We start from the raw sequence: 59,769 nt of genomic DNA, 5'->3' as shown, positions 1-59,769 counted from the left end.
TACAGATCAGAATTTATACAGTACTTGTGGTCAAGTGAAAATAAAAGTGTATAATCAGATTCATATCAGCTGAGTCTTTATTTTTTGCAATTCAAGGGGACAGACAAATCATAAACAAAAATACTTCTTCAGAGGAACATTACAACAGGTAGAGTACCTGGAGTAGAATGAAAGTAAATTAAATCGACAATAACTGCTCTTTGATCACTAAGGCTCTGGTTTACAAATATTTTGCATGAATAAAATGTGCATTTGAACGGTTAAATTTCATGTACTGTACATTTTTGATCATTCATTATATTGATGTCCATGTGTTGGATCAGATAATTCTATTTGAAGGTAGATGTAGAATCTGATATCCAAGTTCTTTCTTAGACCTTTTACTTTGTTTCTACAGTTAACAGTTTCAGACAGCAGATAATCATCAGCTTAAAATCATATTCAATTTGAGTTTATTTGTATAATGCCCTTCACAGTACGAACAGCTGCAAAGCAACTTTACAAAATATTAAGTTTCTCAGTGGTGACTTTGTTAAAGTGTTACATACAAAAAACATCATTGTGTGTTTTTCCTTATACAAACCAGAACTTCTGGTTATGATCACGGTCAACAGCACAACGATCTGCTGAATCTTTTCTTTTAATTCAAGAGAAAAAAAATGATACTACAAACTTACAGCTCAAACAGCAACAAGCTTTATTAACAGCACTTCTGATAAAAGAGGTCTTGGTTTGTCTGTATAAAATGGTTAATTTAATGAAGTGACTTTATCAGTACTGAAAGTCATGTGAAAACCGGTTATTGCGTGAGTTAATGAATGCATGTGAAAGATAAATATTTATCTGATTTCTCAGTATGTTACCTGAGCTCTTGGCATAACCACACACAGAGGGTAGGGTGTGTGTATTAAAACATATTTACACTCGGTGCTCTCTCTATTTTAGTAAATAGTGAAATGAGTGAGAAATATTAATACATCATCTTTCTCTTTGACCTGATCCCTGATTCTGGATCTTGTATTTTATCAATAGTATGTTCAACATATTGATTGTAGTTCTGTAGCCATCTCTCAACAGCATCCACTGACTTTTGCCTCTTCTCAACCTGAGAGAGCTCTGAAAATGACAACAAATTACATTATTTATAAAGAAAACATGATTATATTTTGGCAGTACATGTTTATATTAAGTTGAAGACCTTTCTCCATTGAACTCAAACAATTGATCAATTTGGTGTAAAACAGGTTGATCTACTCACCAATTGATGATTTAATGTCCTGCAAACTTTCTCGAACACCATCTATGATGATAGTTTCCCATCTGATGAACTCTCTCTCCAGAAGAGTTTTAATTGGCTCAGACACTGAAAAACATAATATTAATGTTCACACCACAGAAATCTGCAGAGTATCAGTAAGACGTCTGAGGATGGCCACCACAGACTGTTCAATCATCCACTTTTGATTTTGTTCAGTTTGAGGAATATGAATCCACTTGGATTCATTCATAAATATCCACACAGATGCTGACCTATGTTCATGTTAACTAAAAATATTGGCTTGATTTTGGCTTGAATTTTAGATTTGTTTTCAGCCACCAATAAAAGTGTAGTACTCTCAACTCTTATTAGCATGTTTAAACTTTTGATTCCCAAGAACTGACACACTGTCATTTCAGTGTGATCATATTTCTTAAGACATAAAAAAATCCCACTTACGGTCCTGCTGAAGTGGGTCATCAGGAGGTGTATCTTCATCTACCAATGAAACACCACTTTAAAAATGTAAATCAGTTAAATATTTTAAGAAACTATTAAAATTTTAAGACAAACTTTATGCTGGCTTGAAGTTCGAAGCAGTTTTAAAATCTTGAAGTTTGAATTAGTAGTAGTTTTAACAATTCAACATTTTTTAAGATATATTAGAAATATTAGGAAGATAATATAGAATGAATAGTATGTCTAAGTTCTATCAATTAGAAAAGCTGTAGCACACCAAATCAGTCCAGTGTGAAAGCCTGACCCAAGTTTAGTGGTTGTAGCTTTAAAATGATGCGACAGAGTAAGAAATTTTAGTCTCAGAAGAAGAGGACTTTTAAGTTTAAATAGCATTTATGCAAGTTGGGTACCTCAAGCCAACACATGTATACCTGACAACACAAAGGTGAGTAAAAACTTACAGTCAGGAGGATAATTCATACTCCGAGATTCCTCAAGGATTAGACGATCTCCCGTGATATGCACATATAAGTTTTGTACCTTCTTTCTTATCTCTTCAGCTTTTATTTTAAATGCCACTTCAAGAAAGTTGCAAACATCCTTCAGTCTGATCTGTATATTCAGGTTGTAAGGTCCAGGCACTCGGCCCAAGGAAGTTATCCAGTGCTGGATCAAGGTTTCCTGCGTGTTCGGCCTTATTTAGGTTAAACTCAAATCTGACTTCATTTTACTATTTAATCTGACTCCATTTTAGTATGACCTCGAATTTAGGTTGAAATGCAAATTGGTTGTATGCCTTTTTAATTAGTATTTTTCTGACAACAAGGATACAACATAATCTACACAGTGTCAATAAATACAGAGTAAAACAGAATAAAATCAAATGTAACAATTTATTATCAGTCAGGATGTGTTCTACCAATTACATATCCAATTGAAACATATCAAATCATATGATTTATAAAACATCAAATTCACAGAGATTAATCTAAAAATAAAATATGCATACCTGACCTTATAAAATACATAGTATGAAGTGAAGAGACACTCAACACACTACGGGATTTTGGGGTACAGAATCGCCCAATCCTTTTGCTGCAGTCCTTTAAATACATCAGACCAAGACAAACCGATGAAGACATAAACCAATAATTGGAATTCTGATGGCTTGTTTCTGAATCAGTTTTTCTATGTGTTGAGATGGAATAGACTGTTTTCTGCCGCCATCTCATCAATCTTCTGGAGCAGCTCTGTGACTTGATCTCGATTGTTCTTGTCTGTGTTGTCAAAGAGGTGATATCTGTTCCTGCATTTCTCAATCAGCCACTGAAGAGCTTCACCTTCACTCTCAATGTGCTGCTCGATTGAGATGTTTTTGAATCTGTCGCCCCACGTGAACAAAACTATTGTGTGTCTCCAGACGTCGTCTCCCAGGATAGATATATTTTGTTCAGTGATCCTCTTTTGTTCTTCCAGAAATGCTACATCTGCTGGAATCACAAGCAGTATGGCATGAGGGGGCTTCTCAAACTCTGAAACACTTCCTAAGATCGCAGATCTAATGAAATCTGGGTTGAGTTCAGATGTGAAGTACTTCCACCAGCCTGGAGTGTCCAAAACCGTAATCTTCCTTCCGTCTACATCTCCAAACCTTCTCGTACATTCTCCGGTTTTTCCTCCTATTGCAAATTCATCTCGGTTCAAGATGATGTTTCCAGCTGAACTCTTTCCACAAAGAACCCATCCCAGCAAAACAACTCTGATCTCCTCTAGACGATGCACACATGCTGAAATAAAAGGACAGTTGTGGTGTAAAACTAAAAGATCTGCATATTTGAACCTCTTTACACCTAGCATTCAAAGCCAGTTTTTGAACACTGGATGAGGACCAATTTTAGTGCTAGTACAGGGGTCCACTTTTAGCTCCAGCCTGGAATAACACGCCTACCAACTTTGTAGTAATCCTAAATACATTGATTAGCTTGTTCAGAAGAGTTTGGTTGGAGCTAAACTCTGCTGTTACTTAATAAAACCTAGAAAGAATAACAAATAAGCAAAAAAAAAAGGAAAGTAGTATATCGAAGTAAAGTAAACTATTGGATTTTACAATGGATCTTGACGTCCAGGGTTGAGGACCCCTGTGGTAGTGGATGGTGTTTTTATTAAAAGAATGAAATCAAGGATTTTAGGGGATGTAAAGGGCCTGTTCACCCAAAATGAAACATTTATGTTTATCTGCTTACCCCCAGGGCATCCAAGATGTAGGTGACTTTGTTTCTTAAGTAGAACACAAACCAAGATTTTTAACACAAACCGTTGCAGTCTATCAGTCTTATAATGTAAGTGAATAAGAATCACAGCTAAAACGTACAATGAAGTGAAGTGAAGTGACATTCAGCCAAGTATGGTGACCCATACTCAGAATTTGTGCTCTGCATTTAACCCATCCGAAATGCACACACACAGAGCAGTGAACACAAACACACACACTGTGAGCACACACCCGGAGCAGTGTTCATCATTTATGCTGCGGCGCCCGGGGAGCAGTTGGGGGTTCGATGCCTTGCTCAAGGGCACCTAAGTCGTGGTATTGAAGGTGGAGAGAGAGCTGTTCATGCACTCCCCCCACCCACAATTCCGTCCGGCCCGAGACTAGAACCCACAACCCTTCGATTGGGAGTCCAACCCTCTAACCATTAGGCCACGACTTCCCCTAAGAAACAAATGAAATGAAACAAAACCGAACCCCGCGGCTCGTGACAATTCACTGATGTGTAAAGACACAAAACGATCAGTCTGTACAAGAAACTGAACAGCATTTATATCATTTTTACCTCTGATTTATGCAATGTCCAAACTGTTAGAACCTGAGCCCATACCTTGATAGCGTTTCCTTAATATCATGTATACTCATGAGAGGTACGCTTAGCAGCCACTCTACATGTCCTCACTGAGAGGTCCTGGAAGCAGCCTTATTCAGAGCAAATCACAAACACCACGGCCATGGATTTCGCCACCATTGCTGACATGGGCGCACCGTGGTTATGCAATGATGGACTAGACTCTAGCCGAACATCTTGCGTGGGCTGGAAGTCTCGCCCTCTCCTTCCTTCGAAGGCATGTCGAGTCACGTCTAATCTCGGCGGAAAATTTTACCCTGCTTCAGGTCAGGCAGCTGCCATGCTCCATAGTGGCGGTTTAGCGCTAACTTTGGCTCAACCTCACCAGTATTAAAGAAAAGGATATATCTTTTCTTATGGATGCAGCCCGATCTCTAAAGAAAAATAAAAAAACTTGTTCTACATGCTCCTAACAGAAGTTCCTAACACTTATTCTGTTATTGACTGTGGCCTACAATCGAGAGCACTGTTGGACTGCAAATGCGCATCCAACCCTCTCACAGGCTCTAACATTGCACTTCAACCTTCAAAGTTTGTGGGACGGCCCAAGGGTCTGGCAAAGATGGCCTGTTTTATGACGACCCACAAAGCTGACGCTTTCTCAATAGCAGCAGGGCCCGATGTGCATCATGTTGGAATAAATCTTGCTGTAAACATGCTTTCAGGATAACATACAGCGACCTTGACACATGCATTTTTCCGTGCTTACAGACACCGCAAGCTTTCCATGCTCAGAAATTCTAATGCATGTGGAGACACCACAGTCACAGACAGAGGTCTTGAAACCATCAAAGCTTTTTTGGGCCGCGTGGGGTGCTTACCCTACATTCCGCAATGGGTTTTATGCACAATTCATAATGGGTACACCATTCAGTTTCGAAAAGGCCCACCACCTTTCCACAGGATTCTTCCCATGACCGTGAGTTTATAAGAAACCACAGAGCTGCGACAAGAGATGTGATCTCTACTGAGAAAAGGGGCTATAGAAGAAGTACACCCCTCTCAGATTGAGTCAGGTTTTTACAGCCGATATTTTGTTGTGCCAAAAAGGATGGCGGCTTACGACAAATATTGGATTTAAGCCGTTTGAATCTTGGGATCAGGGTGAGCAAATTCAAGATGTTGACAGTAAAATCTATTCTGTCTCAGATTCAATCAAACAATTGGTTTTTCACGGTCGATCTGAAGGATGCATACTTTCATATTCAAATCATCAAAAGACACAGGAAGTTTCTCAGATTCGCTTTAGAGGGCAACTCATATCAATTCCGTGTTCTTCCATTCAGTTTAGCTCTGGCTCTACAGACTTTCAGGAAATGCATGGATGCAGTTCTGGCCCCATTGCAGCTCCAGGGCATTTGTGTTCCAAATGACCTGTACGATTGGCTGGAATTACAGATTTGCACAATTACAGACTCGAGCATGCTTTCATAGAGATCTCGTGCTGAAACATCTAAGCAGTCTGGGCTTATGCATTGAGTATATACGCTAAACTCTGTGTAGTTTCTAAAATCCTAAAGTGGTAAGTGCGCACGCAAGACTTTGCACACTTTCTGAAATCCTGTATTGTAAGGGTTACGCGCTCCGCTTCTTTCCCTTTCTTCAAGTTGGTTAGACCTTGTTTCCTTGGGCTCCACTCAACCAGTGTGTCTTTTATTAATACACTTTCAAGCTTTTTAACGAATCTCCAAAGAGTGTTTTGGTCCCCTCCAAGCAGATAACCTTTTTGGGGATAGATCTGTTGGTAGCTCCGTGGTGACCCACTCAGTTGTTGTTTGTGGAACTGTTCAGTTTGTTAGCCGGTTCTCCGTTATATTCCCCTCAGACAGGACCTGCTGTCACAGGCACGGGGAATGATCTGGCACCCAGGGCCAGATCTATGGAAGCTGTGGCCGTGGCCTTTGAGCGGGTGAGTTAATATGTCCCGGTCGATTTATGCAGGGTTTGTGATGGCTGCAGCCATCCTTTTTGCTTCCAGCAGGTGGTTTTGCAGGCTTTCTTCCCCACGGAGGTGGGATTCGGAGATCTAAACCTTTGTCCTGTAGGGCGCTGAAGATCTATGTTGATCATACAGCCCAATGGCTTGAGTCCGACCAGCTGTTCATTTCTTTTGGGAGTAAAAAGAAAGTTGTGCTGTCACAAAGCAACGCATGACCCATTGGCTGGTGGAGGCTATAGACTTAGGTTCTTTCTGTTTGAGCAGATGCTTTCCTCGGTTCCCAGCTATCTCAGGTACGTCAGGTGTGATGGTAAATTGTTTCCATACGGTGACATCACCGCAGAATCCAAGTGACCTTTGAAAGGGAACATCACGGTTCCCTGAATCGGGAACTAAATATTGCGGTTCGACCCATACCTTGATAGCGTTTCCTTAATATCATGTATACTATGCTTATGCATGCGTAAGGCAGTGCCAAGCACAATTTGGCCAATAACAAAAGTGAAAGTGACATACAGCCAAGTATGCTGACCCATACTTGGAATTCATGCTCTGCTTTTAACCCATCCAAAGTACACACACACACAGCAGTGAACAAACACTCAGAACAGTGGGCAGCCATTTATGCTGCGGCGCCCGGGGAGCAGTTGGGGGTTCAGTGCCCGGTTGCATGAAACTCCTTAAGCTAAGAAATCCCTTAGGTACCCTTAGTGAAACTTGGGTTGCAAGAAAAAACCATAAGGGTTTCCTTAAGGAACTTAAGGCTGTTATTAAGTTTTTCCCCTTAATTATCTAAGTGTTCCCTTAAGCGTTGCTACAAAGTCCTTAGTGACCATTTCACCTTAATAAATTTAAGGGAGCAAAACAGCTCCCTTAAGTCAACTTAAACTCAACATACGATGGCTGATTTAGTGTTAATTGAAGAGGAGGAAATAGCAAGGCGTGTTTTTAATGATCGTAATAATCCCTTGGAGATGATGAATGGTTGATGAAAGGTTGAAAAGTGTTATTATTATTATAACCACTTACGAAAACAATAATTGCCTTTTCGTCCACGGTCCTGTTTGGTTTACGCTTTTTTGTTTTCTGTTATGTTTGTACTCTCCATAGCAAAAATATATTAATAAAAGTGTGATTTTAGCAAAGGTTTGGCTTTGTAATTCATTATGTTCTATTTACTGTTAGAGGTAGTCACTATAGCAACGGCGGCGATCTTTGCCGTATGTTGTCAGAAACTACTGTGAAACGCTTAGTATAAACACTTAGGTAAGGGTGACAGTCGTGGTATTGAGAGCAGAGAGAGCACTGTACATGCAACTCCCCCCACCTACAATTTCTGCCGGCCCGAGACTCGAACTCACAACCCTTGGATTGCGAGTCCAACTCTTTAACCATTAGGCCACGACTCCCTAAATGATTGGCAGGATGGTATAGGGCTTCAGACATTCATCACACCAAGAGGTGTTCCCATACAGTGACGTCACCGCAGCATCTTATTCCCTATTCAGGGAACCGTGGTTACTTAACTGAGATGTGTCTATGTGATTCTATGTGTTGAAGTCATTTTAACTGGACCAGAAAGACAGGGTTGGACATATCAAGCAGCCTCGCCACTTTTTGTATGTAGCCATTTGCACATCACATCCATATTGCTATAAAATATAGAATTCTGTATAGATTTCAAATAGGTCTGATATGTTGCCGACACACACATGTGATCCACTCCATGTCATGTGCGGTGGTCTACGTGACAACGGTCATCAAAAACGAGACTTCTTTTTCCTCAATGGAAAGCATATTTACACTGTCTAATTCATTCCTTGTCCACCGTTTTAGTGCACTGTGTGCCATTCAAAAGCCATTTAGCCTCCTTGTTAGTGCATCCGCCTCCCATGCCGGAGACTCAGGTTTGAGCCCCACTCGGAGCGAGTGCGAGGAGTGTCAGAGAGGACCTGGGATAGAGGGATTACATTGGTGCCGTGACCCGGATGGGAGTGAGGTCTAGGGGGGTGAGTGTAAACCTCACTCCCCGATATCAAGAGATGCACTGGCGACAGATGCTAGTGGCTGTTGACATTTAGCATCCGTGTTAGTGTGTCTGCCTCCCATGCAGGAGACCTGGGTTCAAGCCCCACTCGGAGCGAGTGCAAGGAGCGTCAGAGAGGACCTGGGAGAGAGGGGTTACACCAGCTTATTCATAACCTTAAGGCTAACATATTAATATTAAAAGCTAAAATGTTGATTTCATGGGGAATTTAATGTGTTTTTATAACACCATGCAGGAGATGCAGCAAAAGATTTGTCACGTGTTTACACAGGCTAGAGAACCATTTTAAAAAGCAGCGCAGGGGAATAGAAAAACCTCTTCTGTGGAACTGACCCTTAAAAAAATGAGAAAGAGCAAATGGCACATTAAGTTAAGAATTAGGAATAATGAATGCATCCTATAGCCTATTTCCAATTCAAATCGAGAAATCTGACTCTTTTTTTAAAGAAAAAACTCACAATTTTGACAAATTTGACGGTAAATGTATCCACACCTTTATCTTACCTTTTTCTTGAACTTTTGACCGTTTCTCCTGTACTCTGGATTTTCTAGAATATGCTCTGGTCTGAATTTCCTCCCACTGCTCATTGACTTCCTTTACTTTCTTCAGATCGATGTCAAAGTGCTTGCCGTTATTCTTCTGAACAATTCCTTCTATTTTCTTGAACAGCTCTTTGACTTGGGTTCGGTCGTGATGGTTTGAATTATTAAAAACTTGATATTTATTTTCACATTTTTCAATAAGTCGCTTGAGTGCAGACCCGTCCTTCTGAATATTTTGCTCTATGTCTTCTGGTTTCATTAAATCTCCTCTTGTGAAGATGACGAGGGTGTGAGTCCAGACATTGGGACCCAGCAGCTCCACATAATCCTCCAGAAATCTTCCATCGGTGTCAATAAATGCAGAGTCAGCCTGAATCACGATCAGAACCACATGAGGTCCAGGTGAAATCAGGGAAATCATGCGAACCAGCTGCTGTTTGGAGAGGTTGGATAAATCACTCAGATTGAAGGTTTTCCACCAGCCAGGAGTTTCAACAAGACTGACTCTCCTGCCATCAATAATCCCCTCTCTCTTTACATCTTCATCTCCTTCAGCTTCTGTTCTGGTTTCCAGTATAGTGTTGATCACCGATGTTTTCCCAGAGTGATGCTTTCCAATCACCACTGCTCTCACCTCTGAGACAAAACAAGAAGAACATGCAACTTTATATTGTGATAATCTAAATGTTTATCACTGAGGCTTTGTCAGATTTCTTCCATCCCAGAACAGCAGCTCAACACAAGGACACTGAAAAGTCAAACTGCAAATTTAATTAAAAATTTTGATTGTGTGATTATTTTACTAAAGCATACTTTAATATGTAACATATTTTAACATATTATGTATAATTATTGATCATTTTACGTTTAGAAACGTAAAAAAAATTAAAAAGAAAAACCTTTGCAGTATACATTTACATGTATGGTATAATTGTAGATCACAACACACAGGACTAAACTGTTTTTTTTTTTACAGTAAATTTTTTTTTAGTTTAAATCCAAAGCACATGTTAGTTTAATTTCTTATAAAAAATGTCTTTAAACTTTACCTTGTTTTATCGTAATTTTGTCCATGTTTTTTTTATCCAAAACAACAAGTAAAATATAACCGTAAGGGTAGAAAAAAAAATAAAGTAACAAAATCGTATACAAATAGTAGAAATCTGTCAGACCGACACCCAGAATGAACAGAAGTTCACTTCATCTTACTGTAGCTTTACTGCGCTCAGAAACAAGACTGCACCTGAAACACACATCTATAACCAGAATATCAGGTTTGTCTAGTCACATGACTTATGTTGTGTAAAGGTTTATTTATAAAATGCATATGACTGGAATAAAATAAAACAAGTAGCTGGTGAATAGGAAGGAATAGAACTTAACCTCATCAATTTGACCTTAAAGCTACAGTATGAATATATAGTATGAAAACCATTTGTTTACTTTGAATCAGATTCTGACTGTGCGGTTAAAAGTTATTTACCACAGTTAGTGAAGATAAATGGTGTGATCTATCTATCTATTATCTATAGTCTAGGGTCCCATCTACTGCATTATTTCCAGTTAAAGGCCTTATTTTCCCTCAAACTCAACCTTTGATTTAAATACAGCTAAATAATTTTAGTTAAGGGCTACGGATTACAGCTTTTCTTTTACATCCTTCTTAAAATTAGTTTAAATATCCTTTTTGGATTTTACTTACTAAAATGAGACTACGTTCATATCATACACTGTACAATGTTTATCATAACACAGAATCACATTCCAGCTGGACTCTTATCACCTGTGATGGTTATGAATGCTGCTAAACAGCATTAGGACACAACATACGTGAAAACTTGAACTTACTTTCATGTTGAAAAATATGAATCCTTTATCATTTCATAAGTTATTTGTTTTTAATTAAAAAGTTAAGTAAATAAATACTGTCTGGTGTGCAGATTATTTTTTATTAAATCTCTCTCTCTCAAGCTTTCTCTGTTTGTTCTTTTGGGATTTGCTTTGGTAAACCTTTCGATAAAAAATAACTTAAGATTTTCTTTTTTTTAATTTTTTTTAAAAGCTGACCCATACAGAAGGAGATTAATAAGGGATAATTTTGCCAACATACCCATAATCTATAACAGTCACAAGCCTGTCACAGGGTAAGTCATCTTCCTCACCACTAGGGGTACTTGAGGGCAACATGTATAAGTATAAGTGATGTAACATGGTAGAAGGAGAAGGGGGGGGGGGGGTTCACAGGCTGAAGCATGGCTTTGCCATGTAATTGCTGGTTGAGAAACATTTGTTTTATCCTCAACTTTAAAAAGGACTTGTTTGTTTCCTGGATGTTTATGGTCTGTGAAAAAACAAAAATGTGAGGAAGTTTTATACGTGCCTTGATACACAAAGCTCTTCAACTCATCAGAGGACGAATCCTTTTATTGTCCATGGACCATGGAGCATATGGATTAAGACTGATCGTCTTCTGGAGGATATACTGGACATTATGGGACTTTGAGGAATTCAGACTTAATTCTCTTTATTATCCTTACTTGCATCATCCATAGACATTGATTGGCCTTAAACTTTATATACATTGTTTGGTGTTGTGGTTTGGGGTGAATAATTGTGATGGAACGTTGAACTAAATTGATTGGCCTGAATGGGTGTTTTTTCTACTAAATATAAACTACTAAGATTTAGCATTCAATGAAAGTCTTTGGTTTGTGTTTATGCTTTGTTATATGGACTATGTTACAGCAGTAGCTTTCCTTTTATTAAAAAAATTGTATTACTGGTTTGGGTTTAGTTAAATCAAGAACTGTTATATAAATGGCGCCTGAACAGGGACCCTATTGTATTTAACGTTTATCATTTGTTTAACAGAAAAAAAGTGGAAAAGCAAAATATTGAGACAAGGAGGGAACCTATTCGAGAGATGATTAGCACATTCAGTGAACTGTATATCGGCTCTGAAGATGAGGAGGAAAGAGTTTTTGAGGATGTTGAGGAAATTTCCCCACCATATCCACCACCTCCACCCCTTAAAATGGAAGAAAGAAATGGGTTCAACCCTTTATTTTCTGTTTTTGACAGTTTGGGGCATCTAGAGGAGAGATTCAAAAATATGGAACAAAGACTGGAAGAATGCAACAAAAAGATGGGTGAAGCTTTTTTTCAAGCAGAAGTTGAGAGCAGATGCAAGAAATTGGAAGACCAATTAAGCTATCAAATGGATAGAGAATGTTCAAGAATTCAGCAAAAACTTGAACTTAGTATCCAAGACTTGGGTCGCTCAATGGTAGTCTGTTTAAAATGAAGAGACACCCAGATTGACAATAATTTAAAATCACTCATCCCTCTGAGGTCAACCCCAGTTCATCCAGCCCATAGTTCTATTCTGCTTTCCTCAGTTTCCCAAGGCAATAATCAAACCTATCGAGTTCCATCAAGTCAAACCCAGATGTATGTTTCTGGAATCCCTTCAGAAGTTCCACCTGTAAAAATTGAGTTCCCAAACTTAAGTAGCAGTGAAGATGATTATCCAGTTACATTTATTGAGCGATGTGAGGAATATCTAGCCATTCGACCACTGTCTGACTATGAAATATTAGCTTCTATTATCTCTGTTTTGAAGAACACAGCAAAAGACTGGTGGGTGGCTGAAAAGAGAAATGTACAGACCTGGGAGCAATTTAAGAAAGTCTTCTTTCGTCCATTTTTAAATGAAGACTATGAAGATGAAACAGTCAGAAGGCTCATAGAGAGAAAACAAGGTGCGCAGGAGAGCATACGCGATTTTGCTTTTCCCTGTAGAGCCCTTTGTTTAAAATTGAAAAAGAGTCAGAAAAAGAGATCTTGCAGTCCATTCTTAGAAACTGTAACCCCTGTTTGGCCAGCCTACTTCGTGGAACAGTACGAGATGCTGGTGAATTAGTCAGAATTGGCACACAAATTGAGAAAGATTTGGAGGAATCAAAAAGGTACTGTAATAATGTTAACTCTGAGGCTCAAAAGAAGAAGTTACAACTTAACCGAGAAACCGTTCCTAAACCTCCCCATGCTAACACTAGAGTAATGTAATCTAGCCAAAGTTCTCCCATACAAGATCAGAATATGATTACCTGTCTTACTGAGAAACAGGTACCTACAAGCTGTCATCGATACAGGAGGTACCCGTTCTTTAATCCAGGAATCCTGTTGGAGACAATTGAAACATCATGAGGTACGGTAATCAAGTAATGGACAAACATTTCTGCTGGCAAATGGCCAAAGCCAAATAGCTTTGGGAAAATCTGACTGGGAGTGTGAACTTTAAGGTAAGCTGTTAAAGTTAACCCTATATGTAATGAGACACTCTGATCTAACCATTCCAATCATTCAGGAATAATATTAGATTTAAGAATTTACAATATAGCTCTCCTACCATGGATGATGGTACTGTTCAGAGGTTTCCATTGTGGTCCCATAAATCTTCCAAACCTTTACTCCACTTCTATCTTGCCCTACCTACACCACAAATTACAGAAGAAACATTACAGTCAATCAACCAACTCGTCCTGAAATCAGACTCTTCTGATCAATTTAAAATTTCAACTAGAAAGTCTGATGAAAAGTTGGCCAACCGTTTGTACACGCACAATTGGACACTCAAAAATGGTAAAACAGGATCATCAGATGAAATGCCTGTTAGGAAGAGAGGATATTGAGTGTCAGCACCTAGACAACAGTTCATTGATAGAGAAATTCAAGAGCTGTTAAGTAAGAATATTATTCGTCCCTCAGTTTCTCCATGGGCTTCTCATGTTGTTATTGTACCTAAAAAAGGTGGATTATCATGGACTAAATACAAAAACCCACTTGGATGGTTATTCCATGCCCCAGATCCAAGATATATTGGAATCTTTGCATGGAGCATCGATATTCAGCCCCTCTAGATCTGAAGAGCAGGTACTGGCAGTTAGAAATGGAACCTGACAGTATTCACAAGACTGCATCTGTAATCCAATTTTAATTCTTGCACCTTCCATTTGGCCTTAAAAACACTGCAGCATCATTTCAAAGGTTGATGGAGTTTGTTCTCAAAGACATTAGAGGGAAGTGTTGTTTTGTTTACATAGATGATATAGTAGTGTATTCAAAAAATGAACAAGAACACTTAGAACACCTGGATCAAGTCTTTAACTGTCTCCAACAAGCCGGTCTTGCGTTGAATCTTAAGAAGTGTAACCTTGTGCAACAGTTACTTACCTTTCTAGGCCATGTGGTATCCTCTGAAGGAATAAAAACAGACACGTCTAAAGTTGAAGCTATTTGTGATTTCCCAGTACCCCAGTCTCTCAAAGACTTACAAAGATTCTTGGGATTGGCTGGATGGTACCGACCTTTTATTCCAAATCTGTCTGAAAATGCTGCACCACTTCATTCACTAAAGAAGAAGCAAGCTACATGGACATGAATTGATTCATGTCAACAAGCATTTGAAAAAAAATCAAACAAGACTTGTCAAGAGTTCCTGTTCTTATCCCTCCCGATTTCAACAAACCCTTCAAGGTACAAACTGATGCAAATGAAATTGGCCTCAGAGCTGTGTTGACACAAGAGACAAGAACATGTGATTGCATATGCATCTAGACTTCTTTGAGGAGCAGAGCAATCATACTCCGTATCTGAAAAAGAATGTCTTTGAGTTGTGTAGGCTATAGAAAAATGGAGAAATTGTTTGGAAAGAACACCATTTCAGGTAATCACTGATCATGCCGCTCTAATTTGGGTATTCCGACATCCCAAGCCTTCATCCAGATTAACTCGATGGGCAATTCGACTTTTTGAAGGTTATGAGTTTAGGGTTAAGTAGAGAAAAGGACAGTGTAATGTTGTACCAGACACTTTATCCCGAAGTTTAGACCGTACCTCAACACACATGATTGCCATGGTCAAAGCCCCAGTACATTTGCCTGTTGACTGGTCAGACATTGCTTCAGCACAACAGAATGATTTCAGTTTCTCTTTCAAGAAAAATACTGAGTTATTCTACATGCGATGCGCTTGAAAGATTTGGTTGCTTTTTATGGTCCATTTAAAAATGCTAGACTGAGTTTGTGGAAGTGTCTTCTTCTTTTAATTTCCTGACAAAATACAACCTTGACTTATCATGTGCATAACGCCACCTACTGTACTGGAGTATGTATAGTAGTTATAACCAAGAAAGAGAGAGAAGAAGGGGAAAAAAAGAAACAAAAACTTCTGAAATTGAAGGTCTTCTCAAATTTTAAATCTGTCTGACTCAGCATCATCACTCATCAATGTCAAAATGTTGGAGAAGGTTAATAAAATAAAAATATATATTTTTTTCATTCCAGATAAGGAGGGAGAAATGTTTACCCTCTGTGTTCCTTTTTGGTTTTGGTTTTCTTTTGAAAAAATAAGTGTGGGCGGGATTTTAAGATACGAGTTTTACATTTAGAAGACTCTTGATTGTTAAATCATTCAATACACACAATAAATGAAAGTACAAGACACCTGCAATCTATCTTAAATCCAACCATCATCTATATAGAAAAACTAATTTTGATATTGCATTCAAACGTACTCATTTAGCACAAGAAGGCCTAGAAAAACAGCGTTCCAGATGTTTTCTCAAACAGAGTACAGACTAGGAATAGGAAAGAAAATAAGAGACATTGAAAATATTTGGTTATTTTTCATTCATAAACACTGGTCTTCGTTTGTGGACTCAATTTTAATAAAACCAGCTGAGATAATATGACTGTAGACTCTAGATTTGTTCCTGTAGGATTAGATCGATTTACATTTCGGATTCAAAATACAGCTACAACTTGTAATAATGCATGTGAAGTGAGTCAGGGATGTTACAGTTTTTTTTTCAACTGTTTACACACTAATTCACTGTTTGTGATATTTTTAATGTGGTGCTTCATTTTGCAAGAGATGTGAGGCATTTTCCATTTTGTGTGAGCAATTCTTGGATTTGTGTGAAAAGTAAAAAAATTAATAAAGGCAAAGTTTAAAAAATGAAAGCAGTTGGAAAAAAATATTACAATGTATTACAATAAAATTGCATTTTTGAAATCTGAATTACATTGTTCATGCATTGTGTGTATATATATATATATATATATATATATATATATATATACACACACACACACACACACACACACACAAACTGTAAATCATCAAGGAATCACTGTATATTTAAGGATCCCTGATTCTGTATCTTGTATTTTATCAATAGTATGTTGAACATAATGGTAGCAGTTCTGTAGCCATCTCTCAACAGCATCCTCTGACTTTTTCCTCTTCTCAGCCTGAGAGAGATCTGCAAATGACAAAGTAAACGGGAGAACTTCCGCCATTCCAAGAGAGTTACAATTGATTTGCAGCAGCTGGATGCAATAATCACATGCCAATGTGCATTGGCTCATTTAGTTTAAACTCGAAGTAGATTGGTCTGTCTAAGAGAGATCCCAACTTCCTTCACGGAACGAGGGTTACCACACGTATCTGAGACGTTCCCTCTAAAAGTGATCAGCAGATTTGGTTGCACTTTATGGTCTATTTAAAAATGCTGGCCTGAGTTTGTGGATATAATATGTGGATATAATAATGTTGTAAACCCACAGAGAGAATCTGACTATAGAGTTTAAATTTCTGTTTTGTATATATATATAAATATATTTAGTAATGGATTCTCAGGGGTGACCATGTTAAAGTGTTACATACAAAAACCATCATTGTGTGTTTTTCCTTATACAAACCAGAACTTCTGGTTATGATCACGGTCAACAGCACAACGATCTGCTGAATCTTTTCTTTTAGTTCAAGAGAAAAAAAAGGCTACAAACTTACAGCTCAAACAGCAACAAGCTTTATTAACAGCACTTCTGATAAAAGAGGTCTTGGTTTGCCTGTATAAAATTTTTGAAATTAAATTGTGACTTTATCAGTACTGAATTGCATGCGTTAATGAATGCGTTAATGAATGCATGTGAAAGATAAATATCTGATTCTCAGTATGTTACCTGGAGCCCGTTTCACTAAGGAGGTTCAACCAACTCTGAGTTTAAACTTGAACCCTGACTTGACTTAACCTGCGATGGGTTTCTGTAACAGAACAGCTGAAATGAATTGGTTTAATCAACTCTAAATTGACTGACTGTGAGTTAAGCGCGTGCACCACAACTAAAAAAAAGCCATTATCAATGGAGTGCTAATATTTGTCGGATATTTGTCTTTCTAGCATGCATCAATGAAGTGTTTAAAAAGGGGGAGGAGACCGAAAGAAACTCTGGGTTTACCGAAGAAACCTGCTCCTGACCAGGTTTGGTTCATAGGTAACTGACTGTGAGTATAAGTTAGCTCTCTTTCAGAAACGGGCTTGATTTACCCTGCTTTCTCAGGTTTGACAAACCTCCCATTCTGAAACAGAAAACCTAGAGTTTCCCTCATTTCAGGGTTAACATACTCAGAGTTTTCACTTAACCTCCTTTGTGAGACGGGCCCCTGAGTTCTTGGCATAACCACATACAAAGGGTCTTTGTATTAAAACATATTTACACATGGTGCGCTTTCTATTTTAGTAAAAAGGTGAAATGAGTCAGAAATATTAATATAGCTTCCTTCTCTTTGGCCTGATCCCTGATTCTGTATCTTGTATTTTATCAATAGTATGTTGAACATAATGGTTGTAGTTCTGTAGCCATCTCTCAACAGCATCCTCTGACTTTTTCCTCTTCTCAGCCTGAGAGAGATCTGCAAATGACAATGTAAATGTGAGAACAGAACAAATGTTAATATTACGAATGCGCTTCAATGTGCTTTTTCTCTTTGGAAAACAAACTCTTTGTCTGCTCCGGTTGAAGGACTCACCAAATGATGATTTAATGTCCTGGAGACTTTCCTGAACACCATCTATGATGAGGCTTTCCCATCTGCTGAACTCTCTCTCCATGAGAGTTTTAATCGGCTCTGGCACTGAAAGAAATGAATGCATATTATTAAACTTCATAAAACAGACATTTGAGTCTTAGTTTGAACCCACTCAGGTTAATTCATGACACCTCATATACAACTGCTGACCCTTTATTTATATGTCAACTTAAATATATGCTTACTAGACACAAATATATACATAAATTCCACTTACTGTTGTCCTTTTGAGGGGCACTGGTCACTTGTAATGGTCTGTGAGAATCAGGAGGTTTATCTTGATCCACTGAAACACCATCATGAAAATGTTAATCAGAAATATATTTACAAATTATATCTGACAACACAATAGTGAGTGAAAACTTACAGTCAATAGGATAATTCATACTCTGAGAGTCCTGAAGGTTTAGATCCAAGATATCCAAGCATAACTTTTCTATCTTCCTTCTTATCTCTTCAGCTTTTCTCTTAAATCCCTCATCCAGAAAGTGGCTGATATCCTTCAGTCTGATCTGTATATTCAGATCCTCGTCTGTGTCATTTCTCTGATGGCTTGTTTCTGAATCACAGTTTTTCTTTGTGTTGAGATGGAATAGACTGTTTTCTGCTGCCATCTCATCAATCTTCTGGAGCAGCTCTGTGACTTGATCTCGATTCTTCTTGTCTGTGTTGTCAAAGACATGATATCTGTTCCTGCATTTCTCAATCAGCCACTGAAGAGCTTCACCTTCACTCTCAATGTGCTGCTCGATTGAGATGTTTTTAAATCTATCGCCCCACGTGAACAAAACTATTGTGTGCCTCCAGATGTCGTCTCCCAGGATAAACATATTTTGCTCAATGATTCTCTTTTGTTCTTCCTGAAATGCTGTATCTGCTGGAATCACGAGCAGCATGGCAGGAGGGAACTTCTTACACTCTGAAACGCTTTCTATGATCGCAGATCTAATGAAATCTGGGTTGAGATCAGATGCGAAGTACTTCCACCAGCCTGGAGTGTCCAAAACAGTAATCTTCCTTCCGTCTACATCTCCAAACTTTCTTGTACATTCTCTGGTTTTTCCTCCTATCGCAAATTCATCTTGGTTCAAGATGGTGTTTCCAGCTGAACTCTTTCCACCAAGAACCCATCCCAGCAAAACAACTCTGATCTCCTCAAGACGACGCACACATGCTGAAATAAAAGGACAGTTGAGATGCAAAACTAAAAGATCTATATCTAAGGGCCTGTTTACACCTGATATTCAAAGCCATAAACATTCTTGAAAATAATACTGGTAATGGTCTTCTTATTTAAAATAATTAAATAAATCAAAGGACTTGTATAAGGATAATGTATTTAAGAGAATAGAGAAAGAATAACCGTGAAATAGCAGGAAGTAATCTATTTAAACTTCTTGTAAATACTATTTTTATTTTAAAATAGCCTATGCATACATTTGTAGAGCACTGTAGGCAAGAAACTGCAAAAGTCACAAGTTAAAATTTCCCTTTCAAAATGGTCTCTCACATTTTTTGAGTTTGCATTCTAGGGAAGAACTATTGCATGCCTCGGACGAGCACAGTAGCTGCTTTTCTGCTGTCAACTATATAATTTGTGTAATTTCTTTAAGTTTTTATTGGCTATTTTTCATGTTCACTATAGTAATGGCTTGGATATTCATAGCCACTCCTGAAGCCTGAGCTGGCCCACTTTGGGCCAAGGTTTTTGGCAGGCCAAAAAACCCTGGCCATTGACCCTGGCATGCTGCAACTGCTTTTTGAAACGACAGTGGACACTTGGCTAATGAGTACTTCACTTGCCTGAGCTGTGCACTTTCAGAGATGGACCGCCCTCATTGTGAGCGCATGAGTCTTGCCTTGCTACCCTCGTAGAACACTTTCATGAAAGTTGTCCCACCCCTCACACTCTCCCTTTTCTCCCATCCCTGGAGCCTTAGAGGAGCAGTCAGTGGAGTCAGAGGGCTGAGCACACAGGCTCAAGTAAGCTTTCACTGGCACAGGTAATGAAGTGGCTTCTTATTGGTGGATCTGAAATATGCTTATCCAGATAGGCCCCCAAACCAGCACAGACTGTTCTTGATATTTGTGTTCTAAGGGGTGGCTTTCCAGTATTAAGTCCTTCCATTCGGACTGTCTCTAGCACCATGCATTTTACGAAATACATGAACATGACCCTCAGCCTCAAGATGACACACAGCTATGTCAGAGCTGTGGCCCCTTTGAAGGCCCCTAACCTGTATCAGACAGGTATTCAGCTGGAATTGACCTCCAGAAGGAAGGTGGTTATGACAGATGCCTCCAACTCAGATTCGGGGGCACTGTGCAAGCGCAGACCGGTGTAAGTCTCCTAGTCCAGCCTGGTAAAATGCCTACATATATATAGCCTGGAAATAATGGTGGTTTTTCTGGCCTTAATAACCTTCCTACCAGACCTGAAGAGACATCATATCCTCTTCCGGTTAGACAACATGACAGTGGTGGACTTCATTAATTAACACGCCTCCTATTATGGGCACAGTGCAACCTGTGCTAGTGCACAAATTAACTAGTTGACCTCTTCACCTTAGAAGGCAACATTTGTGATCTGCGAGTAAAAGTGAGTTCTGAAAGTGACGTGACATTCAGCCAAGTATGGTGACCCATATTCAGAATTCGTGCTCTGCATTTAACCCATCCAAAGTGCACACACACCGAGCAGTGAACACACACACTGTGAGCACACACCCGGAGCAGTGGGCAGCCATTTATGCTGCGGTGCCCGGGCAGCAGTTGGGGGCTCGATGCCTTGCTCAAGGGCACCCAAGTCGTGGTATTGCTGGCCCGAGATGCGAACCCACAACCCTAGGGTTAGGAGTTAAACTTTCGGTTTGCGGTGACTGGTTAGAGTCAGGGATCATTCCACCAGGGCAATGGCCTCCTCCTGGGCTTGGTCCAGTGTTATCTCCATTTTAGAGATCTGTAAGGCAGCCGACTGGTCTTCACTGTGAATGTTTGCTAGGTTTTACAACCTGGACATCCCTGCCCTTCAGGCATGGATTTAGTCTGCCTAGCCATCTTGTAGCCCTGCTGGTGATCAGGGCTATTTCTCTGAGGAGAAATCAGTTCCTGGTTACTTATGCCCTTACTGGCCAATGCTCCCCTTACGACCCTCACCCTGGGCACACAAGGGCTGGGCTCACAGGACAGCTTTTCCTTCTGTGGTTATAGCACAGTATTATTGGATAAATTGTTCACCTAGTGTGGTAAGTGTAATGTGAAAGACCATTTCGAAAGGGAACAAGCTGGTTACTAACGTAACCTTGGTTCTTTGAGATAACATTAACATGGAAAACCTAAAACTACAAATGGAAAATTTTGAATTTCTTTTGAATTATATGAATCATGCAAATGCAAAAGTATCGCACCATCGTACTGGCTAACGAACGCTCTTTGGACAATAAACTGGACTACATTTGGTTACTACGCTCAACTCAGAAAACCCATGGCGGCAAGCTTTGTGTCAATGATGTGTGGTGCCACGGTGACCAAAGTGCAAACATATGCATATATAGTGACCAAAGTGCATACACACAGCGGTGAACATACACACTGTGAACACACACCCGGAGCAGTGGGCAGCCATTCATGCTGTGGCACCCAGGGAGCAGTTAGGGGTTTGGTACCTTGCTCAAGGGCACCTAAGTCGTGGTATTGTCGGCCCGAGATTTGAACTGCCAACCTCAGAGTTAGGAGTCATACTCTCTAACCACTAGGCCATGACTTCCCCCTTTATCTGCCGAGGGAATATACTGCCATACTGCTCAATTTCTGTTTACATTCCCCCGAAAAACAACAACAGTTACAGGAACGATGGACTAAATTAACTGTACCAGCACATCAGTGAGCAGCAGACAGCCCACCCTGATGCTTTTCTCATCTTAGCTGGGGATTTCAACCTTGCAGACTTAAAGAGTGTGTTTCCAAAAAAACACCAACACATAAACTTTCCAACACGATGTAATAACATTTTAGACTTTGTTTACACCACACAGAGAGGAGCTTACAAAGCCCTCCCCCTCCCCCACCATGGAGCCTCAGACCACATCACTGTCAAGCTAATGCCTGCATACAGACCACTCATTTAAGTCACCAAACCAGTTCAAAAACAGATTCAAATGTGGCCAGAAGCGTCAGAGGCACTTCAGGACTGTTTTGACACAACTCACTGGAATATGTTTAAGCAGGCTGCCACATACAATAAGACAACTGACCTCCAAGAGAACTCTGAGACTGTCACTGCCTACATCACCAAGTGTATTGATGATGTAACAGTCACACAGGCCTTTACTGTCCAGGCCAACCAGAAGCCGTGGATTACAGGGGAGGTCTACAGACTCCTGAAGATGCGGAACGCTGCCTTCAGAGCTGGAGATGAGGTGGGCCAGAGAACAGCCAGGGCCAACCTATCCCGCAACATCAGAGAGGCTATGATACAACACTCCAGGAGGATAGTCCATCAATTCCAAAACAGCAAAGACACTAGGAACCTGTGGCAGGTGTTACAGGTATAGGCAATGATTTAGCTGTTGTCAGAGTCACTCCTAATTCTCAAGTTATTGGGGTGCCTGGGTCAAGCGGGAGCTCTGGTCTGTCTCATTCTTTTCCTGATGTTTTCCCAGGGTGTGCTGTGACCCATGCTAGGGCTAAACAGACTTGTAAATCCACAGATGTATGAGGTGCAGATTTTAATTTTGATCTGGCTGATACCTTTTATAGGGAGTCTGATGGGAAGGGGGTGGATAAAGATGTGCCTGTTCAGTTTCCAATAGTGATGGGTACTAGAAACATCCCAGGAAGAGTCAACCAAAGATCAACTCATTTTAGAGTAGAATAAAGATTCTTCTTTGACTTCTCTGTTTGAGGAAGTAAGTGAACTGAATGAGAGGTAAATGAGCTGTCATCTGGTTACTTTCAGAAGGATGGGGTCCTAATGCAAGAAATGGCACCCATAATCATTATCAAGACAAGATGAGTGGAGCAATGTCTTTCAGATTGTGGTACCTCAGATTCCTAAGACCGTTCAGTCCGATCAAGGATCCAATTTTATGTCTGGGATTTTTAAGCAAGTGCTTGATCAGTTAGGAATTTTGCATTGCCATTCTAGTGCTTACCACCCAGAGTCCCAAGGGGCCCTCAAGAGGTTTCACTAAACCTTGAAAGCAATGTTAAAAACCTACTGTCTTGAGTTTCAGCAGGACTGGGATGAAGGAGTACATCTCATGCTTTTTGCAGCCAGAGAAGCTGTGCATGATTCACTGGGGTTTAGTCCTGCTCAATTGGTCTTCGGACATAATATCTGTGGTCCACGGAAATTGTTGAAGGAGAAGTGGCTGGCTAAAGCAACAGATTCTACCAACTTGCTGGACTATGTTAGCCACTTCCTATATCGGCTTAGTAAAGCCTGTGAAATTGCTCGTTCTAATCTCACTGGCTCTCAGAAAAAGATGAAGGCTTGGTATGATAAGTGGGCTAAAAAGCGTTCTTTTTCAGTAGGAGATACAAGTTTTGGCTTTGCTTCCTGTCCATGGTTCTCCATTGCCTTACACAGTTGAACGCAAGGTTGGTGATCTTGACTGTCATTTCTACTACAGGCAGACGAAAAAAAAGCCATCTCTGTCATATTAATATGCTGAAGGAGTATTTTGCTAGAGAGGGGAGTTCCAATTTAACCAAGAAGGTGGTGTTACCTTGTGCTTCGGTCACTTCAGAAGAACTCAGTAAAGTGCTGGATCCTGCACCTCGATTTAATAATTCTGAAATTTTTAAATCTTTAATCTTTCTTATTTGCCTCAGGTTGAAAGGTCTGTTCTTGAAGAGCTGATTAGTTCCTATGTTCCATTGTTTCCAGATGTGCCTAACCAAACTAATCTTGTGGATGATATTAATGTTTCAGGAGCTGCTCGCGTGAAGCAACATCCCTACCGTTATGGTCCTGAAAAGCATGCACTGTTGAGTAAGGAACTTGCATATATGGTTGAACATGGAATTGCTGTACCAAGACAAAGTGCCTGGAGTTCTCCTTGTATTTTGGTGCCAAAGTCTGATGGGTCTATGAGGTTCTGTACAGATTTCCATATATTTAAAATGTTCCATATTCTTTAAAATGTTAAAAAGAAGAAACGCAAAGATTAAAAAGTCTCACACAACTTCATCACACGAGACCTGTTTTGGTTGAGCTGAAATGGGTCAGTAGCAGGAAGACAGGTGTTACGTCTGTGGATTTTCAGCTGAAGCTATCTAATGCCTGTTCTAGACGTTCTTCAACAGCTGTTTTACCCACACCAGCACAGCAAGGATCTGTGGGATACGTACCCAACCTAACTCCGCATACACACCCTGATCCACAGATCAATGCAAGCCGATTCACATGTGAACCACATGTGATGCAGACTTCAGCTTGATGTAGTGATGCACCACATCAAGTCTGCCCTTCCCCCCTCCCTGCACCCCTTCCAGTTTGCATTACGGGCTGAATGACTACCGATTTTGTAAAGTCGACTTTGATGTGATGAAAGTCGAGTCGAAGTCGACTAGTCGTGACTAGATTTGTCTAATTTTGACACAGTGTTGCGTACATTGCTATTGCTCCTATAACAGCAATTTTTTTTCATTTCTTTTGCCTTTGGGTCATTTTGTTTCTCACAGATTACTGTGCACTCTAAATCATATACAGATAAAGTAGCACAGTAAAGATTTTATTAATATGAATGCATTATTGGAGAACGATTGTGTGTGTGTCATCAGCTAGAGTGCCCATGAACTCCAGTAGAGAGCACTCCACTCAGGACTCTTGTATTTGGTGTCCCTTTCCATTCCCCACTTCATTTCCCAGAATCCTGTTCTTAGGGATAATCACAACCAGGTGTTCTCCATTACCACTGCCTCTCAATAATTGTGAAGTCTTGTTTAGTTCTGTCTGGCATTTCCAAGCGTTTTCCCTGTCTTTGTTCCTTCCGTGTTTGATCTTGGATTGTGTATACCAACTGTGATTCTCTGCTGCCTGCCCCGACCTCTGCTTGTTTCTGTTTCTGATTTGGATATCCCCTGACACTGTTTTCTGATCTCTGCCAGTTTGACCATTCTCTTATTAAACATACTGCATATGGATCCAAACGTTTCTGACTCCTTGTTACAGACCCACTGTCTTCAATTTGATTGGTCATCTCAAACATTTTGGCATTGGCTAGCTCTGTTATACAGTTGAGGTAGACCAAATTAAAGTTTAAACATGAAAACTTTTTTCAACAAACATAAATATAAATGAATATCACCTACCGAAATTTGCAGAACAACTGTAATTTATCTTTATCTTACCTTTTTCTTTAACTATTGACCGTTCCTTTTGTACTCTGGATTTTCTAGAATATGCTCTGGTCTGAATTTCCTCCCACTGCTCATTGACTTCCTTTACTTTCTTCGGATCAATGTCAAAGTGCTTGCCGTTATTCTTCTGAACAATTCCTTCGATTTTATTGAACAGCTCTTCAACTTGGGTTCGGTCGTGATGGTTTGAATTATTAAAAACATGATATTTATTTTCACATTTTTCAATAAGCCGCTTGAGCGCTGACCCCTCCTTCTGAATATTCTGCTCTATGTCTTCTGGTTTCATTAAATCTCCTCTTGTGAAGATGACGAGGGTGTGAGGCCAGACATTTGGACCCAGAAGCTCCACATGCTCCTCCATAAATCTCCCGTCAGGGTCAGTAAATACAGAATCGGCCCGAATCACAATCAAAACCGCATGAGGTCCGGGAGAAATCAGAAAACTCCTACGAATGAGCTGCAGTTTGAAGAGATTGGAATAATCTATTGGATCGTAGGTTATCCACCAGCCAGGAATTTCAACAAGACTGACTCTCCTGTCATAAATAATCCCCTCTCTCTTCACATCCTCATCTCCTTCAGCTTCTGTTCTGGTTTCCAGTATAGTGTTGATCACCGAGGTTTTCCCACTGTGTTGCTTTCCAATCAGCACTGCTCTCAACTCTGAGACAAAACGAGAAGAACATGCAACTTTATATTGTGATAATATTGTGTTTATCACTGAGACTTTATCAGATTTTTACCATCCCAGAACAACAGCTCAACACAGGGACACTGAAAAGTAAAACTCAAAATTTTATTTGAAATTTTGATTGTGTGATTATTTTACAAAAGCATACTTTAATATAATATGTATAATTTTTGATAATTTTTTTTTTTTTACTTTTAATAAACAAAGGAAAAACCTTTGCAGTACACATTTACATGTATGGTGTAATTGTAGATACAGAGCACAACACAAAGGACTAAACTTTTTTTTTTTCCTGTTTTATTTACAGTAAAAAACGCATTTAGTTTCAATCCAAAGCAAATGTTAGTTTCATTTCTCAAACTGTCTGTAAACTTTACCTTGTTTCAGCATTCTTGCGTGTGTTATCCAAAACAATAAGTAAAATATAACTTTAAGAAAAGAAAGAAAAAAAAAGATAACAAAATCCTATATTATAGAAATCTGCCAGACTGACACCCAAGTTCACTTCATCTTTACTGCGCTCAGAAACAAGACCACACCTTAAACTCACATCTATAATCAGAATATCAGGTTTGTCTAGTCACATGACTGATCATGTCATGTAAAGATAAAATCGTCTCAGGTTACACATGCAAACATGGCTTCCTGAGAGTAGGGAACAAGCCACTGTGTCCTTTATGAACTTGACATTGGCAGAAGCTAGACCATGACTTAAACAATAACATGACTGCGGGTATAAAAGAGCACCATTTATAATAACACAGAATCCTATTCCAGCTGGACTCCTGAATGCTCTATGAATGCTGCTAAACAGCATTAGGACACAACGTACGTGAAAACTTAAAGTTACTTTCAGATAGTTTTTTTTTGGTCTCAGTTTCAGTTAAGTTGAGTTTAAAGTACATTATTGTGTTTAGATAAAAAACAATTATAAACAATAATAATTATAATAATAGTGATAGTGATACAGTATAGCAAATAATAATGAAATATAATTAATCAATTAAATAAAAATTATACAATTCTTATTATTACTTGATTAAAATCAATAAAATCAAGTAAAATCAATAATATTAAATATATAATATTAATGAAAAAATATAAACTTTTTTTTTCAACATTTTCTTTCTGTCTCTTTCTCTCTCAAGCTTTCTCTGTTCATTTTTTTTTTTTTTTTTGGTAAACCTTTCGATACAAAATAACTTTAATTTAAAAATAACTTAATTTATGTTTGTTCAAGCTGACCCACATAAGAGGAGAATAATAGGGGATCATTTTGCCAACATATCCATAATCTTCTAGAGCAGTTTTGTAACTTAGACTTGATTTGTTTTGTACGTGTTGTAAAAAATGTGTATTTTTCATATATCTCAATCGGAGGCCGTCACCTTCACTCCTGATGTGCTATATTAGTTATTAGTTCATCTAAATGAGGCATCAAGATTATCCTTTGTGGTTTTATTTCTGAGGTCTAATACAGAGACAGAGATCTTAGTCAATGGAATTCATATTTTAAAACCACGACGAGGTTTAGCACTTAGACTATCATGTTTTTCCCTTTCAGTTTGTCTTTCAAGAAAAATACTGAGTTATTGTTCATGCGATCCGCTTGAAAGATTTGGTTTCTCTTTATGGTCCATTTACAAAAAAAAAAAAAAAAAAAAAAAAATGCTGGCCTGACAGTATCTGACTGTAAAGATTGAGTTTCTATAGAAGAGTGAAGGCGCCCCCTGTTGGTCACATTAGAAATAATAAATAAATAAAATCACAAATTATTGTTTTTTTTCAGCGATCTATCGCTATTTGCGAGTTAATGGTTATTTTTAATTAAATTAGAATTTATGACAATTTTGTTTGTGTGCTCATTCAGTCATTCAGTTGTTGAGGCTGCAACAATACATTTTATATTTTCGTTTCCACTGATGTTATTTATTAAGTGTTTTAATCATAAACTACACTGAGTGAAGATTTTAAGCTACACTGAAAAATTTTGCCCTTTAAGAAAAATAAAAAGTGAAAATTTAGCTGAATTACTGCGGTCCCTTAACTTGACAGTGGCGGAGCAAACAACTGTCTATCATCTGACGCCTCGCACAGTCACCGCCCACTTCAACACGCCGTGCGCTTAGCCACGCCCCCACTCCGTAGCTTTCTCAGGTGTCGATGTTTGGCTGCTGCAATTGCCATAATTTAGACCATTTTTAGCGTTTTTATTTCCCGACAGCAAATGCGATATCGCTCATTTTTATAATGGATGTGTAGCGTGTAATTATCATTCAAAATATTCACGAGGGAGTTCTGACGTTTTCTCTGAACGGGAAGTTTGAGCGGTTTCGTCGTCTGTGTATGTTTTGGGTTTTTGTGTGAGCAATGCTAAACTCAACACAGACCTGCGGACTGCTGGTTTTACTCCTGAGTTTATTCTGCGCTCATTTCAGCTGGGGATGGTTTCAAAACAACGCCAAGAGCCAAAGCCCACAGAAGGAGCCCGTTTACGGGAATACTCCGGAAAGCCAGGACCAAAGCTGCTTGTGTCATGTGAGTTCAGTTAATGCTAGGACTAAAAACACATTATCTTATGTAAATATCTCTGCTTTTGACACAGTTGTCGTAGTATTTCTGGCAAGTTCCACTGTCGCGCGAATGTGACGTCATCACGTCCGCAGTCCCTTGCGGTTTTCTGCGCCGTTTAGTGTTTAAATCTTACGTTTATGTTGCTAAATATCGCATGTTCTGGTCTGTATTTCGTTTTAAATCATTGGTTTTACACGGTCTGCGTGGCTGTCAGTGATCCTGCTCACTCAATATGTGTATATATATATATATATATATATTTTTTTTAATACGTCTCCGAAACATTTCAGGCTTATATATTTATCTAATTACTTACTTGTTTATCTGTTACGCATTTGTTTTTATTATAAGCGTTATATTCGATTATAAAATAATTTTACTCCAAAGAGGACTTTATAATATGGAACATATAATTAAAAAGAGTCAGTTAACTTAATCTAAACGAATAATAAAGGAAATAAATCTTACAATATAAATGGAAGGAAATTTAAAATACGCAGGAAATATAACCGTCTTTTATTTAGCGTGGTGTTGTTCCATTGGTCCGCTTGATGCGCTGACGTCAGCGGGATTATGGGTTTTGTAGTCTTGATGTTTTCCCTCCACCGTTTGAAACAGCGCGATGCTCTCCAGTGTAGAACTACAGCGCGTCGCGTGTGGGCGTGTCTGTGTGTGACGTATTTTTGTTTGGAGGCGGCTGTATTTCCACGCGGTAGTCGCTAAAGTTTTGACAGCTCATCTCAAGCGGTTTGTGATCCTAGAGGAGCTATAAGTCACCGATCCTCAGGGATGACAGCTGCTAGAAACCGCGTGGAGACCGCAGGACGAGCTCAACACTTTAACTTAAAACAGGGTTTGCGTTTGTAAAGGGATGTTTGGAAACAGATGCAGTTTTTGGGAGGCGTCTCTGTTTGCTTTGGGACTTTTTGGACTTTTACATTCAGAGCAGGTCAGAAGTCGCGTGTGCTCTTCATAACCACTAAATTAATTCGTTTTATTTTTTTAAATATATACTTTAAGGTTTTAAATGGTAATTTTATGGTGTATTCTATATAAAAAAATTAACATATTTAACATATAATTAAGTTAGCATATTTTTGTTATAAGTTATTTAAAAGTTATTTATTATTTGAATTTATTTATTTAGCTGCTTGGTTTTATCGGTATTTCATGTTATTTTATTTTTATTTAATTTTTATTAATTTTTGTTGATGCTTTTACATTATTTAAAAGTTATTTTTTAATTGTAATTATTATTTTTAAAGTCATTAATTATTTTATGTAATTAAGAGAAACTAACCCGATGGAAAATGTTGATATAACAGTATTTTGGGCTTCTATAACTGTTGTTATTCCTGTGAATTTCCTGCAGTTAACCGGGGTCTTGGACGACTGTTTCTGTGACATCGAGAGCATCGACGTCTTCAACAACTTCAAGATTTACCCTCACATCCGCAAGCTCATGGAGAGAGACTTCTTCAGATACTACAAGGTGAATTTAAATCTTAAAAGATTTTCTCTAGCTATGTAAACCTCACAGAATATGTATTCGTAGTCATGAACGTGGAAGACGTGGCTTTATGTTGAAGCTGATTTCACAATGAAGCCTTGAATATCCAGCCAGCTGTTTAGATATGATGATGTTAAATGTTTGATTAGTTACTGATAAAGATTTCTGCACTAAAACCTTCCGTTCAGTCAAAAAAAACGTTTAAATATGAACTTTTTTTCTGTCCTTTTTTAGCCATTTTACTCAATGCTAAAAATATTTTTTATTATTTATATTTATATTTTATTATAAATGTTAACTTTTGTTTTATATGGGTTATTATAATGGAATTTATTAACAAAATATATTTATTTTGTTTCATGTTATGTTTTTTAAGCCATTTTATTCATGCTAAGACGAATAAAATAAGTCTAAATACATGTATTATTATATTATTACATTTTTATTTTATGTGATTTATTATTACGAATTAGTTTACGTAATTTAATTTCATATTATTTCTTATTTATAATATTTAATATTTTATTTTTTCGACATTTTTATTTTGGTTGTTATACTGTTGTTTATTTATTTTTATTGCACTTATTATTTGTAATATCTTTTAATTATTTTAATTACATTTATATATTAATTATAATTAATAAAAAAAATATATATATATAATTTAAAATATATTCCAAAAAATATAAAATTATTTTGTTTTAATTATTTTATTTTATTTGAATTTTTCTGTATACCTATATTAATTTATTAATTAAAATAATAAAAAATACATGTAATTATAGTAATATTTATGCGTTTTATTATATATTTAAATTTATATGAATAAAAAAACGTCAATATATTTACATTTTATATTATATTATCCAGCTATAAGAAGTATTTTGACGACACAGACTCATGTATTATCATGTATTATTTCCTCTTCAGGTGAATCTGAAGCGTCCGTGTCCGTTCTGGCCTGATGATGGCCAATGCTTCATTAAAGACTGTCACGTAGAGCCGTGCCCAGAGGTCAGAGTTCAACACATTTGTCTCATTTGTTTTAATTTGACTATCCAAAACAGTCATTCTCATTCTGTCTCATGCAACTCTTCTTTATGCAACTGTGTAGAGATGTAGTTTTCTGTCACACAATTAGGATTTACTCTATTTACTTGTCTTTCAGAGTAAAGTTCCTGTAGGGATTAAATCTGGCAACTATAACAAGGTAAGAGACTGAGATGTGTTTGCTTTGAGGAGCGGTTAGCGTTGGGTGTTACATCACAGTGAGGTTTAGTGGTGTTTGTTCAGCTGTGTGAAGCGCGAGTGCTCGGTGTTTGTGTAATCGAGCGATTGGGTTGAGTCAGCACTCATCTGATAGCAGATGAACGGGTTATTTTTAGTGAACTGTGAAGATAGACGACCTCAGACACATCTGGAGAGGAAACACAGAGCTGCACCAACAGGACAAACCTGTTTACTGTCACGTATCTTCATTCAGAGACTCTTTATGAGACTTGTTAATGAATTAATCTCACCTGGTTTTCATCTCGTTTCATTTGCTGAATTTTTATTCCTTGAAAACATTCAATTTTTTCTAAAGTTTTCGCTAAAGAAAGTAAAAATTTGCATGAAACATACGTAGTCCTTTCTAATAGTGCCATGCATTATCTGCTGGTTTAGAAATATCTGATATGTTTTGATATACACATCTATTAGTGTTATGTTTATTTAATGTTCGTGTTTCTGTTTTGTATTGCTGTAGTTAGTGTGCTTGACTTATGCAGAAATTTAACCTAGAATGTGTCACGATAGAAGGGATAAAAACATTAAAAAAATTGTTATATTATAAAAAAAAGGTATATATGTATATATATATATATGTATGAAAGATACATTTGTGAAATTGTAAAAATAAATACAATTAAATTAATAATTTAACAAATAAACAAACATTGCATTTTTCCTGATGTAATGGTGAACAATAAAATATATATGTGAATTTTGAGTTGTACATTTAATATATATATTAAATGTACAACTCAAAATTCACATATATATATATATGAAGAGTTTATTTGCAAAAACAGATACTTTTTTTCAAATTTTCAAAAATCCTCTTTTTGTATTATGTTGTTACATTTTTCTTGTTTTATTGAGTCAGTTAGCTGTATTTTGTTTATTGTTTTATAGTTTTTTTACCTAATCAAAATAACCCAACTGCAGTTTGATTAACTGGAATGCACAATTAAAAAAAAACCATGATTTTTGAAAATTGTTAAAACTGACTTATCTCTTTTTTAATACCGTATTTTCCGGACTATAAGTTGCACTTTTTCATAGTTTGGCTGGTCCTGTGACTTATAGTCCAGTGTGACTTATATATGTTTTTTTCCTCGTCATGACGTATTTTTGGACTGATGCGACTTATAGTCCGTAAAACAAGGTATATAGTTTTGGCCCACGGCCCACGTTCAGGTAATATTTGTCCCGTATTATTAAAAAGGTTGTCATTTGATACGGTGCACTCAGGTTTCCTCTAAAGCAAACACAGATATATTTGTGTAATGTTTCTCATGCAGTGTGTTGATCTGGTTCTCTGCTAGTATTCTCAGACCTCCAGCAGCAGCAGTGACGTACGAGAGTGTGAACAAGCTCATGAACTGGGAGCGGTGAACAACACACTCAGGTACACACACACTCATACACACACACACACAGAGACACACACTCATACAGAGACACACACTCATGCAGAGACACACACACAGAGACACACACATACACACACACACACACACACACACACAGAGACACACACACACACACACAGAGACACACACTCATGCAGAGACACACACACAGAGAGACACACACATACACACACACTCTCATACACACAGACACACACACACACACATACGTACACACACACAAACAAACACACACTCTCATACAGACACACTCACACACATACACACTCATATACACACACACACACACGGGTTAGGGCAGGTCATTGAAAACAAAAACAAATAAATCCATATAGTGAACAACAACACTCAGGTACACACACACACACACAGAGACACGCACAGAGAGACACACACACACACAGAGACACACACACACACGCACAGAGAGACACACACACACTAATACGTACACTCACACACATACATACACACACACACACTCATACACATACACACACACACTCACATGCACACACACTTGTACACACACACAAACAAACACACACACAAAGGCACGCACACACACACACTCACATACACTCACACTCACACACACACACACACACACACACTCACACACACACACACTCACACACACACACACACACACTCACACACACACACACTCACACACACTCACATACACACTCACACACACTCACATACACACACACTCAGGTACTCACACACACACACACACTCACATACACTCACACACACACTCACATACACACACACACACGCACACACACACTGCTCAGAAGTGCATTAAACGGTGTGATGTTGTGTGTCTGTGCTGCAGTAATCAGACTAAAGAGGCGTTTGCGGACTGGGCTCATCACGATGACGCTCAGGATCACTTCTGTGGTTTAGACGGTGAGTCTGCTCTGGAAAACAGCTTTCTCTGAGTCTCAGAACAGGAAGTGGTTGTTTGCATCTAACGGTTAGTTTCAGGTTCAGTTTGTTCTGCTATCAGTGGATCTCTGATGGTTTATTTATAGGACCTTGTCTTTTATAACTCTACGTGTAGTACAGCTGCATGAATAAATAAAAGAAAACCAGATTCAAGAACAATTATCTGATCACAAACCTGGGATTTCATTAAATAAATATATGCAGTGTGTGTTTGAGCGTGACGTGAGGATCGGAGATAAATCACGTTAACAGCTGTTTAATGTATAGACAAATTATTATTTTTCGTCATTTTATGTTATGTTTTTAAGTTGTCATTTATATTTTTCATATAATTAAAATAATAATAATAATTGTCTGGGTATATCATATAATTTAATGTGTAATAATATTTTGAGGAAATTGTTTAGCCCTAGTCTTATATTTCTTATTTTGTTTATAGTTTGAAATTATAATATTTTAATTTATAATAAAAACGAGCAATAATATAATTATAATAAAAATAATAATAACAATTATTATTATTAATACAAATGCTTTCTAATTTTGTACAGGATTACAAAACACAATATAATAATATTTAAAATCTTACAATTATTATTAATACAAATGCTTTTTAAAATTAATTATTATATTTTTATTGTCGTTATTTTATAGCCATATAGATTTAATAACATTTTGACAGAATTGTGTAGCCCTTGTCTAATAATAATAACAATAATAATATTTGTAACTCGGATATAAAATATAATAATAAATTGATCATTGATGAAAATTTGGGCTCAATTGTGCAACTCTACACATTTGTTTTTTTCTTTTTTTAATCACATTTTTATTCATTATTGCATTTTTCTCCGAATTGCTTTAAATTAATTTAAGTTAATATAATTGATGTCCCTGTACTTCTGTGTTATTGGTAAGACTGGACTCATGGTGTGTGTGTGTGTGTGTGTGTGTGTGTGTACAGATGAGATGTCTCCTGATGCGGAGTACGTGGATCTGCTGCTGAACCCGGAGCGTTACACCGGATATAAAGGACCCTCGGCCTGGAGAGTGTGGAACAGCATCTATGAGGAGAACTGCTTCAAGTGAGACACACACACACACACACACACACACACACACACACACACTGCTCTGCTGCGCTCAGAAACTCATCATTAGTGTTATGCTTGTTTTGTTTTCAGGCCAAGATCGGTGTATCGTCCTCTCAACCCTTTGGCTCCCAGTCGTGGTGCGTTTTCAACATTCATTCAGTTAAAGTCAAAAGGAAAAACTCAAAAGTTCCAATTTGATTTAAATCGCAAAGTGTTCATGCATCATTTTAGTATTTGTAGAACTGGTTTTATGTTAAAGACACCGAATGACAGTATTTTACTCTGATGCAGTAAAAGTATGTTTAGATGCATTGAGAATTTGGCGGGAAAAGTGTGCTTTGTTCTCATGAAATTAATGTTGCAATGTAGAAAATGCTCATAGTCTTGATTTCTTGTTTAGTAACATGTAATTTTTTATTTTTAAAAATGTTTTTATTTTGTGAGATTTTTCTTTTAGGCATACACATTTTGGGTTGTATGTAAGAAGAGAAATTAATTATATAAAAAAAAATATATATAAAATATATATATTATGGAAATACAAAAAATTCAAAAATTCAAAAAAAAAAAAAAAAATATATATATATATATATATATATATATATATATATATATATATATATATATAAATATAAATATGCATATATAATCTGTTTGAATGCAACCAGAAAAAAATCCATAATAAAAAAACTATATATAAAATATTATGTTATATTATGCATGTGTTTAATCATATGTATCACAATTTACAAATAATTAATTTTAAAAAGTACAAACTTTAGGCTTAATTTCTTTATGTAAAATATACTATTTTTACATCATCTTTAGTTTTTCTGTGGGTTTTTTATTTGATGTGAGTTTGTCTGTAGCCTAAACTCTTTGCTCTGTGTCTCCTCTCAGGTGATGATGATGGTGAGTTAATATTTGCACATGAAACAGGATCCCAGATCAGTTCAGAAGGGCTTTTATTAAAGCAGACTGTGTTTGTTTCTCACAGGTGAAGGATTTTACACATGGCTGGAAGGTAAGGGATTATTTACAGTGAAACCGATGCATTCATTTGCATAATAAATGTTTTACAAATGCGTTCTGCTCGTGTCTCATGAATGAGGCCTGACACACTTCCTCCTGAAACTGAGAGATGCTCTTATTATTCATTTGAAGTATTTTTGTACTCCGCATTGAAATTGTGTATAAAGTGAGTTTTATTTTGATATGTTGATTTGTTAATTTAATAACTGTGTTTGTTCAACACTGATAGTGGAAACAAGAAGAAATTAATATCCAATTTATTTGTCTACATTTATGCTAAATTTAAATAATCTGTAGTTAAAAAACAAATTAAATATTTATTATAATAATTAAAAGTAAATTATTTCAAGTTTAAATGTAGTTTAAACTTATAGTCATATTACTTTTAATTTATTATTATTGTTACAATTAATAATAATATTTTTATTTGTGTATAATTAAGTTATTCATTTTTTCAGATTAAGTTAAATGTGGGGGAAATGTTTTTTATTTCTTGTTTGTTGCCATTTTTGTCTCTTAAATGGGAATATAATCTAAATACTAAAGTATAATTATTCTACACGTTTATGAAAAAAATATATTGTTAAAGATGAAATAAAATATTTATTAAAATACATTTGAAAAATCAAAAGTATACCTTATAGTTATAGTATTTTATTTTTATTTTATTTTATTATATATTTGTTTCTATTATTTAAAAAAATAACTAGTTTGTATTGTGTGAAGTTGTTAATGCGTTGGAAAAGTGTGTGTGTTTGCTGCGGTGACGTGTGTGTGTGTGTGTGTGTGTGTGTGTGTGGATGCGCTGCAGGTCTGTGTTTGGAGAAGCGTGTGTTCTATCGTCTGATCTCTGGCCTCCACAGCAGCATCAACATCCACCTGTGCGCTGAATACCTGCTGGACGGTAAACACACCAACACACCAGCACCGCTTCACTGACCGCTCACTCATCACATGTGCTTTGATCTAATGACAAAGTGTTGTTTGAGTACAAAAAACTATAAATATCCTACTGATCACAAACTTGTGAGAATAATGTATATACACACACACACACACACACTCATATGCAAACACAAACAGACACAAATAAAACAAGTAGATAGAAAGCTAGTGTTAAGAGTTAGCAAATCATTTGAATCATTTCCGGAGTTCGGAGTGGGTTCGGGAATCATTTGAGTCAGTTTTGGGATCGCAAATCATTTGAATCAGTTCGGGAGTTTGTAGCGGGTTCGCGAATCATTTGAGTCAGTTCGGGAGTTCAGAGCGGGTTCGCGAATCATTTGAGTCAGTTTGGGAGTTCAAAGCGTGTTCACGATTCATTTGAGTCAGTTTGGGGATAGCGAATCATTTGAATCAGTTTGGGAGTTCGGTGTGGGATCGCGAATCATTTGACTCAGTTGAGGAGTTCAAAGCGTGTTCGCGATTCATTTGAGTCAGTTTGGGGATCGCGATTCATTTGAATCAGTTCGGGAGTTCGATGCGGGATCGCGAATCATTTGAGTCAGTTTGGGGATCGCGAATCATTTGAGTCAGTTTGGGAGTTCAAAGCGTGTTCGCGATTCATTTGAGTCAGTTTGGGGATCGCGAATCATTTGAGTCAGTTCGGGAGTTCAGAGCCGGTTCGCGAATCATTTGAGTCAGTTCGGGAGTTCAAAGCGTGTTCGCGATTCATTTGAGTCAGTTTGGGGATCGCGAATCATTTGAATCAGTTCGGGAGTTCGGTGCGGGATCGCGAATCATTTGAGTCAGTTCGGGAGTTCAGAGCCGGTTCGCGAATCATTTGACTCAGTTGAGGAGTTCAAAGCGTGTTCGCGATTCATTTGAGTCAGTTTGGGGATCGCGAATCATTTGAATCAGTTCGGGAGTTCGATGCGGGATCGCGAATCATTTGAGTCAGTTTGGGGATCGCGAATCATTTGAGTCAGTTTGGGAGTTCAAAGCGTGTTCGCGATTCATTTGAGTCAGTTTGGGGATCGCGAATCATTTGAGTCAGTTCGGGAGTTCAGAGCCGGTTCGCGAATCATTTGAGTCAGTTCGGGAGTTCAAAGCGTGTTCGCGATTCATTTGAGTCAGTTTGGGGATCGCGAATCATTTGAATCAGTTCGGGAGTTCGGTGCGGGATCGCGAATCATTTGAGTCAGTTTTGGGATAGCAAATCATTTGATTTAGTTTGCCAATCATTTGTACACACACACTCACTCACATGCAAACACACACACACACACACACTTACTCACATGCAAACACACTTACAAACAGACACACATAAAACAAGTAGATAGAAAGCTAGTGTTAAGAGTTTTTTTTAAAGACAACCGAACAATAGAAACTGAATGAGAGTGCCTGTAACAGAGGGTCCAGGGCTGCTCCAGCTGGTCTCTCTGTGGTCCTGTAACGAGTGTCTCCTGCAGAGGGCTGGGGGAAGTCTGTCTGGGGTCCGAACCTGCACGAGTTCAGACGGCGCTTCGACCCGGCCGAGACCAAGGGCGAGGGAACCCGCCGGCTCAAGAACCTCTACTTCCTGTATCTGATCGAGCTGCGCGCGCTGACTAAAGTCACTCCGTACTTCGAGCGCTCCTTCATCAACCTGTACACGGGAAACACTCAGGAGGACTCCAGCACCAAAGATCTGCTGCTGCAGGTGCTCAACGAGACCAAGTGAGACACCACACACACCACACACACCACACACACCACACTGACACTCACACGTATCAGCTCTTCTGGAAGCTGAATAAATGATCTCTCCAGTGATGTGTGGTTTGTTCAGAGGACAATATCTGTCTGAGATACAACTATCTGAAAATCTGGAATCTGAGGGAGCTAAAAAATCTAAATATTGAGAAAATCATCTTTAAAGTTGTTCAGATGAAGTTCTTAGCAATGCATATTACTAATAAAAAAGTTTTGATATATTTATTTATTTACTGAAAATCTTAATTAAACAGATTGATTAATAGAAATTTAATAATAAAATTTATTTTTTTTGTATTAATTCATTAAAAAAAAAAAAAAAAAACTCCAGAAATGGCAAGATTATATATTACATTATAAATTAATATTATATATTTTTCCTCAAATAGATTGATTGGAAAAAGGTTAATAGACTTAACCTGATGTTGTGTCAATAATTTGTATTTGTTTCATGATACAATATTTAATAGTTAAATGTGTTTGATTGACATCACATTATTGCATAAAATTAAACTAAAAAAAAAAAAAAAAAACTTCTAATGTATAATTATTGTACACCTTTTTATGAGCTTATATTTCGTCCAGAATAAATGATTAAAAAAAACGGGGGGGGGGCATTTAATATTTAAATATATAAATGCTGTTCGTATAGACAGTAAGGATGTTTCTTATGATTTTAGTGTGAGCTCATTCTGATTTAGAAACATGAGCGTCACTAAATGTATTAATAATCACACTGCATTACTATTAAAGTGATCTTTGAATCATGTTAATGATGTTGTCTGATTGAGAGCAGGTTAAAGGATGTGATTGTGTTGTGTTTGTGCAGATCCTTCCCCATGCACTTCGACGAGAGCTCCATGTTCGCAGGCCATAAAACAGAGTCCAAGACACTCAAGGTGAGCGGAGCGTGACTGATGCATTCTGGGCCGCTTTACAGAACACAGCGTGGTTCAGTGATCCGTTTGCATATTGATATTTCAAAAGAAGCCTTCGAAACTCAATGAGATTAAAAAACGTGCACACATTTGCAGTGCTACATTAAGAAGTATTTTGCAGGTTTTTAAACATCCATAAATGTAGGTCTTAAAAAGGTGCAAAAAATGGTAAATTCATAAAACCATCGCAGTAAATGTTACATGCACTTAAAAAAAAACGTCCTCAATATGCTTGTCTTGCTTTTAAATACAAATATCTAAACATCCCGTGAATAGAACATATGCAGGTCACATTTCACACGGAAAAAGTTTATTTTGTGTAAAGAAAATGAAAACACTTTTTTTTTCATTACTGTAAGGACTTATTTTCTTTAAGCATATATATATATATATATATAGAGAGAGAGAGAGAGAGAGAGGGAGATTAATGGATTATTATTATTAACATTTTTTAAGTGAAATATGACCTGTATATATTCTTGACTGGTTGGCTTATTATTGTTACTATTGTTTTTTTTATTATTATTATTTTATTTAGTTGAATTTTTTTATTTTATTATTTTATTTTAATAAATTAATTATTTTATTTAGTTGATTTTTTTTTTTTTTTATAAAATGTTATTATTTTTTTAAATTTAGTTTTATTATTTTATTTAATTTATATAAAATGTCATAATTGTTTTATTTAGTTACATTTTTTATTTGATTTAATTTATATAAAATGTTATTATTTTTTTATTTAGTTGAATTGTTTTAGTTTATTATTTAATAAAATTTTATTATTTTTATATTTAGTTGAATTGTTTTATTTTTATTTTTTTATAAAATTCTATATTTTTTTTATTTAGTTGAATTGTTTTATTTTATTATTTTATTTTATTTAAATTCAATGTAAATCCTTAAATCATGACGCATTACCTGCTGATGCAAAAACAAACATATCAAGTCTTGGTTTTTGAGAAAATAAACAAGTTTATGCTTAATACCAGGACAGATATATGCCAGTGGTGTATAAAAACTTGATTTGAGATGATTTTTATGAAGCTGTCAGCAGATATCTGTTCATGTTTTAATCATAAACTCACTTTGTTTTGATCAGTTTCTCATAAAATAAAACCTCTTATCTTCTGTCATTAAATCAAAGTACAGACCTGCAGATCTAAAATATGTACTGTGAAATAAATGTGATGTTATTAATGAAGAGGTTGAGGATTGAGGAGAGAGCGACTGATGAAGGACGGTGTTGATTTGATGTGTGTTCAGGAGGAGTTCAGGCTTCACTTCAAGAACATCTCTCGGATCATGGACTGTGTGGGCTGCAGTAAATGCCGGCTCTGGGGAACGTTACAGGTAAAAGAGCTTCTCTTTCTTTGACATCGAAGCGTTTGGATGTGAGCTGAGAGTGAAGCGCTGTTGTCCCGTCAGACTCAGGGTCTGGGAACGGCCCTCAGGATCCTGTTCTCCGAGAAAGAGATCAAGAGCCTTCCAGAAAACAGTCCGTCCAAAGGCTTCCAGCTCACGCGGCAGGAGATCGTGGCTCTGCTCAACGGATTCGCCAGGTAACGATGAACCAAGCACCTTAAAAAGTATGCAAACATTTATGCCTTGAATTTTATGCAAGCAGCTATTGGAAGCAAGTGCAAATTGATAAACAGAGGTGTGACGTGTATTCTTTTTGGCTCATTAAAAATTTATCTTGCTGCCGCGTTCTGAATTAATTGTAAAGGTTTGATAGAATTGGTTGGAAGACCTACCAAGAGAGCATTGCAATAGTCCAGCCTGGACAGAACAAGAGCTTGAACAAGGAGTTGTGCAGCATGTTCCCAAAGAAAGGGCTTGATCTTCTTGATGTTGAATAAAGCAAATCTGCAGGATCGGACAGTTTTAGCAATGTGGTCTGAGAAAGTCAGCTGATCATCAATCATAACTCCAAGGCTTCTAGCTGTTTTTGAAGGAGTTATGGTTGATGTGCCTAAATTGATGGTGAAATTGTGATGAAACGATGGGTTTGCTGGAATCACAAGCAGTTCTGTCTTGGCATGGTTGAGTTGAAGAAATGTCTGTTAGACAAGCTGAGATGCGAATAGCTACCGTCGGATCATCAGGATGGAATGAGAGGTAGAGTTGAGTGTCATCAGCATAGCAGTGGTATGAAAAGCCATGTTTCTGAATGACAGAACCTAATGATGCCATGTAGACAGAGAAAAGAAGTGGTCCATGAACTGAGCCCTGAGGCACCCCAGTAGTTAGATGTTGTGACTTGGACATCTCACCTCTCCAAGATACTTTAAAGGAGGATCTGATGGTTAACTGTGTCAAAAGCAGCGGACAGATCAAGCAGGATAAGTACTGAAGATTTGGATTCTGCTCTTGCCAGTCTTAGAGCTTCAACAAATGAGAGCAAGGCCGTCTCAGCTGAATGTCCACTTCTGTCAAGGAGATTGTTGTGTGTTAGAAAGGCAGAGACTTGGTTGAACACAGCTCGTTCAAGTGTTTTTGCAATAAAAGGAAGAAGGGAAACTGGTCTGTAGTTCTCTAAAAGAGATGGGTTGAGGTTGGGTTTCTTAAGTAGTGGAGTTATACGAGCCTGTCTAAATGATGAGAGAAAAACACCAGTGTGGAGGGAAGTGTTAATGAAGTGAGTGAGTGCAGGTACAACTGCAGGAGAAATGGCTTGAAGGAGATGAGATGGAATAGGATCAAGCGGGCAAGTAGTAGGATGATTAGAAAAGATGAGTTTGGAGACATCTGCCTCAGAGAGTGAAGAGAAGGATGTAAATGAATGTATGTTTGCTGTTATCAATCTTGTAGCTTCTACCTCTTTTGGTCACTCTTATTCTGCTCATAGCTGTTTTGGTTTATGGCTCATGACACTTTAATGAAGGGTTTTTGTCTGCGTCTCTCTCCAGATTGTCCACTAGTATAAAAGAGCTGCACAACTTCCGCACGCTGCTGAAGGATCAGAGGTAACGTCCTCCAGACCTGCAGGGGGCAGCAGCTCTAGCCTCAGGGACACGTCACACAAACCTCCTCCGTTCCTTTCTTCTCAGTCATTTCTGTCAGCTTTGACTGCGGTTTGTTACGTAGCGCTGCCTTTCCCTTCCTTCTCTTGGGTTTGTGCGAATGTCTGTTTCTGCTGACAACAGTGATTTCATTATTCAAAGGTTTGTTAGGAATCAGGTGAATCCGGTGAATAAGAACATATGCAGGTCACATTTCACAAGAAAAATCACAAGTGAGTATATTTTGCATAAAGCAAATGAAAACCTTTTATTACTGTAAGGACTTATTTTCTTTATGCATGCATATATATATATATATATATATATATATATATATATATATATATATATATATATATATATATGGAGAGAGAGAATTTTTTATTTTTTAAGTGAAATATGACCTGTATATATTCTTGACTGGTTGGCTCACTACTATTTTTTTTTTTTTTTTGTTAAATTTAATTTTTTTTTTATTATTTAGTTGAATTGTTTGATTTAATTTTAAATAAATGTAATTTTTTTTATTTGGTTGAATTGTTTTAATTTATTTTTTTATTCTTTTATTTTATTCTTTTATTTTAATTAAAACATTTTGTTAAATATTTTTATTTTATTAAAATTAGTTGAATTGCTTTGTTTTTAATTTTTTATTACATTTAATTGTTTTTTATTTAGTTGAATTGTTTTATTTTATTTACATTTTTTATTGTGTGTGTGTGTGTGTGTCTTTTACAGACATTCCTCATTTACAATGAAGACTTTTCTGTTCATTGGACCATAGAAATACATTTTTAATGCTTGAAAGAAGGAAATGTAGCTTATTGTTACACATTTACGCAACAGATAACAAGCAATAAATATTCCTCCGTTTAGTCCAGATTCATGTTTTAACGACAGACAGAGATTCAATGCAGAAAAGAAACATGCAGAGCAAACATAAAACATTTATTCAGTCCAAATACAAATATATATATCAGCCACATTTGGTTCCACATCTGGAAAGTTTGAAATGATTATATATATATATAGTTTTGCGCATATCTCCCAATTGATCTGTTTTGAACACGTCTCTGTTTCTATCACACTTTAAAGAGCTGAATAAGCGTTTGATCAATGCTATATTTAGCTGCGAGTGGTTTTTCATGATCTGCTAATTCTGGAGGAATAGTTGAGCTGAAGAGCAGCTATTGGTGTGTGTTTGTGTCGAGCGCTGCATGCTTTCATCAGCGTCTGCCTTAATATTTCTGAATGACAGAACGATACTGTAAATACAGCTCCGGTTCTCAGAGCTTCAGTCATCTGTTAAACTGATGTGATGATGTGCATCTACATGTGAATCTGCTCGATGCGGTTTGAAGCTCCTCTCTGCCTTCCTGACATGATTTTGAACATTTTCAAACCATGATCTGTGTTGTGTTTTTGTGTCAAGAATATTTATTTAAACAGGAATAAATATTGTCTGGTTGTCTCACAGATTTTTGTCCTTTTGTCTTCAGTTCATGTTCTTGTTAGTAACAACCAAGTTTGTTTTATTTTAACAGCAGATCCTTTGGTTTGTGAAAAACTATAAGTAATAGAAATATATAAACTGTATAAATGTGTGTGTGTAATATTTAAAAAATATATATTTTTTTTTTTACAATTTACGTAAATTCAATTATTTAAATTTAATTTTTTATTATTTGTTTTTATTATTTAAATTTGTAATTATTTGTAATTCTATTTTAATTTTGTTTTTTGTATTTTGAGTATTATAGAAAATAATATTAAAAAATAATTTAAAACTAAAATAAGTAAAACAAATACAAATGCAAATAAAATAAATGTAAAAAAGTAAAAATAGTTTAAAAAAAATTCAATAAAATACTCAAAATTAAATTATAAAAATATTTAACAATGTTTTAATAATTTTTAAATAAATTAATGAAATGGAAATTATACAAAAGTAAAAATAATTTAAATATTTTTTTTAAAAATAAATACTGAAAATTAAATTATAAAAATATTTAAAAATGTTAATTAATTGACAGTGACAGTAATGTTCCAAAAGATTTCCTTTTAAATAAAAGTTGTTGGGTTTTTTTATACTTCCCGGGAAATCCGTCCCGACAGCTCTAAAATATAAGTATCATAGTGTTACAACAGCAATTTAACAAAACACGATTATTAGATGAAGTTTTATGTCTGCTTGCTTTAATATGAAAGATTCAGACCCCACAGATTTGCAAACAAAATTACTGTTTTTATTTAATATGTAGTTACATTTCATGAATAATATCAGGAAAATACTAGTAAAAAAAAAATTCCAAAGGCTATAATTTTATTTTTAGCATCATGACATATTTTTTAAAGACAGTTAAGCACATTCAAGCAATTTTCAGTTGCCTACTGTAAAAATGTATTTTATAATTTAAACGTCAGATGAAAGTACAGTTTTGCCGTAACGATGTACTGAATTTTATTTTATTTTATTTGAATGTGTAAAACAAACATTGAAACTGGGGTGAAATTTGACCTGTACATTTCTGTATGAGATTGACGTGATTTAATAATGTGTCTTTCTGGAATATTTGCTCAAGACACGACGTTTAGTGCCATCTACTGGTGAGATACTGTAATTTTTCGCACAGGCATTAAAGCATCCAGAATTATTCCCACAGACAAAGGATCCAAATGAACTAGTAAATAAATAGATTATGATTTACAATACGAGTTTGGAAATGCTTTGTTTTCTGGAGGAATTACGTTGCGTGATAATCGTAAATACAAATGTAAGACGATTTCTGATCCTGAAGTGATGGTCAGTTTGCAAGGCTCAAATGTCCCACAATTCCCGGCGGTTTCATCAGGACCAGCGCACCAGAATTCTGTCGCCGTCCTCCACCGAGTAAAACTCCAGCGGCTTCAGATCGTTATCAATCTCGATCTCTCTGCCGGACATCTATAGGATGCGATATCACATAACGTATTTTATTTCAGCTTCATTAGCGCAACTTTAGATATTAACAAAATCAACAAAAACTAGTACATGAAAATGTATAAAAACTATACATGCATATTAAATTTAAAAAACAAATTGACAAAAACACATAAAATTAGTAAATCTAACGAAAATTTACAAGAAAAAAGAATTTTGGTTACTTGACATACGATAAACGTTATTGAAATAAAATAAAACGTACGTCAGCTACTTTCATTTCTGATTTTAGTTTAATCTGAAATACTAAAAAGTAGACTAAAGCTGATGAATAAAATAAATTAATAAAAAACTATATAGGCACTACGTAAAATGCCGAAAACGACAAACGTATTAAAATCAACTAAAATTAAAGTGAAAAAATATAATGATAAAACCTCATTTAATGCAGTAACAAAAACTAATAGTATCTCAAGCAATGCAAGTTCATCGGAAAAACGTTTGTTAGAAATTAAAAATACAATAATCGTAGAAAGTAAAAAAATTTGAAAATAAATTAAATCATAGTTTTTGTGTGCATTTTTAAAGTCCTGGTGTGTTTTACCTTGGAGCATGTGTAGCTGAGCTTTAACTCCATTCCTGGTAATTTAAGCAGTCGATGTAGAAGACCCTTCACCTTCTGAACGATCATCGAGCCTGAAAACAGCAGAAAACACCTCAAACATCCGTCGCGTGTTGCGTGTTAGTATTTCTAATGTTCGCTTTTACCTGGCAGCTTCTTCTCAATGGGCTTCCTCTCCGAATCCTCCGGACAAACGAATGTTATAGCTGAAAAGAACGCAGAGATGTTCTAATTTGAGTTTTTCTTTTTTAATGGTCTGCATTGATGAGATGATAGAAGATTCATACTTAATAGTTGATTTTTTAGCGCAAAGGGTTTCTGTTCTTTCAGCTCGCCCTCCTCTGGAGCGCCGTACTCTGAACAACAAAAACAAACAAACCGTCAGAAGAGTGTTTTAACCAGATACAACTGAAATCCATGACCAGCCAATGAGATCATATCAGAGGTTAAACATGCAAATAAGCGGAACCAATGAGGTTGCTCGGTGGGCGGAGCTTCCCAGCTCAGTGTTAGACTGACTCACTCTGGAGGAGCGCGAGGAATCGTGGGTGTTCGCTCATGAACTCTGTGTTTGGGTGATTCTTCTCCGGGTCCCTGTGACCTCCGGCCTTCAGCCAAGCCAATCCAAACATCTTACAGTAATCCAGCTCCGCACCCCTCCTCTCATCCGACAGCACCTGACAACAACACCAGATAAACCTCCATGACTCTGTCTCTGATTGATAGTTTAGATTGTTTTATCTAGTCAAAGCTCTTTTAGTGTAACTGTACAAACGTCCAGCTTCTCGTGTCAAATCTTGTCTGATTTAGATCAAGTAAAGGTCAGAATAAAGTCAGTAATATCTCCAGATGAACTCTTCCTGGACTGAAGCAGCTCAGCTTTACTTGATTTGTTCATATTCTCACTGTATCCACCTGGATATAGGGTGAAATCACAGAATCAGCGTCTGAGCGTCACCTGTCTCATGTCGAGCTGCTCCAGGCCGCTCAGTCGTGCGATGATGATCTGTCTCACGGTCTCCGGGTTCTTCTCTCTCTGCAGCAGAGGATTCCTCCGGCAGGACAGATGAAGCAGAGACGGCAGCTTCTCCAGCTCGTTCACCACACACCACTGCACACACACACACACACACACAGAGTCAGAGAGAGACACACACACACACACGCACACACACACAGAGCAACAGACACACGGAGAGAGAGAGAGACACACACAGAGAGAGAGACAGAGAGAGAGAGAGAGACACACACACACACACACACACACACACACACACAGAGAAATAGACACACACACACACACAAAGAAACACAGAGAGAGAGGGACACACACACACAAAGACACACGAAGAGAGAGAGACACACAGAGAGAGAGAGAGAGAGAGACACACACACACACAAAGAGAGAGAGACATACACACAAAGACACACAAAGAGAGAGAGACAGACAGACACACACACACACACACTGTTAAAATGTGACATCAGTGATTCAACCATAACTTTACGAAGCTACGAGAATACTTTTAGTGTGCAAAGAAAACAGTAATAACAGTTTATTCAGGTATTCCCTTTTATTATTCTTAATAAAATTTCTGGTTGAACTATTCCTTTAAACCGCGTAAACACATGGCAATTTTGTTTTGATTTACCTCTGAAATGTTGTTGTCGTCTAGTAAAAGTGTCTTCAGAGCAGGAAACGAAGCTGTCTTGTTCCCTTCACAGCATGAAAATATTGTTTTTTAAATAATTGTATTTTATGCATGTAGTGTACAGTACACACACACATACACACATTATAAATGTGAATACACAGCTTGTTCATTACCTGCTGAAGCATCTCTGAACTGAATGACAGATAAACCGCTGCTGGACAGATTCAGCTTCTCCAGACTGAAGATGCAAACATTATTTCACAGTTATGATGTGGTTATGATACAAGATGTTTAGCATCTTCATGATCTGATCACTCTTACCAGGGTAAGTGTGAGATTTCCAGCACTGTCTCCTGGACTATATGGTTATTGGATAAATCCAGAACCTTTAACGTCTGCAGCACATGTTCTGGTCTGGACAAACGAAAGCATGATTGGCTCCTGCTCTGTGATGATGATGATGATGATGATGTGAATGTGATTCAGTGTTGTACCTGAGTAATTCTGTGATGTCATTGTCAGAGAGATAAAGTTCCTCTAAGTGCGGCCACATGGGGGCGCAGTGGAGTACCTGCCAAAGACGGAGGGGTCAGAGGTCAAAGCCACATTAACAACACAACACATAAAGTCTAGAGTAATTAAAATGTATTAATATTGTCTTCAAGGCTGCATTTATTTGATCACAAGTATGATGAAACAATATTATAGTGAAATATTATTACAATTGTATTACGTAATATTAATTCAAAATTATTATTTTTATTTAACACTTGTGTATTTTTACATAAATGTGAAATATAAAATTTTTATTAATATTATTAAGTTTTAAATATCTCACAATACTACTGTTTTACAGCATTCTTAAAGTAATATTATAAATATTAAAATTTTATTAGTTAATTATTATTTAATTATAATTTTGATAAATTTTAAATATCTAATAATACTATGGTTTACTTTATTCTTACAGTAATACTGTAATAATTCATATTATTAACCATTTTAAATATTTTACAGTTTTTACTTTATCCTTACAGTAATATTGTAAATTATAAAAATTGTATTAGTTAATGAATTATTATTAATTCAATTATAATTTTAAATGTTTCACCATATTATTGTTTTTAATATACTTTTACATTGATATTGCGAAATATTATTACAATGTATTCAACTGATGAATTATTAATTAAAACATTTCACAATGTTAAATTTTTTACTGTATTTTTACAGTAATAATTACATTTACGTAAATAGTGAATAATTAAATAATTGTATTTGTTAATACTATTTTATTAATTTATCATAACTCATTTCTATGACTATTTATGTTCAACTATATAATTATTTGTTTATTCCTTTTAATAAGTATTCTACAATATTACTGTAAAAAGACAGTAAAAATAGCATTGTAAACTATTTTGAAGGTTTTCACAATATTACTGTTTTGCTGTATTTCTACTATAATACTGTAAAATATTATTACAATTATTATGAAATTAAATATTTCACGATATTAATATTTTTGGTCACACTTTATTTTAGGGTCCAATTCTCACTATTTACTAACCATTAACTATGACTTTTGCCTCAATTAACTCATTATTTGCATTATTATATACTATTTTATTAATTTATCAAAATTCATTTCTATGACTATTTATATTCAATTAGTAATTATAAAAACAACTATATAATGATGTATTACTTTAATAAGTATTCCACAACATTACTGTATAAATACAGTAAAAATAGCAATGTTGTGAATTATTTTTAAATATTTCACAATATTACTCTATAAATACAGTAAAAATAGCAATGTTGTGAATTATTTTTAAGTATTTCACAATATTACTCTATAAATACAGTAAAAATAGCAATGTTGTGAACTATTTTTAAGTATTTCACAATATTACTCTATAAATACAGGAAAAATAGCAATGTTGTGAACTATTTTTAAGTATTCCACAATATTACTCTATAAATACAGTAAAAATAGCAATGTTGTGAACTATTTTTAAGTATTTCACAATATTACTCTATAAATACAGTAAAAATAGCAATATTCTGAATTATTTTTAAGTATTTCACAATATTACTCTATAAAAACAGTAAAAATAGCAATGTTGTGAACTATTTTTAAGTATTTCACAATATTACTCTATAAATACAGTAAAAATAGCAATGTTGTGAATTATTTTTAAGTATTTCACAATATTACTCTATAAAAACAGTAAAAATAGCAATGTTGTGAACTATTTTTAAGTATTTCACAATATTACTCTATAAATACAGTAAAAATAGCAATGTTGTGAATTATTAGGGCCCGAGCACCGAGGTGCGAGGACCCTCTTGTATCTGCTTTGTTTTTAGGGCCCGAGCACCGAGGTGCGAGGACCCTCTTGTATCTGCTTTGTTTTTAGGGCTCAAGCCTGGAGGGCGAGAGCCCTATTGTTTTCCTTAGGATTATTTTTTATTATTAGGGCTCAAGCCTGGAGGGCGAGAGCCCTATTGTTTTCCTTAGGATTATTTTTTTTTTTTTTTTTTTTTTTTTTTATTCTTCTAATTTTTTTCTAAGGTTTCGGGGGCTTTTGGGGTCCTTAACATGCTCAAAAACTCTTGAAAATTGGCACACACCTTGGAACCTGCGGCCATTAGGGCCGGGCAGAGTCTGATACACGGGCGTGGCACAGGGGCTCTACAGCGCCCCCTGTAGTACCGAGGGCCATATATCATGCATACTTGCACGTATACATATGAAACTTGGTACATATATATAACTCATCAAACCAAACAACTTTCACACTGCATGTCATAAGCTCCGCCCAACAGGAAGTTGGCTATTTAGGGTTTTATGAAAAACACATGCTCTGGAATTTGATATACTCCTCTGAGGAACTCCACCCGTTCACCACAAAACTCGGTGAACACGATCTCAAGACATTGGGGATGCTAAATTGCGAAGAGATTTTTGATATCTCGAACGGTTTGCCCGTGGCGAGGCGTTGAAATTATGGCGAGAAATGAGAAACAGGAAATGTATAATAACATCCACATACATTTGCTGAATTTGATCAAACTTAATTGGTTTGTTCGTTGTATGATACCGATCGTATATATGTGACTATTAGGAGTCAAAGTTATAGCGCCACCAACTGGCAGCAGGAAGTGAATCATTTTCAGAACGCTTTGAATTCAGCATCTTATTTTTACTTGATTTGCTTCAAACTTCATCAGAATAATGACAAAACACGGCCGAAGACAATCTGTCGTGGGGATATTTATATCTAATATAGTGTTGCCATGGCAACGTGTCAAACTTGAATGTTCTGTTCTGGTGATTTTTAGGCAGATAACTAGCTCAGATTTACATGAAACTCGAAACAGATATCAGTATTAAAGATAGCTAGACCATGGCAAAAGCTTTTTAAAGGGCGTGGAAGAGGCACTCTATAGCGCCACCTTTTGTCAAAAGTGGGGGGATTAGTTTTAGCTACAGACACCAAACTTGGTACATAAATTGTTCTTATCAAGACGGACAACTTTCTAATTCGCAGTCATAAGCTACGACCAACAGGAAGTTGGCTATTTTGACTTGAATATGGATTTTTGGGAATTTTCTTTTGTGAATTAATGCATACTCCTCCCAGGGGAAGTACACTATACACACCAAACTTTGTCTACATGAAGAAAAACCATTGAGGAACTTAAATTGCGAACGGATTTTGGTTAGCTTGAACGGTTTTGTCGTGGTGAATTTTTGAAATGACAGTAAAAAGGGAAACATTAATTGTCTTGTATGTTTAAATTGCAGCTTCCAAACACTTCAAAGCATTTTTTCATACAAAGATCAAATCATTCTGAGGAAATATGCATAGTTTCACGACTTTACAACACTGTATGGATAAAAGAAAATTAAAAAACTGTCAGACTTCTCAACTGACATGATCTCACTCTGGCCACCCTGTCTGTGTGAGGGAAGGGAGGGGGAGAGGGAGGGGGAGTGTGAGGGGGTTGGTGACTGTGACAGTGTGTGTGGACTGTAGGGAGGGGCTGTCTGGCAGAGAGAGAGAGAGAGAGACCTAATCATCCCTTTAATAATCAGGAAAAAAAAATCTATATTTTAAATTGTTATTGTTTTTGTTGTTGCTAATGGTGGTGTTTTTTCCTTTCATTACAGGTTAAGAAATCTCTTAGGCCTTATCCTTTTCTGACAGTTTTAGGGATTTAAAAACATCCTAAGAACCCTAATTTGTGCTGCAAATAATAATTTCAAACTCATTTGATACTGACCTATGACAACCTGTGACGTGACATGACATTTATTAATCTCATGGATGTAACAGTAAAACTCTTCAACTGACAGATAAAGCTGCAATGCAAGCAAAACTATTTCACAAATGCTTATAGGTCATTAAAATCATTACAAAACACTAATACATTATTTAAGGATTTGGTAACACTGTAAAATAATGTCTAATTTGTTAACATTAGTATATGCAATGGTAACACTTTATAATAATTGCACTCATTAGCTAAGCATTAGTAAATAGTTCATGATTATAAAGCCTTTTCCCTTAATAATAGTCATTATTAAGCAGTAATACATCCATAAATAAATTGTTCTTGGTTTAAAAGCACATATATTACAAAGGAGATTAAAGTCTCAGTTGTCTTATAAAATAAATAAATAAACACAACCCAGTTTGATTCAGAATTCAGAAATATTTATTTCAAGATGCAATAAAAGGAAACTGTACACTTGAATAGCTTTTATGCGATTCTTGAAGGATTAGCATCACCTCCTCTTGTAAGATGGTTTAAGAATATATCTTCGAGATTGTACCGCTGCTCCCTATATGCATAGTATGCAGTCTTCTTAGGGCACCAACTCCCAGAGGGGGCACCATCCCAGTTGCTCAAAAAAACAAAAAAAAAAACATGCGCCATTCTCCCATCCGCGCTCGCGACCGCTCACACCTCATGTTTGCGGCTGAATGTTCGTAATTTATGGATGGACATTTATGCCTGGGTATAGGACATCAGCAATCCGGCACAGAGAAAAGAAAACTAAAGAAAATAAAACAGGCATAAAGTTGTCTTGACATTGGACTTTCTAGAGTCTCAAATTTAGGGCCGGTCTCTAAAGTTACATGTGCTATTGTTATACACTTTTCTAACGTCAGTAGCATTTGAAGAGAATGACTTACAGTCATAAAAACAACTGTAATTGTTCATCTAGGTGACAGCTATAATGCACAATTAAATTGAATGTTTGATATTTATTACAACAAACTGTAAGTCATATGTAAATTATGCTACTTTTTCACATGGGCTCAAATGCAAATTTGAAGCTCAATAGCATTTGAGAAGAAAGACTTGCACTCATAAAACAATTGTAATGTGTTCATATAAGTGTCAGCTACAATGCACACCTTATACATTTTTTATAAATATTAAAATAAAGTGTTACTAAAGTTATATATATTGTTCTGTGTATGTGATTTCAAAGTCTAGATTGGTCGGATTAACCCTTTAACTGCCGCATCCCTTAAAACTTGATTGTCAGAGGGTTACTGTAAATGCTTATGCCCGCTGGGCACAGTTATCCTGATGCCACCGGGGTGGCGTTGCACTGATGGCTTGAGCCCGACATCGCTGCTTGCAGCTATATTTATTATTATTTTTATTTTTTATTAAACCTTCCGGGGTGTTTTGGGGGCCTTAACATGCTCAAAAACTCTTGAAAATTGGCACACACATTGGAATCTGCGGCCATCAGGACGCCGCAGAGGCTGGGACCCGGACGTGGCACAGGGGCTCTACAGCGCCCCCTGGAAGACAGTCAGAATTCTTGAACCATAGCTCACACACACTTGCATGTATTTATATCAAACTCGGTACACTTATAGATCTCATTGAGCCGAACAACTTTCACACTTTATGTCATAGGCTCCGCCCAACAGGAAGTCAGCTATTCAGGGCTGTTTAAAAAAAGCATGCTCTGGAATTTGAAATACTCCTCTGAGGTTTTCAACCCGTTCGCCACGAAACTCGGTGAACATGATCTCAAGACATTGAGGATGAAAAATTGCAAGGGGATTTTTGATATCTCGAACGGTTTGCCCGTGGCGAGGCATGGAACTTATGGCGAGAAATGAGAAACAGGAAATGTCTAATAACATCCACATACATTTCCTGAATTTGATCAAACTTCATGGGTTTGTTCGTTGTATGATACCGATTGTATATATGTGGCTATTAAGAGTCAACGTTATAGCGCCACCAACTGGCAGCAGGAAGTGTGTCATTTTCCAAATGCTTTGAATTCAGCATCTTATTTTTACTCGATTTACTTAAAACTTCATCAGAATAATGACAAAACACGGCCGATGTAAATCTGTTGTGGGGATATTGATATCTGATATAGTGTTGCCATGGCAACGTGTCAAACTTGAATGTTCTGTTATGGTGAGTTTGAGGCAGACAACAAGCTCAGATTTACATGAAACTCAAAACACATATCAGTATTAGTGATAGCTAGACAATGGCAAAAGCTTTTAAAAGGGCGTGAAGGAGGCACTCTATAGCGCCACCTTTTGTCAAAAGTGGGGGGGTTAGTTTTAGCTACAGACACCAAACTTGGTACATAAATTGTTCTTTTCAAGACGGACAACTTTCTAATTCACAGTCATCAGCTACGATCAACAGGAAGTCGGCTATTTTGATTTGAATGTGTATTTTTGAGATTTTACAGTTGTGAATTAATGAATACTCCTCACAGGGGAAGTACACTATACACACCAAACGTTGTCTACATGAAGAAAAAACATCGAGGAACTTAAATTGCGAACAGATTTTGGTTAGCTTGAACGGTTTTGTCGTGGTGATTTTTTGAAATGACAGTAAAAAGTGAAACATTAATCGTCTTGTATTTTTAAATTGCAGCTTCCAAACCTTTAAAAAACATTTTTAATTTAGAAAACCAGTGATTCTGAGGAAATATGCATAGTTTCATGACTTTACAGCACTGTATGATTAAAAGAAAATTAAAAAACTGTCAGACATCTGATCTCACTCTGTCACTCTGTGTGCTGACTCTGTGTGTGTGTGTGAGTGTGAGTGGGGGAGGGGTGTGAGCTGAGTGGCAGACAGACAGAGAGAGAGAGAGAGAGAGAGAGAGAGAGAGAGAGACTTAAACATCTCTTTAATCACCAGAAAAAAAACTGTATTTTAAATAGTTATTTTTTTTGTTGTTGTTGCTAATTGTGCTGTTATCATTACATCTTAAGAAATATCTTAGGCCTTATCCTTTTCTGACATTTTCAGGAATTAAAAAAAATCCTAAAAAACCTTATTTGTGCTGCAAATAATAATTTCAAACTCATTTGATACTGACCTCTGTCACCCTGTGACATGACATTTATTTGAATTTACATAATCTCAAGGATGTAACAGTAAAACTGTTCAGCTCACAGATGAAGACTAAGCTTTAATGCAAGCAGAACTATTTCACAAATGCTTATAGGTTAATGAAATCATAACAAAACACTTTTAAATTATTTAAGGATTTGGTAACACTTTAAAATAATGTCTCAATTGTTAACATTAGTAAATGCATTGGTAACACTTCATAATAGCTGCGATTCTTAGCTAAGCATTAGTAAATAGTCAGTTCATGCTTTATATAGCCTTCTCCCAAAATTAATATTTTAGTAAGCATTTTATAAATACAGCTATAATTAAATTGTTCATGGTTTATATGCACATTTATTTTGAGGAGATTAAAGGCTGTAATCTCCCTAAAAAAATGTAAAATAAAAAATAAAATAAATAAAATAAACAAACACAGAACTCATAAATATTTATTTCAAGATGCAATAAAAGAAAACTGTACACTTGAATTTATTTATATATATATATATATATATATATATATATATACACACACAATTGCATAAGTTTATATTTAAAAATGTTTAGCAAGTGTACAGCTAATAATAATAATAATGCATTTTATTTAGTTTTAGCTACAGACACCAAACTCGGTACTTAAATTGTTCTTATCAAGACGGACGACTTTCTAATTCACAGTCATAAGCTACGATCAACAGGAAGTCAGCTATTTTGATTTGAATGTGTATTTTTGAGATTTTACAGTTGTGAATTAATGCGTACTCCTCACATGGGAAGTACACTATACACACCAAACTTTGACTACATGAAGAAACAACATCGAGGAACTTAAATTGCGAACGGATTTTGGTTAGCTTGAACGGTTTTGACGTGGTGATTTTTTGAAATGACAGTAAGAAGGGGAAACATTAATTGTATTGTATGTCTAAATTGCAGCTTCCAAACACTTCAAGGCATGTTTTCATACAGAGATCAAATCATTATGAGGAAATATGCATAGTTTCATGACTTTACAACACTGTATGGATAAAAGAAAAGAAAAAACTGTCAGACTTCTCAACTGACATGATCTCACTCTGGCCACTCCGTCTGTGTGAGGAAAGGGAGGGGGAGAGGGAGGGGGAGTGTGAGTGTGAGGGGGTTGGTGACTGTGAATCTTTGGTGACTGACAGTGTGTGTGGATTGTAGGGAGGGGCTGTCTGGCAGAGAGAGAGAGAGAGAGAGAGAGAGAGAGAGAGAGAGAGAGACCTAATCATTCCTTTAATAATCAGGAAAAAAAATCTATATTTTAAATTGTTATTGTTTTTGTTGTTGCTAATGGTGGTGTTTTTTTCCTTTCATTACAGGTTAAGAAATCTCTTAGGCCTTATCCTTTTCTGACAGTTTTTGGGATTTAAAAACATCCTAAGAAGCCTTATTTGTGCTGCAAATTATAATTTCAAACTCATTTGATACTGACCTATGACAACCTGTGACGTGACATGACATTTATTAATCTCATGGATGTAACAGTAAAACTCTTCAACTGACAGATTAAGCTGCAATGCAAGCAAAACTATTTCACAAATGCTTATAGGTCATTAAAATCATTACAAAACACTAATAAATTATTAAAGGGTTTGGTAACACTGTATAATAATGTCTAATTTGTTAACATTAGTAAATGCATTGGTAACACTTTATAATAACTGCACTCATTAGCTAAGCATTAGTAAATAGTTCACTAATTACATTGTTCTTGGTTTAAAAGCACATATATTACAAAGGAGATTAAAGTTTCAGTTGTCTTATAAAATAAATCAATAAACACAACCCAGTTTGATTCAGAATTCAGAAATATTTATTTCAAGATGCAATAAAAGGAAACTGTACACTTGAAAAGGTTTTGAGCGATTCTTGAAGGACTAGCATCACCTTCACTTGTACGATGGTTTGAGGAATATATCTTCCAGATAGTACCGCCGCTCCCTATATGCAGAGTATGCAGTCTTCGTAGAGCACCAACTCCCAGAGGGGGCACCAGTTGCTCAAAAAACAAAAAAACAAATATGCGCCATTCTCCCATCCGCGTTCGCGACCACTCAATAGCATTTGAGAAGAAAGACTTGTAGTCACAAAACAATTGTAATGTGTTCATATAGGTGTCAGCTACAATGCACACCTTATACATTTTTTATACATTTTAAAATAAAGTGTTACTAAAGTTATATATATTGTTCTGTGTATGTGATTTCAAAGTCTAGATTGGTCGAATTAACCCTTTAACTGCCACATCCCTTAAAACTTGATTGTCAGAGGGTTACTGTAAATGCTTATGCCCGCTGGGCACAGTTTTCCCGATGCCACCAGGGTGGCATTGCACTGATGGCTTGAGCCCGACATCGCTGCTTGCAGCTATATTTATTATTATTATTATTATTATTATTATTTTTTCTAACGTTACGGGGGCTTTTGGGGCCCTTAACATGCTTAAAAAGTCTTGAAAATTGGCACAGACATTGGAACCTGCGGCCATTAGGGCCGGGCAGAGACTGATACACGGGCGTGGCACAGGGGCTCTAGAGCGCCCCCTGGAATATGGAGGGCCATATATCATACATACTTGTACGTAGACGTACGAAACTCGGTACACATATAGAACTCATCAATACAAACAACTTTCGTATTGCATATCATAGGCTCCGCCCAACAGGAAGTTGGCTATTTAGGGTTTATTATTCATATTTGTCGTCAAAGTTGTGGGGGCTTTTGGAGTCCTTAACATACTCAAAAACTCTTGAAAATTTGCACACACCTTTGGATCTGTGGCCTTTAGGAGCCTGCATAGGTTGGGACCCGGGCGTGGCACAGGGGCTCTACGGCGCCCCCTGGAACACAGTCATAAATGTTGATGCATAGCTCACACATACTTGCACGAATTAATATGAAACTCAGTACACATATAGATCTCATCGTGCCGAACAACTTGCGTATTGCATGTCATAGGCTCCGCCCAACAGGAAGTCAGCTATTTAGAGTTATGTAAAAAGCGCATGCTCTGGAATTTGATATACTTGTCATAGGTTTTTTACTCGATTGCCACCAAACTCGGTCAACATGATCTCAAGACATTGGGGATGAAAAATTGCCAGGGGATTTTTGATATCTCGAACGGTTTGCTCGTAGCGAGGCGTTGAATTTATGGCGAGAATTGAGAAACAGGAAGTGTCTAATACCATCCACATACATTTCCTAATTTTAATCAAACTTCATCAGATTATTCATTGTATGATGTCGATCGCATATATGTGACTATTAGGAGTCAAAGTTATAGCGCCACCAACTGGCAGCAGGAAGTGTGTCATTTTCAAAATGCTTTGAATTCAGCATCTTATTTTTACTCGATTTGCTTCAAACTTCATCAGAATAATGTTAAAACACAGCCGATATAAATCTGCTGGGGGATATTGATATCTAAAAATATTGTTGCCGTGGCAACATGTCAAACTGGAATACTTCTCAGGTGATTTTGAGGCATATAACATGCTTAGAATTTCATCAAACTCAGAACACATATCAGTATTAGTGACAGCTAGACACTGGCAAAAGTTCATACGAGGGCGTGGAAGAGGGACTCTATAGCGCCACCTTTTGTCGAAAGTGAGGGGGTTAGTTTTAGCTACAGACACCAAACTCAGTACAAAAATTGTTCTTATCAAGACGGACAACTTTCTAATTCACAGTCATCAGCTACGACCAACAGGAAGTCGGCTATTTTGATTTGAATGTGGATTGTTTTTTACATTTAGCTGTGAATTAATGCATACTGCTCAGAGGAGAGTAACACTATACACACCAAACTTGGTCTACATGTTGAAAAAACATTGAGGAACTTAAATTGTGAATGGGTTTTGGATAGCTTGGATGGTTTTGTCGTGGTGATTTTTTTAAATGACAATAAAGATGGAATTATTAATTTTCCTGCATTTTTAAATTCCAAACACTTCAAAACCTTTTTTCATACAGAAAAAAAGTTATTCTGAGTAAATATGCATAGTTTCATGACTTTACAACACTGTATGGATAACAGAAAATTAAAAAACTGTCAGACATCTCATATCACTCTGTCCCTCTGTTTGAGTGTGTGTGCTTAGACTTCCATTGTCTGAGAGAAATAGCGCCCCTACAGGTGCAGTTACCGGACTAAAAAAGGGAGGAGACTGTCTTTTGGTTTCGATTTTAAATCGGTTAAAATACAAATAAATACTTGGATTTAATTCACAATGACAAGCTAAACCAACATATATGATTATTATCAGGTCAGGGCTCATTAATAATTGATGTGTGGTCAGTGATACGTGAGAAACACGAGAGATGAATCACTGCTCTGAGCAGGAGCGTGTGGAATGATGAGCTCAGAAAAAACGAGTTTATTCTTGTTTTATAGCTATTAAAAATAAAGTATTGCAGGATATCACACAATTCACCAATTAGAGCACACCAAGAGCTAAATTAAAGATGTTTTTGAACTGTTT

At 36.7% G+C, this 59,769-nt stretch overlaps 4 protein-coding genes and 1 long non-coding RNA gene across 7 annotated transcripts; 1 reads left to right on the top strand and 4 right to left on the bottom strand.

Annotated features, from left to right (window-relative positions):
- Positions 1 to 75: 75 nt before the first annotated feature.
- LOC113110631 (uncharacterized) lies at positions 76 to 2,418 on the bottom strand. The gene is made up of 3 exons (XR_003293182.1): positions 1,718 to 2,418; positions 1,259 to 1,363; positions 76 to 1,116 (listed from the first exon to the last, which is right to left on the bottom strand). It is a non-coding gene; the product is annotated as an uncharacterized LOC113110631 (long non-coding RNA).
- A 46-nt stretch (positions 2,419 to 2,464) lies between these two features.
- On the bottom strand, positions 2,465 to 13,328 carry LOC113110626 (GTPase IMAP family member 8-like). Of its 2 annotated transcripts, none has more exons than XM_026274736.1 (3): positions 13,256 to 13,328; positions 9,108 to 9,782; positions 2,465 to 3,504 (listed from the first exon to the last, which is right to left on the bottom strand). In XM_026274736.1, exons 1-3 carry the CDS (start codon positions 13,290 to 13,292, stop codon positions 2,906 to 2,908), a joined length of 1,311 nt encoding a protein of 436 aa, XP_026130521.1. In that variant the 5' UTR covers positions 13,293 to 13,328; the 3' UTR covers positions 2,465 to 2,905. The 2 variants fall into 2 exon arrangements, with proteins under 2 accessions (XP_026130521.1, XP_026130522.1); XM_026274737.1 differs by lacking the exon at positions 13,256 to 13,328 and adding an exon at positions 10,196 to 10,389.
- A 3,671-nt stretch (positions 13,329 to 16,999) lies between these two features.
- LOC113110625 (GTPase IMAP family member 8-like) lies at positions 17,000 to 26,730 on the bottom strand. The gene is made up of 6 exons (XM_026274735.1): positions 26,520 to 26,730; positions 25,440 to 26,114; positions 18,451 to 19,257; positions 18,301 to 18,369; positions 18,024 to 18,128; positions 17,000 to 17,906 (listed from the first exon to the last, which is right to left on the bottom strand). The coding sequence occupies exons 1-6, from the start codon at positions 26,530 to 26,532 to the stop codon at positions 17,761 to 17,763; spliced, it is 1,815 nt and encodes a 604-aa protein (XP_026130520.1). The 5' UTR covers positions 26,533 to 26,730; the 3' UTR covers positions 17,000 to 17,760.
- Positions 26,731 to 28,257: 1,527 nt separating this feature from the next.
- Positions 28,258 to 44,118, top strand: ero1b (endoplasmic reticulum oxidoreductase 1 beta). Of its 2 annotated transcripts, none has more exons than XM_026274733.1 (16): positions 28,258 to 28,680; positions 30,089 to 30,208; positions 31,157 to 31,240; positions 31,395 to 31,436; positions 32,815 to 32,897; positions 33,767 to 33,840; positions 34,844 to 34,964; positions 35,064 to 35,110; positions 35,874 to 35,885; positions 35,971 to 35,997; positions 36,817 to 36,909; positions 38,420 to 38,666; positions 39,532 to 39,601; positions 40,904 to 40,990; positions 41,066 to 41,199; positions 42,550 to 44,118. In XM_026274733.1, exons 1-16 carry the CDS (start codon positions 28,513 to 28,515, stop codon positions 42,608 to 42,610), a joined length of 1,470 nt encoding a protein of 489 aa, XP_026130518.1. In that variant the 5' UTR covers positions 28,258 to 28,512; the 3' UTR covers positions 42,611 to 44,118. The 2 variants fall into 2 exon arrangements, with proteins under 2 accessions (XP_026130518.1, XP_026130519.1); XM_026274734.1 differs by lacking the exon at positions 28,258 to 28,680 and adding an exon at positions 29,413 to 29,665.
- A 1,085-nt stretch (positions 44,119 to 45,203) lies between these two features.
- On the bottom strand, positions 45,204 to 48,482 carry LOC113110623 (tubulin-specific chaperone E-like). The gene is made up of 10 exons (XM_026274732.1): positions 48,334 to 48,482; positions 48,161 to 48,253; positions 48,013 to 48,077; positions 47,837 to 47,901; positions 47,143 to 47,295; positions 46,708 to 46,861; positions 46,472 to 46,540; positions 46,331 to 46,390; positions 46,167 to 46,258; positions 45,204 to 45,586 (listed from the first exon to the last, which is right to left on the bottom strand). Exons 1-10 carry the CDS (start codon positions 48,390 to 48,392, stop codon positions 45,491 to 45,493), a joined length of 906 nt encoding a protein of 301 aa, XP_026130517.1. The 5' UTR covers positions 48,393 to 48,482; the 3' UTR covers positions 45,204 to 45,490.
- Between the last annotated feature and the right edge of the window lie 11,287 nt (positions 48,483 to 59,769).

The sequence above is a fragment of the Carassius auratus genome, chromosome 11 (assembly GCF_003368295.1).
Source record: "Carassius auratus strain Wakin chromosome 11, ASM336829v1, whole genome shotgun sequence".
NCBI classification, from domain to species: domain Eukaryota; kingdom Metazoa; phylum Chordata; class Actinopteri; order Cypriniformes; family Cyprinidae; genus Carassius; species Carassius auratus.
The sequence above is the reverse complement of the archived record's forward strand: the minus strand, read 5'-3'. Positions and strand labels throughout refer to the sequence as shown.

Excerpts from the sequence above, each read along its gene's own strand:
- LOC113110626 (XM_026274736.1), bottom strand. The coding sequence starts at position 13,292 with ATGACAGCTTGTAGGTACCTGTTTCTCAGTAAGACAG. Across the intron at positions 9,783-13,255 it reads CCTGTTTCTCAGTAAGACAG|AGGTGAGAGCAGTGGTGATT; the intron begins GTAATCATATTC and ends GTTTTGTCTCAG. Across the intron at positions 3,505-9,107 it reads GTCAAAAGTTCAAGAAAAAG|CATGTGTGCATCGTCTAGAG; the intron begins GTAAGATAAAGG and ends CTTTTATTTCAG.
- LOC113110625 (XM_026274735.1), bottom strand. Across the intron at positions 19,258-25,439 it reads GTCAATAGTTAAAGAAAAAG|CATGTGTGCGTCGTCTTGAG; the intron begins GTAAGATAAAGA and ends CTTTTATTTCAG. Across the intron at positions 17,907-18,023 it reads GGACATTAAATCATCATTTG|ATCTCTCTCAGGCTGAGAAG; the intron begins GTGAGTCCTTCA and ends TGTCATTTGCAG.
- ero1b (XM_026274733.1), top strand. The coding sequence starts at position 28,513 with ATGCTAAACTCAACACAGACCTGCGGACTGCTGGTTTTACTCCTGAGT. Across the intron at positions 36,910-38,419 it reads CGCTGAATACCTGCTGGACG|AGGGCTGGGGGAAGTCTGTC; the intron begins GTAAACACACCA and ends TGTCTCCTGCAG. Across the intron at positions 38,667-39,531 it reads CAGGTGCTCAACGAGACCAA|ATCCTTCCCCATGCACTTCG; the intron begins GTGAGACACCAC and ends GTGTTTGTGCAG.
- LOC113110623 (XM_026274732.1), bottom strand. The coding sequence starts at position 48,392 with ATGTGGCCGCACTTAGAGGAACTTTATCTCTCTGACAATGACATCACA. Across the intron at positions 46,862-47,142 it reads AGCAGCTCGACATGAGACAG|GTGCTGTCGGATGAGAGGAG; the intron begins GTGACGCTCAGA and ends TGTTGTTGTCAG. Across the intron at positions 46,259-46,330 it reads CATTGAGAAGAAGCTGCCAG|GCTCGATGATCGTTCAGAAG; the intron begins GTAAAAGCGAAC and ends TGCTGTTTTCAG.